Source organism: Oryctolagus cuniculus, chromosome 11, assembly GCF_051225735.1.
Source record: "Oryctolagus cuniculus isolate XC-2025 breed Fujian yellow rabbit chromosome 11, ASM5122573v1, whole genome shotgun sequence".
NCBI lineage: Eukaryota > Metazoa > Chordata > Mammalia > Lagomorpha > Leporidae > Oryctolagus > Oryctolagus cuniculus.
The window spans coordinates 58776068-58844988 of record NC_142877.1 but is presented as its reverse complement, the minus strand read 5'-3'; the positions used below and the strand labels follow the sequence as shown (position 1 = coordinate 58844988).

Below are 68921 nucleotides of genomic sequence, written 5' to 3'. Positions count from 1 at the left end.
AATTTTGAAAACCTATAAAAGGAAAACCTCCAGTGCTAAATACCCAACATCATCACTTGTTAAGTTCTGCATTTCAATCGCTTCTCAGTCTTTTGGCTAAGATAACTGCTCTTATCAGTTTACTGTAAGTCCTACCTCCCACAAACACTAAAATATGACTCAGTAGCCTTCCTCATAACTTCATCAGGATCATCTTTCCTCTGCTCCAACGTGCTCCTTACTGAGAACTTCCCAGAAGGGCCTTCAACAGTCATATTTCTAAGAGCACTCTATTTGTGATTTGTAGGTATTCACTAAGATCATAGAAGTTTTTTCCATAACTCTCCTCTGAGCCCTCACCAGCCCCACCTTTTTTTTTTAATTTTTTAAAAATTTATTTGACAGGTAGAGTTATAGCCAGTGAGAGAGAGAGACAGAGAAAAAGGTCTTCCTTCCATTGGTTCACTCCTCAAATGGCCACTATGGACGGTGCTGCGCTGATCCGAAGCCAAGAGCCAGATGCTTCTTCCTGGTCTCCCATGTGGGTGCAGGGCCCAAGGACTTGGGCCATCCTCCACTGCCTTCCCGGGCCACAGCAGAGAGCCGGTCTGGAAGAGGAGCAGCCGGGACTAGAACCCAGCGCCCACATGGGATGCCAGTGCCGCAGGTGGAGGATTAATCAAGTGAGCCATGGCACTGGCCCCCAGCCTCACCTTTAATATCCATATTTTGACCAACAATCCCTTGAAGGCATTCTAGGCTTTTCTTAGCATGTGCCTCAAAACTCTTCCAGCTTTACTCTCCCCCACTTCTAGACACCTCCACATCTTGAGGTGTTTGTTCTACACTATTCCACTTCATGTTACCAAAGCCTATGTCTTCTGGTGCTGCCATGACAAAATACCACAGGCCAAGAGACAAACAATGAACATTTCCTTTCTCACACTTATGGAGGCTGGAAGCACAAGAGTAAGGTGCTAGTAGAGTTGATTTGTTTGTCCATAACATGCAGGAATGTGAGACCTGTGAACAGAAATAATTCTACTCCTTCCTAATTTACATGCTTTTTTATTTTCTTTTTCCTGCCTAACTGCTCAGGCTAGAATTTTTAGTATACAATTTCAAAAAGCTGCAGTGAAGGCAGGCATCCTTATTGTGCTCCTGACTTAAGGGTAAAGGTTTTGAGTATGATGCTAGGATTTTAAATATAGGCCCTTTACCATGATGAGGAAGTTTCAGAAACTATTCCTAAGTTTCATGAGTGTTTCTATCACTAAAGAACATCTGTGGAGGCTGGAGCTGTGGCGTAGTGGTAAAGCAGCTGCCTGCAGTGCCGGCATCCCATATGAGCACTAGTTTGAGTCCTGGCTGCTCCTCTTCCAATCCAGCTCTCTGCTATGGTCTGGGAAAGCACTAGAAAATGGCCCATGTCCTTGGATCCCTGCACCCACGTGGGAGACCTGGAAGAAGCTCCTATCTCCTGGCTTCAGATAGCACAGCTCTGGCCATTGTGGCCAACTAGAGAGTGAACTAGAGGATGGAAGACCTTTCTCTGCCTCTCCATCTTCTTCTCTCTCTGTGTAACTCTGACATTCAAGTAAATAAATATTTTTTTTAGAAAAAGGAAGCTGAATTTTAAAAAAAGGAACATTTGTGATTTTTTGTTGACAGGCAGAGTGGACAGTGAGAGAGAGACAGAGAGAAAGATCTTCCTTTACCGTTGGTTCACCCTCCAATGGCTGCTGTGGCTGGCGCACCGCGCCGATCTGAAACCAGGACCAGGTGCTTCTCCTGGTCTCCCATGCGGGTGCAGGGCCCAAGCACTTGGGCCATCCTCCACTGCACTCGCGGGCCACAGCAGAGAGCTGGCCTGGAAGAGGGGCAACCGGGACAGGATCCGGCGCCCCAACTGGGACTAGAACCCGGGGTGCCAGCGCCGCAGGCGGAGGATTAGCCTATTGAGCCCATTTGTGATTTTTTAAATTCTTTTTTTTTCCCACAGATTTATTTACCTATTTGAAAGGCAGAGTGACAAAGAGACAGAGAGAAAGATCTTCCATCCACTGGTTTACTCCTCAAATGACTACAATAGCTGAATCTGGGCCAGACTGAAGCAAGAGCCAGGAGCTCCTTCCAGGTCTCCCACAAGGGTGGCAGGGACCAAGCACTTGAATTATCTTCCACTTCCTTCCAAAAGGCAGCAGCAGGGAACTGGATCACAGCAGCTGGGACTTGAACAGGTACTCATACTAGATGCTGGCATCCCAGGCACAGCCAGAAGCTTAACCTGCTGTGCGACAATGCCAGCCCCTGGTGTTAGTTCTTACAATTCTTATTTAAATGCATGGTAGCTTTCTGGTTCTGGACTTTTTGGGGAAGGGGGAGGTTTTTGGTTAGTTATTCAATCTTTTTATGTTACAAATCTCTTCAGACTTTATATTTCTTTTTTAAAGATTGTTTTTATTTTTTTTTTTCTCTGAGAGGAAGGGAGGGAGGGAGGCAGGTGTGTGTCGGGGAGAGGGAGAAAGAGACAGAATCAGTCTTCCATCTGCTGGTTCACTCCCCAAATGGCAGCAACAGCCAGGGCTGAGCCAAGCCATAATCAGGAGCCTGAACTCCATCTGGGTCTCCCATGTGAAAGCTGTCTGCTGCTGCTTTTCCAGCGCATTAGCCGGGAGCTGGATCAGAAGAAAAGCAGCTGGGACATGGAACCGACACTCATACGGGATGTCCATGTTGCAAGTGGCAGCTTAACCCACTGCACCACAACACAGGCCCCTTTATTTCTTCTTGAGTTATTTTGGTAATCCCTGTGTTCTTAGAATTTGTCCACTTCATTAGATTATCTAGTTTGTTGATATGCAGTTGTTCATAGTATCGCCTAGGGTTGGTAGTAATGTCTCCATTTTTATTTATTTTATTCATATTTATTTGGAAGGCAGAATGAAAGAGAGAGAGAGAGAGAGAGATGTTCCATCTTCTGGTTCACTTTTTTTTTTTAAGATTTATTTATTTTTATTTGAAAGTCAGAGTTACACAGAGAGGAGAGGCAGAGAGAGAGAGAGGTCTTCCATCTGATGGTTCACTCCATAATTGGCTGCAATGACCAGAGCTGCACCCATCCGAAGCCAGGAGCCAGGAGCTTCTTCCGGGTCTCCCACATGGGTGCAGGGGCCCAAGGACTTGGGCCATCTTCCACTGCTTTCCCAGGCCAGAGCAGAGAGCTGGATCGGAAGAGGAGCAGCCAGGTCTCAAACCGGCGCCCATATGGGATGCCAGCACGTCAGGCCAGGGTGTTAACCTACTCCACCACAGCACTGGCCCTGGTTCACTTTCCAAATCCCCAAATGCCTGCAACAGGCTTGGAAAGTCTGAAGCCAGAAGCCAGAGAGAAGCTACAGACTAAATAAAGGTATGAAAAGAATAAAAAAAAAAAAAAAGACATTCAGAATACAAAGGAACGATACCATTGGATCAGCAAAATCCAGAATGCAGGAAGATCTGTAGGACAAAAATACAGTTTATTCAATAGATAAATTGAAAGAGAAACAAAAACCTAGATGGTTAATGGATGATTGTTTCCTGTAGACATCCACAGGCTAGGCAATGCCCGAGTCACTACAGGGTCGGCCACTAGGAGTTAGAAATGTTGTCACTGTGAAAAAGCATGTGAAGGGGCTGGCACTGTGGCATAGTGGGTTAACCCACCACCTGTAGTGCTGGCATCCTATATGGGTGCCGGTTTGAGTCTCGGCTGCTCCACTTCCAATCCAGCTCCCTGCTAATGCGCCTGGGAAAGCAAGAGAAGATGGCCCAAGTGCTTGGGCCCCTGCACCCACGTGGGAGACCTGGAAGAAGCTTCTGGCTCCTGGCTTTGGCTTGGCTCAACCCTGGTTATTGCAGTCATTTGGGGAGTGAACCAGTGGATGGAAGATCTCTTTTTCCTCTGTCTCTGCCTCTCTGTAACTCTGCTTTTCAAATAAATAAATATTTTTTTAAAAAGCATGTGAAATTCCTTTTGAAAAAAATCCTTTGAAAAACAAGAAGGCAATTTATATGTGCTTAAAATATATCTTAAAACATACGTAAGAAACTGCCTCTAGAAAGTGGAACTGAATGTGAGATATCATTGTATATCCTTTTCACTGAAAAAATTTTATCTGAGAAGCACAGAGAAAGAGCATCATCTACTGGTTCGCATCCCAAATGCCTGCAATGATTGGGGTTGGGTGGAGCTGCAGTTGGGAACCAAGAACTCAACCCTGGTCTTGTGTTTGGGTTGCAGGGACTCAGCTACTTGAGCCACCACCCACTGCTGCCTCCCAAGATCTGCATTAGCAGGAAGCTAGAATCAGGAGCCAGAGCCTGGAATGGAACTCAGGCTCCCCAGCATAGGACATGGCTGTCATAACCAGTGTCTTGTGTGCTAAGTCAAATACCCGCTCTGTTCATGTTTTCTTGTTGGTGACCAAAAATCATATAATTGGAAAAGAAAAGAGAAAGAGAAGAATGGAGGAAGCAAAGTCTTTAGACCAGTTGTGTTTCTCTAACTTCTGTAAAGCAGGCCTAGTTCTAAATTCTGGTCAACTCCCTTCCATGGAACAACACTTCAGGTCTTTGAAAATGCCTTTCTTTTCCCCCTTAGTTTTCTTTTCTCTAGCTAAATGTCTCCAGGGTACTTGGTTTGAATTTTGACTCTGTTTCTGATCTAGCTGCCTATTAACTTGCAACCTGGGAGGCAGCAGATCATAGCCCCTGCCACCCACGTGGGAGACCTGGATGTAGCTCCTGGCTCCTGTCTTCAGCATGGCCTGGTCTTGGCTGTTGTGGGCATTTGGGAAGTGAGCCAGCAGATGGAAGATCTCTATCTGCCTCTGTCATTCTGTCTTTTCCTTCCTTTCAAATTAACCATTTTTTAAAAAATATATAAAGTATTGGGGCCAGCGCTGTGGGCCAGGAGGTTAATTGTCCCCCTATGGCGCAGTCATCCCATATGGGCACCAGTTCTAGTCCTGGCTGCTCTGCTTCTGATCCAGCTCTCTGCTGTGGCCTGGGAAAGCAGTAGAAGATGGCCCAAGTGCTTGGGCCCCTGCGTCCACGTCAGAGCCCCAGAAGAAACTCCTGGCTCCTGGCTTCGGATTGGCTCAGCTCCAGCCATTGTGGCCATTTGGTGAATGAACCAGCAGATGGAAGACCTCTCTCTCTGTCTCTCCCTCTGTTTGTAACTCTACCTCTCAAATAAATATTTAAATAAATATATAAATAATAAAGTATATAATATTAGCATAATGTATAAATAAAATATAAATATATATAAAGTATTTGTATATTTTTATTATTATTATTTTTATTTTTTGACAGGCAGAGTGAACAATGAGAGAGAGAGACAGAGAAAGGTCTTCCTTTGCCGTTGGTTCACCCTCCAATGGCTGCTGCGGCTGGCGCGCTGCGGCTGGCACACTGCGCTGATCCGATGGCAGGAGCCAGGTACTTCTCCCATGGGGTGCAGGGCCCAAGTACTTGGGCCATCCTCCACTGCACTCCCTGGCCACAGCAGAGAGCTGGCCTGGAAGAGGGGCAACCGGGACAGAATCTGACACCCCAACCGGGACTAGAACCCCGTGTGCCGGTGCCGCAAAGTGGAGGATTAGCCTAGTGAGCCACGGCACTGGCCCTATATAAAGTATTTCTACATTGTTGGTTCATTCTACTCCATGTTACTTCATAGAGCGCACTGTGGACTTTTTTTCCACAGCTGTAATTAACCCTGTCTGTTACCATCCATCAGTTGTGAGCCAGGGTCCTGGATGAATGACCTTGCTAATTTTATCCGGGCTTTTTAAGATTTATTTATTTCTTGGGGGCCGGCACTGTGGCATAGCAGATAAAACCCCAGCCTGCAGTGTCAGCATCCCATATGGGTACCGGTTTGAGTCCTGGCTGCTCCACTTCTGATCTGGCTCTCTACTATGGCCCAGGAAAGCAGAAGATGGACCTAGTCCTTGGGCCCCAGCACCCATGTGGGAGACCCGGAGGAAGCTCCTGGCTCCTTGCTTTGGATGGGTGCAGCTCCGGCCATTGTGGCCATCTGGGGAGTCAACCAGTGGATGGAAGATCTCTCTTTCTGCCTTCCCTCTCTGTGTAACTCTTTAAAATAAATAAGTTAATTAAAAAAAGATTTATTTATTTGAAAGGTACAGTGATAGAGGGAAAGGCAAAGAGAGAAAGAGATCTTCCACTGACTTACTTCCCAAATGGCCACAACGGCTGGGGTTGGGCTTGGCTGAACCCGGGGACCTGGAGCTCCATCCTGGTCTCCACTTAGCTGGCAGAGGCCCAAGCACTTGGACTATCAACTGCCGCCTTCACAGGTGCATTAGTGGGGAGCTGGATCTGACTTAGAGCAGCCAGAACTGGAAAAGGCAACCCGTGGCTATGAGATGCCAGCACCTCAAGAGTTAGCTTAACCCACTGCACCACAATGCCAGCCTGTATTATCTGTTTAGATTCTGTTATATTTTGGGCCATGATCTTGCCTTTTGGATTCTCACTGTGTCTTGTCTGTGCAACTTATCTGAAAATCAAATTGCTATGATTCAATGTTTTATTCATCATGTACACACAAATGCTGGGTTATTTCCATGGATTCTAATTCCCTATCTTCCGTGTTTCCTCCCATCATCTGTTCTGTATCCCGCAGCTTTTGATATTTTTCAAAAAAAACCAGAAATCTCATCTGCTTTTTCCCTGACTTGAAAAAAAAATCTGTAAATGGATTTCCCATACCCTCGGGACAGGGGCAAATTCCTTAACTGAGGCTTCCACTGACCTGGCCCACGCCCTGAGGCTTTGCCCCTTAGCACTTCTCTGTCCCACTTTTTGTACCTGTCACAGGTGGCCTCTTTTCTCTCAGCCTCCAAGCATGTGCTTTTTCTAGAACATCTTCCCTTCAGCAAACATCAGCCCCACTGTACCACTGTACACCATTCCCGAGCTCCCATGGCACGTTCAGTCTAGGGAGAAGCAGGTTATAGCCAAGTGCATACATCTCTACAATGTCGAAAAAGAATGAATCCAAGCAGGACTCAGTTATTAAAAAAAAGAAAGAAAGAAGAAACAGCTCTGTGCAGAGACTGTGTGGTGGGGGTGGGAGGCAGGAGGATGGCCTGGGGATAGCCTCATCAGGACAATTCTCAAACCTCCACTGAAACAAAACCAAAATCAAAGCTTAGCAACTAGATGGGAAAATCAGAAAGTCAGAACGCTGATAACAAAACTATGTGATCAGATAGCTCTACACAGTAGGGATGAAGGACCAAAACCCACAAGACCTGCTGGTCGGGCACATCTTTGCAGGAGACCTCAGATGAAGCAAAGCTGAGGGTGGGGGTGCGGGGCGGGGGTGGCTCAGAGAAACCAGAGAGCTGGAGAAGCTCCAAATTGCCTGTACCTGTTTGCTGGACAGCCCGAGGGCCCCGCCAAATAGGAGCAGGAGCAGGAGCAGGAGCAGGAGCAGGAGCAGGAGCAGGAGCAGGAGCAGGAGCAGGAGCAGGAGCAGGGGAGCAGGGAGAGGTTCTGCCCGCTCTGTTATAGCAAGGGCTAGCCCACAGCAGTGAGGTCTTAAGAGGTTGGACCAAGGGTGACACTGTGGCACAGCAGGCTAAGCCACTTGCCAAACAGGGGCATCCCACATCCAAATGCTGTTCGAGTCCTGGCTGCTTTGCTGGAGACAACAAAGCCGGCTGGAGAAATACCAATATAAGGGCTGAGAGTGAACATTGTTATTTTAGTTACTTATGGAATTGAAACTAAATGAAAGTTATAAGAGAGCATGTAGTATACAGTGGCCACTTAATCTCACAATGCAGACATTATAACTGTAAGAAACAGGAACAGATGGGTGGGTATTTGGTGTAGTGGTTAAAATACCACTTGGTAAGCCTACATCCAGAGGCAGAGTTAGACAATGAGAGAGAGGCAGAGAGAAAGGTCTTCCTTTGCCATTGGTTCACCTCCCAAATGGCTGCTAAGGCCGGCGTGCTGCGCCGATCCGAAGCCAGGAGCCAGGTGCTTCCTCTTGGTCTCCCATGGGGTGCAGGGCCCAAGCACTTGGGCCATCCTCCACTGCCTTCCCGGGCCACAGCAGAGAGATGGACTAGAAGAGGAGCAACCGGGACAGAATCCAGCACCCCAACCGGGACTAGAACCCAGGGTGCCAGCGCCGCAGGCAGAGGATTAGCCAAGTGAGCAGCTGCACTGGCCGCCTACATCCCATGTTAGAATGTCTGGGTTTGAGTCCCTGCTCTGCTGCCAATTCCAGCTTCCTACTGAAGTACACTCTGGGAGGCAGGAGGTGATGGTTCAGGTACTGAGGTCCCTGCCACTCATATGAGAGAGTTGGACTGAGTTTCAGACTCCTGGCTTTGGTCTGGCCTGGTCCTGCCTATTGTGGGCATTTGAGAGTGAACCAGGAGATGTGACATCTCTATCTTGCTGTCTTTCTGCCTTTCATATAAATGGGTAAATTTTAGAGCAACCAGGGGTGGACAGTGTGGCGCAGTGTGTTAAGTTGCCGCTTGGGACTCCTTCATCCCAAACCAGAGCGCCTGGTTTGAGTCCCAGTTACTCTGTGCTTCCAATACAATACAGTTTCATGCTGATGAACCCGGGAGGCAGTGAATGACGGCCCAAGTGCTTGGGTTCCTGGCACCCATGTGGGAGTCACAGAGGGTGTTCCTGATTTCTGGCTTCAGCCTGGCCCAGTCCTGGCTGTTGGCAGACATTTGGGGAGTGAACCAGTGAGTGGGAGATGTTTGTCCTAAGAAAATGAAAATAATAAATAGTGATTTTCTTACCTATTTACTGACTTTCACTTTATTTGAATAGGAGAGAAAGAGAGAAAGAGAGAGAGGGAGAGAGGGAGGGGGAGAGAGAGGGGGAGGGGAAGGGAGAGAGGGAGAAAGAGGGGGAGAGGGAGGGGGGAGGAGGAAAGAGAGAGACGAAGCCAAGAGCCCAGAATTCAATCTGGGTCTCCCGTGTCGGTGGTAGGGACTTGAGCCACCATCTGCTGCCTCTACCGGTGCACATTAGCACAAAGCTGGATCAAAAGGAGAGCCAGGACTTGCATCCAGTATTCCAATATGGGATGTGGGTGTCCTGAGCAGGGTCTGTGTATTTATTTATTTAGATTTGTTTATTTGAAAGGCATAGTGACAAGAGAGGGAGAGAGAATCTTCCATCCACTGGTTCACTCCCAAAATGGCCACAACAACCAGGGATGGGATAAGCTAAAGCCAGGAGCCAAGAACTCCACCCAGGTCTCCCATGTGGGATGCAAGGAACCAACTACTTGGGCCATCATCCACAGCATTCCTAGCTGCGTGAGCAGGAAGCTGGATTGGAAGTAAAGCAGGCAGGACTGGAACCGGCTCTCCGATACAGGATATGGGCATCACAAGCAGTGGCTTAGCTCACTGAGCCATGATACTGGCTCCAAGTTTTAATGAGAATGTATCCAATATTCCCATGTTAAGTATAATATTTAACTATAGTTTTGGGGGAGAAAAAAAAGTTCCTGGAGCTGGTGTTGTGGTGTAGAAGGCTAAGCCTCTGCCTGCAGTGCAGGTATCCCATGTGGGCGCCAGTTCGAGTCCTGGCTGTTCCATTGCCAATCCAGATCTCTGCTAATGTGCCTGGGAGGGCTGCAGAAGATGGCCCAAGTACTTGGACCCCTGTACTCATGTGGGAGACCTGAAGGAAGCTCCTGGCTTCAGCCTTTCTTTAACTCTCTCAAACAAATAAATTAAAATCTTTTAAGAGATTATTTATATTTGAAAGGCAGTGATACAGGAGAGAGAGAGCGATCATCCTTCCTGGTTCACTCTCCAAGATGGCCACAACAGCAAGGGATGGGCCGATCCAAAGCCAGGAGCCAGGAGCCTCCTCTGGGTTTCCCACGTGGGTGCAGGGGCCCAAGCACTTGGACCATCCTCCACTGCTCTCCCAGGACAGGACACAGCAGAGAGCTGGATAGGAAGAGGAGCAGCTGGGACATATGGCATGCCAGTGCAGCAGGCAGAGGCCCAGCCTGTCACAGCACCAGCCCCTCAAATATAAATAATCTTAAAAAAAAAAAAAATTCTCTACTTTTTTTTTTTTTTTGAGAAACAGAGGGACAGAGTTCCTGAACCCTCTGAGGTTCCTTTTTTTGGACAGGCAGAGTGGACAGTGAGAGACAGACAGAAAGGTCTTCCTTTGCCGTTGGTTCACCCTCCAATGGCTGCCGTACCGCGCTGATCCTAAGGCAGGAGCCAGGTACTTATCCTGGTCTCCCATGCGGGTGCAGGGCCCAAGCACTTGGGCCATCCTCCACTGCACTCTTGGGCCACAGCAGAGAGCTGGCCTGGAAGAGGGGCAACCGGGACAGAATCAGGCGCCCTGACTGGGACTAGAACCTGGTGTGCCGGCGCCGCAGGCGGAGAATTAGCCCAGTGAGCCGCGGTGGCGGCCCCCTCTACTTTTAATTACTGAAAATCATTTTTAAAATTTATTATAAGTAACAAACTTTATCAAAAGCCTTTTTCTGTATCTCTTTAGGAAATCCTCTTGTCTTGCTGAGCCTAGTGATGTGGCAAATTAGATTTCCTGTTATTGAATCATTCTTGCATTTCGGAGGTAAAGCCTACTTTACAATGATTTGCTTTAAAATAATAGCTTCATTCAGCTTATTATTATTTTTTAATTTGAAAGGCAGAGAGAATAGAGAGAGGAAGTCTACTCCCCAAATGCCTGCAGGATGTGTGTATGTTGGGAGGCTCCCAGCCTGGGAGTCAGCCACCCCAGACAGGTCTCCCATATGGAAGACAGGAATCCAACTCCTGGGGCCATCACCTGCTGCGTCCAGGATGTTCACCAGCAGGAAGCAGGAGTGAGGAGTGGAGCTGAGTCAAACCCAAGTACTCTGATAGGGGATATGAGCATTTTAACCAATATCTGAACCACCAGCCTAAACACAGCCCCCGTAACTCACACACAATAGATTGCAAATGTTCTATCTGGTAAACTTTGGCATGTTTGTGAAATCACCGTCACAATCAAGACTAAGAACATATGTGTGTGACCCCCAAAGTCTCCTTGTGGGCTGCTTTCGGGGTGCCTGCTCTCTTGGAAGATCCTGGTGGTATGGAAGTATGGGGCTGATGGTGCTGCCTCAGTACTGCCAGCTGCTCTCTCCTGGAGCACACCTGATTAAATCTTTCTCATCCTTTTAGTGTCAGCAGAGAGATTACCCCAGAAGCCCTGTGTGTCACTCTCTAACCATGAGTGGATGCCCCTGCCTTGCTGTTTCATTGCACCTGGTTTAGTATTGGTCTTTTATGGTTACCAGTGTCTTAGTTGTCTCTCTTTCAAGACAGACTGTAATCTCCTTGAGGGCAGAAACTATGTTTGTTTAGCACTACATCCTCAGAACCTCAAACACAGTAAATGTTTTGGAAAAACCTGGTGTAAAGGCAGAGTGGGCATTTGACACAGCAGTTAAGATACCACTTGGAGCCAGCGCCACGGCTCACTAGGCTAATCCCCTGCCTAGCGGTGCTGGCACACCGGGTTCTAGTCCCGGTCGGGGCGCCGGATTCTGTCCCGGTTGCCCCTCTTCCAGGCCAGCTCTCTGCTGTGGCCTGGGAGTGCAGTGGAGAATGGCCCAAGTGCTTGGGCCCTGCACCCCATGGGAGACCAGGAAAAGCACCTGGCTCCTGCCTTTGGATCAGTGTGGTGCGCCAGCCACAGCGGCCATTGGAGAGTGAACCAATGGCAAAGGAAGACCTTTCTCTCTGTCTCTCTCACTGTCCACTCTGCCTGTATATATATATAAAAAAATACCACTTGGGACACCCACATTCTATATTGGAGTTCTACTCTGTTTGCAATCCAGCATCCTTCTAACATGTACCCTGAGAGGCAGCAGGTGATGGCTCAAGCACTTGGGTCCCTGACACCCACGTGGGAGACCTGGATGGAGGTCAGGATCCTGGCTTCCACTTGGTTCAGCCATGGCTGCTGCAGACACTTAAACCAGCATACAGAATCTCTCTCTTTGCCTGTCTGTATCTCGTTTCTCTCAATGCCTTTCAAATAAATAAAAATAAAATGAACATACAATTTTTAAAAAGGCCATGAGGGGCCAGCACTGTGGCTCAGCAGGTTGAAGCCCTGGCCTGCAGTGCTGGCATCCCATATGGGTGCCAGTTCTAGTCCTGGCTTCTCCACTTCCTATCCAGCTCTCTGCTATGGCCTGGGAAAGCAGCAGCAGAGAGCTGCACCCGCATGGGAGACTGGGAGGGGGCTCTTGGCTCCTGACTTTGGATCAGCTCAGCTCTGGCCATTGAGGTCACTTGGGAAGTGAACCAGCAGATGGAAGATTCCTCTCTGTAACTGTTTTTCAAATAAATAAAATAAATCTTAAAAAAAAAAAAAGACCATGAGACTGAAGAAAGCAGCAGATAGATCCAAGATCATATACAGTGTACTTTATAAGGAAATCTAAAGAGAAGCATGGTCTTGGAGAGCGGCAAAAAAAAGTAGAGCCCCTTACCAGGAGGCACGAGAGAAAAAAAGGTTTTACAGGAAAAAGATGCCTGTGGCTAACCAAGTACACTTCAGCTTTATCAAAAAATATTAGCGTTCCAGGGACTGGCATCACGGCACAGTGGGCTAGGTTGTCTCTTGCAATGCTGACATCCCATATTGTAGTAGTGGCTCAAGTCCTGGCTACTCTGCTCTTGATTCAGCTTTCTAAAAAGGTCTCAATAAATAGACTTCTATGGGTATAATGTGTCCCTCAGAGTTCATGTGTTGAAAACCCAATTCCTGATGTTCCCTGGGAGGCACCTCCACCAGGGTGCCTGACTCCAGCTTCCTGACACACACCCAGGGAGGAGGCAGTGGTGTCTCAGGGAGCGGGCTCCCTGCCACCCACATGGGAGACCTGGACTGAGTTCTTGCTCCTTCCTCCCCACTGCAGCCTGATCTAGGTTTAGCCTAGCTGTGACCACTGTGGGCATTTGGAGAGTAAACTACCAGAAGGGAGTGCCCTCTCTCTCTCTGCCTCTCAAAGAAAAAATATTTAAAAGCAAAGATAGTTTTATTTTTTATTGGGAACCAAATAAATTTGCAAATCAAGAACACAAGTTCAGATAAAGCGATACGGTCTTGTGCTACGGTAAGATAAGCCTGTATTTTTCTAACAAGGACAAGTGGGTCTGTGTGACTTAGCATTCTTTGGGGGTGATGAGCAGGACTGAGGCCAGTCTGGTCATAAATTTTCTGAGTCCACTGGAATGTCCCAGTCAAGAGGTGAATTTGTTACTCTGGTATTCTTCAAACCTTGCAAGCTCTTATTAGATTCTGGAAAATTGTTCCTTCTCGCAGGTTCAGTTGCTGGCATGAGATTTGTGTGGCAATTTACCTGATTATAAAATCTCTAAGGCTCAGAGAAGGATTTTTGCTCTTTTTTGTCATCTTGAATTTTATTTTCTGAAAGGTTGGAAAGATTCAATATTGTCCAAATGTCAAAGTCTCTCCAAATCAATCTATAAATTCAGTGCAGCCCCATTAAGAACCCCAGAATCTCTTATCAGGAAGTAACAGATAAGCAAAGTTGGTAGCTTACCTTCATTGCCTTTAAGACTTACTATAGGGGCCGGTGCTGTGGTGCAGCGGGTTAAAGCCCTGGCCTGAAACATTGGCATCCTATATGGCCGCCGGGCTAGTGCCGGCTGCTCCTCTACCAATCCAGCTCTCTGCTATGGCCTGGGATAGCAATGGAAGATGGTCCAACTCCTTGGGTCCCTGTACCCGCGTGAGAGACCCGAAGAAGCTCCTCACTTCAGATTGGCACAACTCTGGCCATTGCAGCCATCTGGGGAGTGAATCAGCAGATGGAAGACCTTTCTCTCTGCCTCCACCTTTCTCTGTAACTCTTTCAAATAAATAAATCTTAAAGACTTACTATAAAGCTATAGTAATCAAGATAATTTATTATTGGCAGAGAGAAACAAACAGGTCAAAGAAACAAAAGAGAGAGTCCCACAAGTACATTGTCAATTGTTTATATATCTGATCAACTTTTAAAGAGATTTATTTGCTTATTTGAAAGGCAGAGTTACTGGGGGTTAGAGGGGGGAGCTTCCATCTGCTGGTTCACAAATGGCCACAATGGTCAGGGCTGGGCCAGGCTGAAGCCAGGAACCTGGAACTTCATCAGGATCTCCCTCATGGGTGACAGAGGCCCAAGGACTTCTGCCATCTGCTGCTCTCCCAGGTGCATTAGCAGGGAGCTGGATTGAAGTGGAGCAGCTGGGACTTGAACATCTGCCCATATAGGATGCCAGCATTGCAAGCAGAGGCTTAGCCTATTGCACCACAATGCTGGCCTCAATAAACTTTTTTTTTTTTTTTTTGACAGGCAGAGTGGACAGTGAGAGAGAGAGACAGAGAGAAAGGTCTTCCTTTGCCGTTGGTTCTCCCTCCAATGGCCGCCGCGGTAGGCGCGCTGAGGCTGGCGCACCGCGCTGATCCGAAGGCAGGAGCCAGGTGCTTATCTTGGTCTCCCATGGGGTGCAGGACCCAAGCACTTGGGCCATCCTCCACTGCACTCCCAGGCCATAGCAGAGAGCTGGCCTGGAAGAGGGGCAACCGGGACAGAATCCGGCGCCCCGACCGGGACTAGAACCCGGTGTGCCGGCACTGCAAGGCGGAGGATTAGCCTATTGAGCCGTGGCGTCGGCCTAATAAACTATTATTATTATTATTTTTAAACAGGCAGAGTGGACAGTGAGAGAGACAGAGAGAAAGGTCTTCCTTTGCCGTTGGTTCACCCTCCAATGGCTGCCGCGGCCGGTGCGCTGCGGCTGGCACACCGCGCTGATCCGAAGGCAGGAGCCAGGCGCTTCTCCAGGTCTCCCATGGGGTGCAGGGCCCAAGTACTTGGGCCATCCTCCACTGCACTCCCAGGCCACAGCAGAGAGCTGGCCTGGAAGAGGGGCAACCGGGACAGAATCCGGCGCCTCGACCGGGACTAGAACCCGGTGTGCCGGCACTGCAAGGCGGAGGATTAGCCTATTGAGCCGTGGCACCGACCCCTCAATAAACTTTTAAAGACATTTTTAAAATAAGATTTATTTATTCGTAAGTCAGAATTAGAGAGACAGACCGAGAGACAGATCTTCCATCTGCTGGTTTGCTCCCCAAATGACCACAATGGCTGGGGCTGGGCCACACTGAAACCAGGAACCATCTCTCACAGGTTGCAGGGGCCCAAGTACTTGGGCCATCTTCTTTCCCAGCCCCATTTTCAGAGAGCTAGATTTGAAGTGAAGCAGCCAGGACTTGAATCGGCACCATACAGGATGCTGGTGTTGCTGGTATTGCAGGTGGTGGTTTTACCTGCTGTGCCACAACACTGGCCCCAATCACAAATGTGCAAAGGCAGTTCAATAGAGAACAGATAGTATTTCAACTGTTGGAACAGTTGGATGCCCACATGTAAAAAACAAAATTCGCTAACAAAAGTCTACCAAAAAAAAAAAAAAATCTGCCAAAAACAGATTTTTAACTTAATCTCATACCATGTTAAAAAAAATTAGTTAAAGTGTATCTGGCATCTAAATGTAAAATCCAAAACTTTTCTAGAGGAAAAAACCTGATCCTGAGTCAGGAGAATATCATAGATTCAATACCAAAAGCATGATCCACAGGGAAAATTATTTTTAATAAATTAAATTTCAACAAAATTAATAACTTTAAAAAATATTTATTTGAAAGGCAAAGTTAGAGAGAGAGGGAGAGAGGGAGAGAGGGTGATCTTCCATCTGCTGGTTCACTCCCTAAATGGCTTCAACAGCCAGGGCTGGGCCAGAACAAAGCCAGGAGCCAGGAGCTTCTTCTGGGTCTCCTACATGGGTGCAGGGGCCCAACCACTTGGGCTACCTGGCAGTGCTTTCCCAGGCCACAGCAGGGAGCTGGATTGGAAGTTGGGCAGCCGGAACAAAAAAACGAAACCCATACGGGATGCTGGCACTGCAGGTGGAGGCTTTACCTGCTACGCCACAGTGCCAGCCCCATAGCTTCTGCTTTCAAGATACTATTAGGGGCCAGTGTTTTTGTGTAATGGGTTAGACCATTGCCAGCAGCACTGGCATCCCATACAGGCACAAGTTCAAGTCCCAGCTGTTCTACTTCAGATCCAGCTCCCTGCTAATGCACCCGTCTGGTAAAAAAGCAGAAGACGGCCCAGGTCCAAGTCCTTGGGTCCCTGCACCTATGTGGGAGACTCAGAGGAAGCTCCTGGCTTCAGATGGACCCCGCTCTAGACGTTGCAGCCATCTGGGGAGTGAACCAGTGGATGGAAGATCTGTCTCTTATCTGTCTCTAACGCTGAAATATTAAAAAAAAAAAAAAATGTGAAGTTACAGAAGTTTACAGAGGTTAAGTAACTTGCCCCAAAGATGCAAGGCAGGATTCAAACTCACCAACGTCAGAATCTGCAATCCTAACTGCTGCATTGTTCTGCCCCTGCGGTCATACCCCGGTACTGACAGTGGTGAGCCAAGCATCCAGCCGCTGACTCATCTCTAACTGTAGTCTGAGAATTCCAACTTCTGCCCAGAGTCCCTGGGTCTGGGCAGGCTCCATGCTGGGGAGATGTGTCCTCAGAACTTCTCTGCAGGCTGGTGGGATGGGAGACTCTACCTTTCTTCATCTTCTGGTGGCCCCACTGCCGCAGCAATGCTGCTCTTTCTTACTTGTGATCTCTCCCAGCTAACTCTGGTTTTGTAAATGATGAGTGCAACTCTGACAAGAGAGCAGAAAGGTCAGGAAATAGGGCCCCAGGACCTGCAGGGTCACTGCACACTTGGCTTGTGAGGTGTGATGCCTGCCAGGACTCCTTGCACCAGCCCTTATCCTGGTTCATGTACAGTGCCACAAGAAGCCCAGGACCCCAGGTTACCTCTCGCTGGCCTTTCTGATCCCATTTTGAATTCTTCCCCATTTATTTAATTTTTATTATTTATTTTTAAAGATTTATTTTATTTGAAAGTCAGAGAACGGCCGGCGCCGCGGCTCAATAGGCTAATCCTCTGCCTAGCAGCGCCGGCACATGGGGTTCTAGTCCCGGTTTCCCCTCTTCCAGGCCAGCTCTCTGCTATGGCCAGGGAGTGCAGTGGAGGATGGCCGAAGCACTTGGGCCCTGCACCTGCATGGGAGACCAGGAGAAGCACATGGCTCCTGCCATCGGATCAGCGCAGTGCACCGGCCGCAGCGCATCGGCCGCGGCGGCCATTGGAGGGTGAACCAACGGCAAAGGAAGACTTTTCTGTCTCCCTCACTGTCCACTCTGCCTGTAAATAAATAAATAAATAAATAAATAAATAAATAAAGTCAGAGTTACACAGAGAGAGGAGAGGCAGAGAGAGATGTGGACGTCCCAAGTAGCAACTTAACTGCTGTGTGAAATGCCCTCCCCTTTCCACCTTTTCAACTGCAAACATCTCATTCTTTGACCTCCCTTTCTCTTAGATCTATTCATTTATATTTCAAAGGCAGAAGGACAGAAAAAGAGCAAGAGAGGAATATCTTCCACCTGCTGGTTCACACCCCAAATGGCCTTCCCAGCTGGTCAGGTTGAACCCATCTCACATATGGGTGGTGGGGCTCAAGCACTTGGCTCATCATCTGCTGCCTTCCCAGGAACAGTAGGAGTGCTGGATTGGAAGCAGAGTAGCCAGGACTCACACCAGCACTGATATGGGATGCTGGAGTTGAAAGCGGTGGCTTAATCCAACGTACTACAGTGCTGTTCCCCATATTTCTGACTTCTAACCTGAAGTAGTGCTGGGGTATCAGACCACATTCCATAGCCCACTCACTTTTGCACTCTCCCAGATGCCTATTGTATTCATTCTCGTCTCTCCTCAAGCCTTCAACTTCCTAGATCCCCATTCTCAGCTGATGACCGTGTGTCCTACTTCCCTGTGGAATAGCAACCAACCTAGCAAGCTGCCTTTGGACAACACATTCCATCTTCCTTCCTGTTAGTGTAAACCGTCCCCTCCTATCCACAGCCACTCACTCCATTTATGCTTTAGATTCTCTCCCTTCTTGACTATTCAAGGATGTGGCTCTATCTCCTACATCATCTACTTTTTAAAGATTTTATTTGAAAGGCAGAGCTACAAAGATAGAGGGGGAAAAAAGACCTCGTCCATCCACTGGTTCACTCCCCAAATGGCTGCAATGGCCAGGTCAAAGCCAGGAGACCAGAGCTCCAGCCAGGTCTCCCAGAGGGATGGCAGGGACCCAAGCACTTGGGCCATATTCTACTGCTTCCACAGGCACATTAGCCGGGATTAGAATAGGTGCCTGTACAAAATGCATCATAGGCAGCAGCTTAACCCACTGTACCACACCACCAGCTCCTCCCCTGCTGCCATCTTCGGTATTTCTTTTTATAAAATCCCTCCTCTTCCTCCACCACTACCCTATGTCCCGCCTTCCTTTTTCAGCAAAACTTGAAAAAGACATCCCCTATGTCCTCTCCACCCAACCTTTCTTACAGTGAGTATCCTATTTGATAATATATGCTAGAGACAAGCCATCTTATCCTCTTTTGAGTCTGCTGATCGTTTCTTTGCTATTACTCCACTGAAACTTTTCACCAACATAATCAATGACTATGTTGCTAAAGCAGACTAATTTCTCAATCTTGTTCAACGACAGTTGACTTCATTCACTCCTCTTTGCAACGTTTTCTTCATTTGACTTCTGGAATACTCACAGTATACTAGTTTTCCTCCCACATCGTAGGCCTTTTCTTCTCAACCACCTTTGCTAATTCTTCCTAAATCCCTAATCACTAAACCTTGAAGTTTGCAGGACTCTGTTAGGCCTTTTCTTGTTCCTCCTTCCTTAGATCTATACACTCCCTTCCCAGGTGATCTTGTGTCCTGGATTAAAAACTAGAGTGCTGGCCTGTGCAGCAGGTTAAGCTGCTGCCTGCATCCCACACGACCTCTGGCTCCTGTCTCAGCTGCTGCACTTAAGGGTCCAGCTCTCTGATGCTTCTGTGAAGTGGTGAAAAGATGGCCCTGCCACCCATGTGGGAGATCCGAATGGAGTGCCCAGCGCCTGGCTTCCACCTGGCCCAGTTCCATGTATTGCAGCCATTTGGGGAATGAACAAGGGGATGGGAGATCCCTCCAATTCTGCCTTTCAAATAAATCCTTGGCAGCAGGTTTTTGGCATAGCAGCTTTGACACTACTTTGGATGTGTGCGTCCCTTTATCGCAAGTGCCTGGGCTCTGCTTCTGGTTCCAGCTTCTTGCTAAGGAGCATCCTAGAAAGCAGCTGATAGACAATGGCCAAAGTAGTTGAATTCCTACTACCCGCACAGAAGTTTCTGGCTTCAGCATAGCCCAGTCTTAGTTATTGCAGGCATTTGGGGGGAATGAGCTAGCAGAGGGGAGCTGTTTCTCTGCCCTTAAAATCAAAAATTTCAAATCCCAAGTTTTTTATTGTGTTTATCTCCGCTTGGGTGTAAAAAGTGAAGGGACCCACAAGTGCACTCTCAATGTGGAGAAATGCTCATGAACATGGACTTCAGGATAGTGGCCACCACTTGTGTAGAGTGATGCAACCAGAGGAGGATTCACAGGCATGTTCAATTCTCTCTTCTAAGCTGGGATGCATAACCATTTGTTGCCATGTTTTGGTATCTCATTATACATTTTTAAAAAATATTTGAGGCCGGCGCCGCGGCTCACTAGGCTAATCCTCCGCCTGCAGCACTGGCACACCGGGTTCTAGTCCCAGTTGCCGTTCTTCCAGGCCAGCTCTCTGCTGTGGCACGGGAGTGCAGTGCAGGATGGCCCAAGTGTTTGGGCCCTGCACCCCAAAGGAGACCAGAAGCACCTGGCTCCTGATCAGCACGATGCACCGGCCGCATGGCCACTGGAGGGTGAACCAACGGCAAAAGGAAGACCTTTCTGTCCACTCTGCCTGTCAAAAAAAGTCAAGTTACAGAGGACAGACAGAGGCAGAGAGAAACCTTCCATCCTCTGGTTTACTCCCCAGCTGGCTGCCAACAGCCAGGGCTGGGTCTTCCATGTGGGTGCAGGGGCCCAAGGACTTGGGTCATCTTCAGCTGCTTCCCCAGGTACATTAGCAGGGAGCTAAATAGAAGTGGAACAACTGGAACTTGAATCGGTGCCCATATAGGATGCCAGCACCGCAGATGGTGCCACAGCACCAGCCCCAGTAGTGTTGTTTAGGAGGCTGGCACTGTGGTGTAGCAGGTAAAGCCTCCGACTGCAGTTCTAACATGCAATATGGGCACCGTTCCCAGCTGTTTCACTTCCAATCCAGCTCTCTGCTAATGTGCCTGGGGAAGCAGTCAAAGATGGCCCAAGTTCTTGGGCCCCTGCATCCACATGGGAGACCCAGAGGAAAATCCAGAATCCTGGCTTGGGATCGGCCCAGCTCCAGCTGCAGCCATTACAGTCATTTGGGGAATGAACCAGTGGACGGAAGACCTCTTAACTCTGCCTTCCAAAAAAAAAAAAAAAGCTTGAATGTATTTGTGCAGGAAAGTCACGTTTGACTTTTAGGTTGTAGGTTGCTTGGGGGAAACTGAGTGGTTTACACTGTATTTGGTTTCACAGCTTTTCAATTATGTACCTTTTGTATTATATCTACTTGAGAGAGGGGCACAGCATTTCCTCATACTTTCCACTTACCCTTTTAAGTTCGGTAATTCAAATTTATTTATTGGGGTTGGCAGTGTAGCACAGTGGGTTAAGCTACTGCCTGCTGCCAACATCCCATGTTCCAGTTCCATACCCAGCTGCTCCACTCCCAATCCAGCTCCCGAGTACACCTGGGAAAGCAGGGAAGATGGCCTAAGTGCTTGGGCCCCTGCACCCACATGGGAGACCTGGGCAGTATTTGAAGTTCCTGCCTTCAGCCAGAACCAGAAGATGGATGTCTCTGTCCCTCCCTGTCATATTCTGCCTTTCAAATATTTGAAAGGTACTGTGACATACAGAGGGTGAGGGATCAATTTTCCATCCACTGGTTCACTCCCCAAATGGCTCCAACAATGGGGCTAGCCAGGGACTAGGAACTTGACCTAGGTCTCCCATGTTGGCTGCAGTGGCCCAAGCATTTGGGCCACCTTCTGTTGCTTTCCCAGGAGCATCAGCAGAGCAGCTGGGACTCAAACCAGCACTGATATGGGATGGCAGTATCAAGAGCAGTGCCTTAACCCAGTATGCCAACACTGGCCCCTGGCCTTGTCCTTCAGTCACCCTTTCTTCTAGTCAGTTCTTTTGGCTTCTCTTCTCCCTTGAGCTTGAACTCCACCCACACTCAACCAAAACTGAAAAAGCACTGCTTTCAAGGTTTTATGTTCCCAAACTAGAATATACCAACCATGCATATTATTTCTTCTTGCAGTACAATTCCTTGGTACCTCCCAAAATATGGTCTACTACACTACTAAAATGCAGATTTGGGGGATTTTTGGCCTAGTGGTTAAGCTGCAAGTCAGGATGCCTGGATTCCCTGTCCAAGATAGAATTTCCAGAAGGCAGCAGGGGACAGCCCAAGTGGTTGAGTCTCCATGTGGGACCAACTGGGCTGAATCTGAGCTCCTGGCTTCAGCCGCGTCCAGCCAGCAGTTACAGGCCTTTAGGGAGTATAACAACAGATGAGGAGCAAAATTCCAAAGAAATTCAAGATTTCACCTAGAGGTCACAGACTCAACCACAAGTGCCAGTTAAAGTTCCAGCTCCCTGCAAATGCACCTGGGAAAGCAGTAAAAGATGGCCCAACTCCTTGGGCCTCTGCACCCACATGGGAGATCCACAGTTCCTGGCTTCTGGCTTAATTCTGGCCTCAGCTGCAGCCATTTGGGGAGTGAACCAGTGGATGGAAGCTTTCTCTCCCCTTTTCTCTGCATCTCAAATCTTTAGAAAAAAGCTACCCTTCACACCACTAAAGTGGAAATTCCTTGAGATCAGGTCTTGTTTTGATCACTTAATGTGCTCTGTACTTAAATCTGCCATGAAACACATACAGTGACTGTCAAACAGAAAACTGGAGAGGCTAGGTAACTTCCCCACTCAGAGGTAGAACTTACAAAGAGTCAGTCCTCTTAGGCTCTTAACCAGTTGGCTTTACATAGTGGGGTGCTTGCACTCAAAAAACTGCTCATTTCACAGGCAAAATTTACTGAATCAATAAATCTAGATTCTAACCCAGTTCTACTTGCAGCAACAAACCTTATTAACTTAATTCATGTAAAGCAGGTAAGCCTGCGTACTCAAGCTACTTAAATAAGCTAAATGTGTGTATTACAGCCAGTGACTACCTTCATCATTCACGCTGCCATGGAGAAGTAGAGGCTACACCAGAAACTGGGTCAAGGGCTACAGGGCCCGGAAGTACCCACTTGACCTGAATCAGCTTCATAAACTGAGAAGACACCGCAGTTAAAGGCCAAGACAGCAATCAACTACTACCCCTAAAGTCTATTTTAAAAATGGAGGTTGATGGGTCAGCGCCATGGCTCACGTGGTTAATCCACCACCTGCAGTGCCGGCATCCCACATGGGCACCAGGTTCTAGTCCTGGTTGCTCCTCTTCCAGTCCAGCTCTCTGCTGTAGCCCGGGAAGGCAGTGGAGGATGGCCCAGTTGCTTGGGTCCCTGCACCCGCATAGAAGACCAGGAAGAAGAACCTGGCTCCTGATCGGCATAGTTCCGGCCATAGCGGCCATTGGGGGGGGGAGGCGGGCACAGAAGGAAGACCTGTATCTCTAAAACACACACACACACACACCCCACGGTGGGTGGGTGGGGCTGGATGGGGCCGGCCAAGTCCCTGCTGCTCCACTTCTGATCCAACCCTTTCCTACAGCTTGGGAAAGCAGAAGATGGCCCAATTTCTTGGGCCCCCACACCCACATGGGAGACCCAGAGGAAGCTTCTGATTAGCACAGCTCCAGCCATTGCAGCCACCTGGGGAATGAACATCTTTTTCTGCCTCAAATGAGTAAATCTTGAATATTAAAAAAAAAAGGGGGGGGTCACATGGTTGAGTGTCATTTACTTGGGAGACCCAGACCTTGGCATTCCAGGTTCCACACTACTGCAATGAAAAGCCCTTTAACACTCAGAAATCACTGAGTTTGGTGATTGCCAAATAGTGAAACTTAAACCAATTGTTAGCAATGTTAGGTTGCGAAGTACTGATCTCTGGAGACCAAAATCTAACAGCATACTCTGCATTTAGAATGCAAATCGCTAAAATATGGCAGAGGGGAAGGACTACTAGGAGAGAGCTAGCAAGACCTACTATGAGAAAAGGGTAGGTTGAGCCTCTTAGCACTCCAAGAATCTTGGAGCAGTCACATACACCCACCCAGGGCCCTATGCATTTAACCAAGCAAGGGGCATTTGCATCACACCAGGCTTAACCTTCATCACTAATTTTCTTACATTTAGTAAGACACAGTCATTGCAATATAGAGGAAGTGTCACCAAACTATCTCATGTACCTTCCCAAAGTGTGTATCCAGTTTGCCTATATGGTCTTGACAAATTAAGGATTTGCCACAGCTAATTCTAGTACACCCATCAGTACTCACCCCAAGGTTGTCAGTTGTTTTTCCAGTACCAAGTTAGAGAGATTTCTAATAGGCCCCCACCGTACTTTAAAATGCTCAGCCTCTTCCCTGAAATATTTTGACTAGACACAAAGACTTTTTTCAATACAAGGTATGACCTCTGAACTACTGGCCTACGTATAACCACTCACCGTCCAGATGAAATAAGGTACACCCTTCTCCACACTTGGAACTTCTGAACAGACTGTGTAATAGCTTAAGGTATCTAAGCCATGTATTTCCTTTTTAAGGCCTCCTCCAGTCTAAGTCACTTTCCCATGAGTACCTCACCCAACATTTATCCTTGTTCTTAGTTTCCCTTTACCCAGTTTTAACTTCCTTTTAAAGCAGAACAACTTAGGCTTGCCAAGTTGAATTAACATTCAGAGGCCTAATACTCCCCACCCCCAACCCACACAGCTATGTCAAGGGGTGAAGAGGGGGCCAAGACAACGCACACAAAACTGAAGGTTTAACTTACATGGATCTGCTTTCTCTGCCACAGAAAGCCTATGGCACCACACCCCCACACACTTCAGTACTTGTCATGAAACACATACAACCCCCCTTCCCACCTTATCTGGCACAGATACGCAGTATACTACATAAACCATAGATTCCACTTTATTTTTCCAGAGGACAACTTTTCTTCAGCCCTTAAAGATTACACTCCTTACATGGGCTTTGGTGGAGGCCGTGGGGCAGCACCCTGAAACACAAAGGATTGAGAAGAGTAAATTAAAACCACTGATTCAAGGTCACCCTTTCAGCAAGAGAACTTGACCACTACTGTTCTCTCAACCTTGTGTGTCCAGGCTGTAAATGCTCAAAAAGCTAGCAGCTATGGAAGGAGACCACGTTTCACCTGAAAACACTCTGCTAGTTGCCAAGGCCTTAACCTGATATTCCCTGGGGACCTCGGTTTTTCCCTCCACCACCCCTCTGGATGCCACATCCCCCTTTTGATACTCACAGCAGGTCTAAATCGCGGAGGTGGCGTCCGGTCCTTGCGGGCTTCACGAGATCGATTTCTGACCACCTTGCTGTGAATGGCGCAACTCACACAATAATGCAGCTTCACATACAGCTTGGGAAGCACATAGGCTGAGGAACAGGAAAATCACACAGCAGTAGCCTCCTTCAGCATCAGGCACTTCTATGAGGCTTTCTCACCCCAAATCTAAGTGCTTAGCTGTGACTGTTAAGTCTCACAAACAAAAGAAATGCACCATGGGGCCGGCGCTGTGGCGCAAAGGGTTGACGCCCTGGCATGAAGGGCCAGCATCCCATATGGGCGCTGGTTCTAGTCCCAGCTGCTCCACTTCCGATCCAGCTCTCTGCTATGGTCTGGAGGAAGCTCCTGATCGGCGCAGCTCTGGCCGTTGCAGCCAACTGGGGAGTGAATCAGTGGATGGAAGACCTCTCTGTGTAAACTCTTACAAATTTTGAAGGTTTTCTGGAGACTTTCACTGCCAGTCCATTGTCTCAAGCGTATAAACCACTCTCATGATTTAGGCGCTTCTCCTTTTACCAAGTTTCTACTCTGCAAGTTCATTCTGGAATCTCTTCCCCCAACGAGTCAAACTGACTCGAGCCACCGCATAAAACTTACACTCTCCCAGTTACCTCCGCCTGAAGTGCCAAGTGAGACACCCTTGTCTTGCCGGCAACGATCTCACCCATTTTGTCCCGTTATCGTACGTAACACGGATATAGAGATGTAAGCCAAGCAATGAAGATACCACTTAATGCTACCTTTGAAGTGTGTCATTGATACATCCGCCCTAGCCAAAACCCAGGAACTAAAGCTGTCGGAGAAGCAGGTGTAGACACTAGAACCTCGCCTCTCTCGCCCCGGTGGCTCACTCACCATCGAAAACGCTCGCTTCGGATATGTCCCTGACGGCCGCGGCCTCCACTATGTTGCGGATTACGAACTTCTTAATGGCCTTGTCCTTGGGCACGCAGCGAGCGCAGTTAGTGCAGCGAATAGGCTGCACGTGGCCGCGGCCCTTTTTCGCACGGCCGTTGTTTCTTCTTTTCTTTGTCTACATCGGGCGAAACGTCCTGTCAGCAGAAGGCTCTACCTCCCGCAGCCTCAGCCCCCTTCCGCCACGCTCGGCCGCGGCGTCTCCGGCCAGGTGCCCCCAGCCCCCTCCTCCCTCCGCGCCAAGGCGTGGAACACACACGCACTCTGTCCGCTCTCCCGCCACAGTCGAGGCTCTCGAGTCCCCACAACCCCAAAATCGCCTCTTCTCACGCCTCCAGGGGAGCCCCCGCGCCGACCACGCGACGGAACTCACCATCTTGGAACCGAGGACCTGAAAGAGGATCCAGCCTCCGTCCGGGCCCTCTTATATAGCGCGAGATCCCTACGCTCGCACAGGAGGAAATATTACAAGACAGCCTTCAAGAACGGCAACCCACTTTACTCAAAATTTGCTTCTTATTCAGCGTTCCCATTGATATACATGGTGATAGCGCGTGCCTAGTATGTATTTAAGTGTGGAACAAATACTCTCGGGACTATTTAACCTGATGGCGGAAGAAGACTAGAGTTACAGGTCTCCCAACATGCACGGCGACACCCTAACCCGGATGTAATTCTCGGCGGGATAATTTCCGGTTCACGCGGCACCAAACGCGGAAGTGTCCCCGGGCTAGGCCACAAGAAGCCTTGCCTTTTCGAGGCCAAAATGAGTAAGTTGCATGCTGGGAATTGTAGTACGAAGCGAAAAAGCCCCTGGCCCAAGTCCTCAGCCCGACAGCGGCGGTTCGCCACCGGGGGACGCCCTGAGCTCAATTTGACCGCACTGTCACTAGGTGTAGGATTGCGAAGTGAAAGACCTGGGAGGAAACGGGTTAGTATGAATCAGACTCCACAAAGACGAGACGAATGCACTGGTCTTGGGCTATTGCTCCTTCTTATGCCTGAATAATCATGTTAGTACAGTTACAGGCATTGGTAACTGCTTTTATAAATACTCGCTTAAACCTCAACAAAGCGGCTAAGGTCACACAGACTAATAAGAGTTGTTCTGATTCAATTCTGTTGTGCTCTCTGTCATCTAACAAATCGTTGGAGGTGTAGCTTGGACCGGCAACTTAAAAGTTTTTGACCCAGACCCATAGTCGAAATGCATCTTACAACAGAACCCAGTGTACACTTAAAATCACATATACGCATAGAAAACTGAAACACAACCTTCATGAAACAACTTATCCTTACAACATAAGATGCAATGTTCTGTTCTCTTTTATTTTTTATTTTAAAAAGATTTACTTATTTATTTGAAAATCAGTGATAGAGAGGTCTTCCGTCCACTGGTTCACTCCCCAAAAGCCTGCAACAGCCAGGGCTGGGCAAGGCGGAAGCCAGGAGCCAAGAACGCCCTCTGGATCTCCTGTAAGGGTGGTAGGGACCCAAGTACTTGAGCCATCATCTGCTGCTTCCCAGGGTGTGCATTTGCTGGATCCAACGTGGATGTGTTCAAAGAAACCGCTCAAACAGAAGAGCCAAAATGCAAACAAGAAAAGCATTTTACTGTGCCATTGTGCCTCTCCAAATACCAGGCAGTTCCTTAGACAAAGGCATAATCGGATTTATTCCTCTGAAGGGGAAAATATCCTCTCTTTGCTTATTACTCTTCTTCCATTTCTTCTATAAATTTGCCTGCAATGCTGATGCATTTTCCTGGCTTGGAGGACCACTAAAGAAGTTTGACTTGAGCAAAGTCCAGAGCGAGTGAACCTTCCTAAAAGCTTCTGTTAACCTGGAACTTTTGAAAGGGATGAGTGGTGAAGATGACCTTTTATGGCATGTAATAGAAAAATGTCAATTTGAAGTTGAAAGACTTGGGTTTCACTATTGCTCTTTATAATGCAAGACAACCTATCTAAATCTGTTTCTTCATATGTACTATGAAGCTGATGAGCCTGCCCAGCTTCATTCACAGATCCTTTGCACATTGAGAAAGGTAAAGTATGTGAAAATACACTCCAAATTATATCGTGCTTTGCTTCAAGGATTGAGGAGCCCAAGCTTTATTGTAACTGGAGTCTGTCTTGGCTAAGGGAAGGAGGACATTTTACCACTGAAGACTCCAACCAGAAAGTCAAACCTATGTTTTTGAGGCACATTTATAATGGAAAATTGTATTAATTTCAGATGATAGTCTGAATTGCTATTCCTCATAGATCTAACTTCTCAGTTTCTATTAACTATTCTCTCAGGTTTGAAGATGGAAAATCTACAAATCATAGAAATAAGAGGGCCGGCACCGCGGCTCACTAGGCTAATCCTCCGCCTTGCGGCGCCGGCACACCGGGTTCTAGTCCCAGTTTGGGCACCAGATTCTGTCCCGGTTGCCCCTCTTCCAGGCCAGCTCTCTGCTGTGGCCCAAGAGTACAGTGGAGGATGGCCCAGTGCTTGGGCCCTGCACCCCATGGGAGACCAGGAGAAGCACCTGGCTCCTGCCATTGGATCAGCGCAGTGCGCCGGCCGTGGCAGCCATTAGAGGGTGAACCAATGGCAAAAGGAAGACCTTTCTCTCTGTCTCTCTCTCTCACTGTCCACTCTGCCTGTCAAAAAAAAAAAAAAAATCACAAACAACATTTTTGCAATTAAGATTGTGTACGAGGTCAACACTGTGGCATAACGGGTAAAGCTGCTGCTTGTGACAATGACAGTGTCCCATGTGGTTGTTCCACTTCCCATCCAGCTCCCTGCTGGTGGCCTGAGAAAAGCAGCAATTGTTTGGACCACTGCCACCCATATGGGAGACCCAGAAGTAGCTCCTGGCTGCTGGCTTCAGCCTGGCCCAGTACTGGTTGTTGTAGCCATCTGGGGAGTGAACCAGCAGATGGAAGATGGATCTCTCTCTGTCTCCCTTTCTTATCCCCTCTCTGTGTAACTCTGACTTTCAAATAAAAATAAATAAATCTTGGGGCTGGCTCTGTGGTTTAGCAGGTAAAGCTGCTGCCTATGGTGCCTGTATCCCCATGAGTGCTGGTTGGAGTCCTGGTTGGCTGCTCCATCTCTGATCCAGTTCCCTGCTAGTGCACCTGGGAAAGCAGTGGAAGATCACCCAAGTACTTGGGCCCCTGCACCCACTTGGGAGACCTGGATGAAGCCTAGTCTAGCCCTGGTTGTTGCTGCCATTTAGGGAGTGAACCAGCAGATAGAAGATCTCTTTCTCTCTGTGACTCTGCTTTTTGTTTTTGTTTCTTTGTTTGTTTGTTTTGTTTTTATTTGACAGATAGAGTTAGACAGTGAAAGAGACAGACAGAGAGAAAGGTCTTCCCTCCGTTGGTTCAACCCCCAAATGGCCGCCACGGCCAGAGCTACGCGGATCCAAAGCCCGGAGCCAGGTGCTTCCTCCTGGTCTCCCATGTGGGTGCAGGGGCCCAAGCACTTGGGCCATCCTCCACTGCCTTCCTGGGCCACAGAAGAGAGCTGGACAACCGGGATTAGAACCCGGCGGCCATATGGGATGCAGGCCAAGTAAGGATTAACCAAGTGAGTGTTGGCCCCGTGACACTGCCTTTTGAATAAATAAGATAAATCTTAAAGGGGCCGGCTCCGTGACACAGTAGGTTAACCCTCCGCCTGCGGCGCCAGCATCCCATATGGCGCGCCAGTTCTAGTCTTGGCTGCTCCACTTCTGATCCAGCTCTCTGCTATGGCCTGGGAAAGCAGTAGAAGATGGCCCAAGTCCTTGGGCCCCTGCATCCACGTGGAAGACCCGGAAGAAGCTCCTGGTTTCTGGCTTCAGATCCGCGCAGCTCCGACCTTTGCGGCCATCAGGAGAGTGAACCAACGGAAGGAAAACTTTCTCTCTGTCTCTCCCTCTCACTGTCTGTAATTCTACCTCACAGATAAATAAATAAAAATCTTAAAAAAAATAGCTTCAGGAAAAGGCCAAAATGTAAAAAAAAAATCTTAAAAAGATTGTGTGCTATATAATTAGATCTGGGATTTAATGCTCATGTTCCAAGTTAGTTGACCTTTGAGAAATCACTTATCTTCGTTGAACCTTACTTTCCTTATCTGTGAAATGAGGAAACAGCAATAATCCTCAGATTGTAGTTAACATTAAATGGTTTATGCAGAACATGTTTTGCATAGTGCCTGATACAAAATCAATATTGCTGCAAAACATGCATATATGTTTCAGTGGGTTTGAAATTTAATTAAATGTCACAAAGACAGAAAGAGGAAGTTAAGATGTTGTCTGTGCACATATCTCTTTAAAATGTGATATGGTGTTTCCAAGATCCTTTGAGGGAGTACATGAGATCAAAACTTCCTAATAGCTTTATGGTATTTGCCTTTTTCTCTCATTCTCTTGAGTGTACAATGAAGTTTTCCGGAGACTCCCTAACGTGATGACATCACTCAGATGGCTAATTGAAAGTTTGCTTAGTCTTCCAAAAGTTTTCAGCTCTCATTTCTCAAATGATAAATACTGATCAATATAATCCTCATAAGTAAGTTCTTTGAGAGCTTAAGTAATTGTTAAAACTACAAAGGGATACATAGACATAGGGCAAATGTTTGAAAACTGTTGGTGTGTGAGGTGCACTATCTCTGTAGTTTGTGCTGTTGTTCACTTTTCTTTTCTTTTTCTTTTTTTTTTTTTTAAGATTTGTTTATTTGAAAGAGTTACACAGAGAGAAGGAGAGGCAGAGAGAGAGAGAGAGTGAGGTCTTCGTCCACTGGTTCACTCCCCAATTGGCCGCAACGGCCGGAGCTATGCTGATCTGAAGCCAGGAGCCAGGAGCTTCCTCCGGGTCTCCCACGTGGGTACAGGGGCCCAAGGACTTGGGCCATCTACCATTTCTTTCTCAGGTCTTAGCAGAGAGCTGGATCGAAAGAGGAGCAGCTGGGTCTTGAACTGGCGCCCATATAGTATGCCGGCACTACAGGCCAGGGTGTTAACCTGCTGTGCCACATGCTGACCCCCAGTATATAATTTTTTTTTTGAATTGCTGCTTGTTACTGGTTTTTACTTGTATTACATTATGGTCAGATAATATGGTTTAAATGATGTTGACTTTTTTTTTTTAAAGATTTATTTGTTTATTGAAAGTCAGAGTTACACAGAGAGAAGGAGAGGCAGAGAGAGAGAGAAAGGTCTTCCATCTGCTGGTTCACTCCCTGACTGGCCACAACAGCCAGAGCTGCATCGATCTGAAGCCAGAAGCCAGGAGCTTCCGGGTCTTCCCACACGGGTGCAGAGGCCCAAGGACTTGGGCCATCTTCTACTACTGCTTTCCCAATCCATAGCAGAGAGCTGGATGAGAAGTGAAGCAGCTGGGACTCAAACGCCCATATGGGATGCCAGCACTGCAGGCGGCAGCTTTACCCACTACACCACAGCGCTGGCCCCGATGTTGACTTTTTAGAGGTCAATTTTGTGACTATTTCTACTTATACTTGAAAAGAATGTATATTTTCTCATTATTGAGGGCAATTTCTCTGTAAATAAATATGCTTTCCTGTTAAAAAAAATTACATAAATCTATATTAAAAAAATCAGTGCAGTACCTAATCTAGGTACCCGCTGATATGGGATGCAGGTGGTTCAAGCTTAACCAACTGCACCACAATGCCCATCACTTTTATAAACTTTTTTTTGACACTTAGTTGGATAAACAAGTTAATTTTAAATTTAGTCAACATACACAATTGACCTAAAAACTTCACAAGAAGAATACATTTTAAAGCCAACTGGAAGGCCATCTCTATAAAAGTGATCTTCCTGAGGCTGTTGTGGCATAGCAGGTAAAGCTGCTGCCTGTGATGTGAGTATCCCACATGGGTGCAGGTTGAAGTCCTGACTGCTCCACTTCCAATCCAGCTCCCTGCTAATGTGCCTGGGAAGGCAGCAGAAGATGGCCCAAGTATTTGGGTCCCTGGCGCTCATGTAGGGGACCAGGATGGGGGTCCTGGCTCCTGGCTTCAGCTTGGCCCAGCCCAGTCACTGAGGCCATCTGGGGAATGAACCAGCTGATGGAAGATCTCTCTGTCCTCCTCCCTGTAACCCTGCTTTCCAAATAATATAAATAATTTTTTTAAATAAAGTGATTTTCCCAGGAAAGGCCAACAACCAGTTGTAACCTAACCAAACACCATCTTAACTGGGCAGAGGCCCGATAGGCTGGGGCTGTGTGCTCCTCCCTCAAAGCAAGTTTACATTAAGGGTTATAAACTCCACAAGGAAGAAAGAAGGTCCACATTGTTTCCTCTTGGTGCAGGAGAAGAAACCTAGTTTTGAGACCACTCACAACACAATGAAAAGCTGCACTAAGTAGCTCAGAATATTAGTAACAGATGATGCTGGTGTAAATAACTTATATTTTATTATAGAGCTCTTAGAAATAAAATTCCCCCAGCTAGTGTTTGGATTATTAGTTAGTAGGTTAGTTAACATGGTAAAGTGAGGGCTTATGCAAAGTATAATACACAAAGCAATTCACTACTATGAAAACAAGTTCAGTTGATGTAGGAGAAAACCAACTGGACTCCAGATTACACACACTTTAATCACAAGACTCCCCACCACTCCTAGTGTAAAACAATTTAAAAATGTTGACACTACTATACACAAAATAGCTATTGTAAATGCACATAGTATACTCTATGGCTGCCAGGTTTACTATTGTTTTCTTTAAGGAAACTAAGTTACACTGTGGGCTGAGACTTGTATCTTTTTGTTTTGTTTTAAAGATTTATTTATTTATTTGAAAGGCAGAGTTACAGAGAGAGAGAGAGAGAGAGAGAGAGAGAGAGAGAGAGGTCTTCCATCCGCTGGTTCACTCCCTAGTTGGCTGCACATCCAGAGCTGGGCCAATCCAGGAGGCAGGAGCTTCTTCCTGGTCTCACATGCAGTGCAGGGGCCCAAACACTTGGGCCATCTTCTACTGCTTTCCCAGGCCATAGCAGAGAGCTGGATCTGAAGTGGGACAGCCAGGACTTGAACTAGTGCCCATATGATGCCAGCACTGCAAGCAGCAGCTTTACTTACTATGCTACACCGCTGGCCCCATAAATAAATTTTTTAAAGAAATATTTATTGGACAGAAAGACATAGAGCTCCATTTGCTGGTTCACTCCTCAAATGCCTCCAGTGGCACCCAGGAGCCAGAGTCAGGAACTGGAAACTCAATTCAGAGTCCCCAAATAGGTGGCAGGAACCCAACCACTCGAGCCAGCACCTGGAGCCTCCTAGCTGTGCGGAGGCAGGAAGCTGGGATTGGAAGATGGAGCTGGGACTTGAACCTAGGTACTCCAATATGGGATGCAGATGCCCCAACCAGGATCCTGACTGCCAGACCAGCCCCCACCCCTGCAGGGACTTTTTGAAGTACCCTTGTGTTAGCTCCACTCTAAAGAGCCATCAGAAAGCCTTGAGGAGGAGGGGCTATCCACGGGCAGCCAACCACCCTGCTGTCTCCAAAGTTGAAGACACTCTCCAAAGTTGAAGACACTCTGATGGCAAGGGGGCCTCCCAGCATTCAGACTCAAGATGGTACAGATGGGGAACCAACTGCTCACGCATGAGTCATCTCAGTGTCTGAACACACAGATCTACCTTCCCTCCAAAAACCCAGCACATTTCTCTTAATCCTTAACCCATTTTATAGAGCTAAAATCTATCTGGTAACTTTCGTTTTGAAGCCAAAACGAGTATATTCAATGTCTCTCTTAACTTTGAGTGTGTTAATTTCAACGGGGCAGGAAAAATAATTAACTGTAGATGGGAGTGTCTCCAGTTTTCCCTTCGTTGTAGTCTCAAGGAAAACAGCAAGCAGACATACTGTATAGAATAGTAATGACGGGGCCGGCGCCACAGCTCACTTGGCTAATCCTCCGCCTGTGGCGTCGGTACCCTGGGTACTAGTCCCGGTCGGGTGCCAGATTCTGTCCTGGTTGCTCCTCTTCCAGTCCAGCTCTCTGCTGTGGCCCAGGAAGGCAGTGGAGGATGGCCCAAGTGCTTGGGCCCTGCACCCACACCCGCATGGGAGACCAGGAGCAAGCACCTGGCTCCCGGCTTCTGATCAGTGCACCGCGCCGGTCGTAGCAGCCATTTCGGGGGTGAACCAACGAAAAGAAGACCTTTCTCTCTGTCTCTCTTACTGTCTAACTCTGCCTGTCAGAAAAGAAAGAAAGAAAGAAAGAGAGAGAGAAAGAGAGAAAGAGAGAGAGAGAGAGAGAAAGGAAGGAAGGAAGGAAGAAAGAAAGAAAGAAAGAAAGAGGGAGGAAAGAATAGTAATGACAGGGGCAGCAAGAACAAAAAGTTCAAAGTGGAGGTGGGTATTGTGGCATAACCAGTTAGGCTGCCATGTGGGACACTTACATTCCATCCTGGAGTGCCAGTCTGAGTCTCAGCCACTCCATACTTCTAACGCAGGCAGTGGACCATGGCCCTGGTGCTGGGTTCCTGCCACCCAGTTGGGAGTTCTGGATGAAGTTCCTGGCTCCGGGCTTCAGCCTGGCCTAAACTGGCTGTAGTGGGCATTTGGGTAGTGAACTAGTGGATGGAATAGCTCTTTAGCTCTTTGTCTCTTTCTCTTTCCCCCTGCCCCCACCCCTGCCCGTCACTCTGCCTTTCAAATAAAATCTTTTTAAAAAGATTTATTGGGGGCTGGTGTGGCGTATCGGGTAAAGCTGCCGCCTGCAGTGCCGGCATCACATATGGGCGCCAGTTCTAGTCCTGGCTGCTCCACTTCCAATTCAGCTCTTTGCTATGGCCTGGGAAAGCAGTGGAAGATGGCCCAAGTGCTTAGGCCCCTGCCCCCACATGGGAAGACCCAGAGGAAACTCCTAGCTCCTGATCGGCACAGCTCTGGCCATTGCAACCAGACTGAGTTCTGTTCTGGCTTTGCCATGCCCAGCCCTACCTGTTGTAGGCATTTGGGGAGTGAACCAGTGGATGAGAGCTGTCTGTCTCTGTCTCTCCACCTTTTAAATAAATAAAAAGTAAATAACATATATTAAAAAAAAGAAGTGGTAGACCCTAACATTATCATCACTATTGTGTTATTGTAACCCATCTCCCTGGTCATAATGATGTGTTTTGCACATAGTAGGTGCTCAGCAGGTGCTTGCTGAATCTCTGTGGTGGCTAGACAGGTCTTTTTCTCCTGTCCCAAAGTCACCCATGGCAAGAAAATCTCTTACTTCCTATTCTAGGCTGCAAATTGTTCTGTTCTTTTGCAACAACTTGCATGCTTTTGTCTGATTTCCTCTCAGTCATAGACTTGCTCATCTGCTAAACTATTTAGAATTTATTACAACATGTGGCAAGGAGCCTGCCCGCACCCCCCCCCCCCAGCCCAACAGAAAGGCAAAGGAAGTCTGCAAAAACAAGCAGGGGTGTTAAATTACTCATGTTTATTTATAACAGACCTTCAGCCAGTACAGTACAAAACTTACAGTAGTATATCTCCGTTACACAAATATTTACTTACAATATATTACATATACAAAACGCTTTGCAGTAAGTCTCAAAAGCTAGTTTAACTCCTCTTGAGAGAGGAGGAAAACCCTTTAAAAAAAGGGTAGGGGAGGGACTCAGAAAGAAAGGAGGAGGTGAAGGGGTTAGGGTCAAGGGAGACACCAAACATAGGCTATGTAGGAAACCCTGGGAGAGAGGAGAGGTGGTATTGCACTTGCTTCTGTGTTTTATTTTTTTCTCTTTTTGTTCTTCATAACTTCTGATTAAAAATATATATATATTATGTACATAAGGAAAGAAGCTGCCAGAAGTATTACAAAATCCCATCTGCAGCTTTGACACCGACACACACACACACACACACAAAGGTCTGGAAAAGTGTCTATTTAGAAACAGTTTCTGTGGTGTTGACTTTGAACAGCAATATAAAAGGAAACACCTCTTTTCTCCATGTGGGTTTCAGTGTGTGTGTGGGTTTTTTTTTCTTAAATTTTTTAATATATATTTTTTTAATGCAAAAGGAGCTGGGAGAGAGCATGAGGATGTTTGAGGTTCCAGAGCTGGAAGGCTCTGAAGAGTAGGATTTTGTACCTAAGACCCTGGTTAAAGTGCAGTGATGGTCTGGAGAGAGACAGGAGGCCCCTCTCTCCCCTCCTTAGCACCTGGTCTTGCCCTTCCAGCCTCTGCTCTCATGGGCACAGAGAATAGCCTCAGAGCATAGTCCTTCATGTCCCGGGAGGTTGCAGGTGCCAGAGCTGACTATGGGAGGGGATGGGGCACCCTAAGGCCCTGGTACCCCCGAAGAGGTTAGTCCTTATGAGGTGTCACCAGATCCACGGCAGACACAGAAGAGGTGGGGGGCAGGTCTAACAGGAAGGGGCTCAGTAACCAGAAGAGTTCAGAAGAAGCCCAGATGCTAAGCTCAGCTCTGCTGCTGTCCTGAAACAAGGAGCCAGCACTCGGGGCACCGCGGAGAGGACTCTGCCCTCCTCTGGGGACTGCTCTCCTCCCAGCTGAGCCCCCAGCCTCTGCCCTCGGCAGCATCTATTTATTGCTACATTGGCAAGGGGGAACGATCACCCCACGGTGCCTCTCCCTGCCAATCTGGTTCTCTTGGGAAACCACGGAATGGGGGACAAAAACGAAGGAGACGAGAAACTTGTTTCCCTTCTCATAAAAGAGTAAGGTAGGCTCTTCTCCGAGCCCTTAAGAGCCCCAATTCCAGGGTCTGTTCCTTAGCCCACCCTTTACCATCTCCCACAAATATCCCTGATAGGGAGTGAGAAAAGCTGGAGGCAAAAGAGCCAATAAGGATAGGAGGCGTGGAAAGAAAGAGTGAGGGAAAGGAAGGGAAGAAGAGAAAGACCAGGAGTTACAACTTGTGAGGTGTTGTGTTTGGTTTTTACTTTCTTTTTTTTTTTTCTTTAAACATAGAAAAACAGCCTTTGGTTTTAATCTCAAGGAAGCAGAGAATGGGACGGCTGTGGCCTTGGGCAGGGGGCTCTTGTAGAAAAAGGCCTCCATCTGCAGTGGAGTTGTATCTCCTCCTGCCCCTTTTCACCAGTCCACGGTTTCCCAAATAACCTGGGGTCTCTGCAGTAGCCCGGAGGAGAGTGCACCTCCCGCAAGTCTGAGAACTGCGTGTAGAAGCGGCAGCAAAGGATGACCCCGGGTTCAGCTGTGCGCATCCCATTCTTGCTGGAACAAGGGTGGGACGGGGGAGGGATATATGCCCTTGCTCATCCTGGGATAATTTTTGGTTATACTGAAAATCAGAGGAGAGAAGAGAGACACCCCCTTTTCCCTGCCTATGGTGATAAGAACAGGACCCAGGAACCTGGGGATGCGAGGGTGAATCCTGCTAGGAGGGAAAGGAAGAAGGCAGTGTGACCTGAGGGGTCGAGACACCCCCTTGTCAGCAGGCAGCAATCCACTAGTTTCTCATAGAATGGGGACTGAAGGAGTCCCTGAGAGCCTAGGACAGTCACAAGACTGAAGAAGTTTGAGAGGTGCAGGAGAAAGAGAATTTTGGCCCACCCCCTTCCCATGCCCTGGTTCCCAATTAGGCACCTGTGGCTCCCGTGTGTCAGAGACAGAGGGTTGCAAACCTAACCTTGGCCCCTGAGGGTATAAGTTTGGGGCACTCCAAGGAGAGAAAAGCCACCACTGAGTAGACTGGCAGGTTGAAGAGAAAAGAGCAGTACTGAGGGTTTGTCTGAGGTAAGGGGAGGGGGTCTGTCACATCCTGGAGGGAGATCTGAGTGCAGGCTCTACAGAGGAACAGTGAGAGGACCCGCGGTCCGACAGTGTCTGGGGAGAAGTTCTTCAGCCTCTCCTACTTCCAAATGAGGGAATTCTTCATTCATTCAAGGATAGTGCAAGCTGCCTACAGTGAGAGGGCACGAGAGGTATGGAGTACCAGGCTGAAGGGTCCCAGAGAGGAGATATAATGCCACAGAGCTAAGGGAAGAATCCGGTAACGCAGGGAGGGAGGGCTGACGGCAAGAAGCTCGTCTCAGTGCTAAGAGGAGCTTCCTACCGGTGGTGCTGCTGGAGAAGGCTGGATCAAAGAGGAGGAAAATAGGCCTGAAGCGGAAGGGAGCGGTGGGCAGGAGGGTGCGTGGTAAGGGACTGACGTAAGTGCAAAAATAAAAAGGCAAAAGAGCAATCGACTAAGCGAGAAATAACTCAGTGCTCCTGCTGGGATGAGAGGAGGGAGAAAGTGGAGACAAGCAGAAGACCCGTGTCGTCACAATGCTTACACGGGTCAGAGTCCAGGGGGAGGTGCGTGAGGTGAACAGGGGTCAGGGTCAGGTGTGAAGTCAGGTAGCCAGTGCTGGGGGCTACAAAGCAAAACTCCTTGGGATGTGGTGGGGACAGGGCTAGACACCAGTAAGTGGGGCAGTGGTGTTGTGGTGGGCTGCGGGGAGGGGGAGAGGTCACTAGCCCACCTTGTGCTCCCCCCGGACAATGTGGGAAGAGAACTCGTACCGGTCCTGGCTGTGGTAGCCACAGATGTTGCACTCGAAGGGGTCTCGGAAGCCGTGGCAGCCCATGTGGATGGTGAACATCACGTGGTCCAGGAAGAGGATGCGGCAGTGCTCACACTTGAAGGCCTTCACGGGCTCACCGCTCTCGCCCACCACCCGAAGCACTTCCTTGGAGGGGCCTGGGGTGCCCCGCAGTAACCCCTCCTGCGGCTTGGGGTCCTCTTTGGCGTAGGCAGGACTGTGCCGGCCCACCACGATGGTGGGAGGTGGCTGGGGTGGGGGACCCTGAGGAAGGGATACCACCCCCCCTACCCGATCTTCATGGTTGCTCTCTGTGTCTGTGGAGTCCTGGCAGCCATTGCTGGGGGAGGCGCCAGGGTCAGTCAGGGGGCCCCGGGCCCGGTAGAGGAGGGGACCTCCATCAGCCAGGTCCTCGGGTCCCTCACCTGCTTCTCGGGACCCTGGGAGCTCCAGTCGACCGGGAAGGGGCTGCATCTGGGTGTAGACGGAGCTGATGACTGGTGTGAGTTCTGAGATGCAGTTGGTGGGTGGGAGGCGGAGGGGACGCAGATGCTCTGCACCCACGAAGGCCAGAGAACCCCCAAAGCCAGGCTCCAGGCCGTGGTGCGCCACCAACTCCACATCCTTCTCATAGCCGCCCGAGTTCACATCATAGGGGAGGTCCGAGAGGCTGAAGCGCATCTGCTTTTCACCTGGGGAAAAGGAGGTCTCAGCACAGCCGGGGAGAATTCCGGAGCTCCCCCCAGGACTGCGTCTTTGTTCTCTCCCCCAGGGGCTGACACAGTGTTGGTCAACACTCCTCGCTTCCTTCCCCTGACAGCAGGGCCTCCGTGGGATGTGATCTCAGAGAAGGACTCAGCCCCCACCCAGTTAGCGTTAATATTTCCTTCCCTCTCCATAAAATGCAGGTCCTTGGGGGCCAAGGCCCAGTGTCAGGTGGGGAACCACATCACACCCCCTTCTCTCTCACTCTGAGGCCCACAGAGACTGAGATCCTTGTTACTCTCAAAAACTGTGAGAAGAAGGGGGAGGGGAGGGTTGGCACCGTGCTGCAGTGGGTTAAGCTGCCGTAAGCAACACCAGCATCCCACACGAGCACCTTTCTGAGTCCCTGCTACTCCATTGCCAATCCAGCTCCCTGCTAATGTGACTGCGAAAGCTGTGGAAGATGGCCGCAGTGCCAGATGTGACCTGGATGAAGCTCCTGGCTGCTGGCTTTGTCCTGGCCCAGCCCCAGACGTTGCGGCTATTTGGGAGGTGAACCAGCAGATGTGGTGTCTGTCTCTCTAGCTCTGTAACTCAGCCCTTCAAATAAATAAAAAAAAAATTTTTTTTGACAGGCAGAGTGGACAGTGAGAGAGAGAGACAGAGAGAAAGGTCTTCCTTTGCCATTGGTTCACCCTCCAATGGCCGCCACGGCTGGCGCGCTGGGGCCAGCGCACCGCGCTGATCCAAAGGCAGGAGCCAGGTGCTTCTCCTGGTCTCCCATGGGGTGCAGGGCCCAAGCACTTGGGCCATCTTCCACTGCACTCCCGGGCCACAGCAGAGAGCTGTCCTGGAAGGGGGGCAACCGGGACAGAATCCGGAGCCCCGACCAGGACTAGAACCCGGGGTGCCGGCGCTGCTAGGTGGAGGATTAGCCTAGTGAGCCGCGGTGCCGGCCACAAATAAATAAATATTTAAAACAAAACTGGGAGAGCCTGAGTGCCCTACCAGCTCCCCTTGCAACCATCATGACAGACCTCCGCACCAACCCCTCTCCACTCTCGAGGGACATCCTCCTCTCCTGCGCTAGGGATAGACTCGCAGAGCACCAGACTGCTTTCTTTCCCCAAGTCGAATCTCTAGACCGAAAGCTGTGGTCTAGTGGCAACCAGGGCTCGGACTGATTGGAGCTGTGGCTTGATGTGGCCGATGTCTCCTTTCCAACTGCACTCTTACCTACAAACTTCTGGGGGGTGGAACGCTTGCGTTTGGTGAGGCTGTTGGCCAGACGGTCGATGAACGTTGGCCGCTCAGATGATGCGTGCAGCATGGAGTCTGGCACCATTTCCAGATCACGGATCTCGTCACCTAGTGGGGGGAGGTGGGGACAGATAGCAGCTGCTAAGCAAGTGTAGCACTGGCTCAGCAGCCTTGGCCTGGAGAAAACCAACACGTCAGTACCCAAGATGGGCAGACCTAATGCCTGGGAAACTGGGCTCTGTCCACCACCCTGACATGCGTCCCAGTCAACATTTCAAAGCATTTGGAACAGCCGGTGCCATGGCTCACTAGGCTAATCCTCCGCCTTGCGGCGCCGGCACACCAGGTTCTAGTCCCGGTTGGGGCGCCGGATCCTGTCCCGGTTGCCCCTCTTCCAGGCCAGCTCTCTGCTGTGGCCAGGGAGTGCAGTGGAGGATGGCCCAAGTCCTTGGGCCCTGCACCCCATGGGAGACCAGGATAAGTACCTGGCTCCTGCCATCGGATCAGCGCGGTGCGCTGGCCGCGGCCATTGGAGGGTGAACCAATGGCAAAAGGAAGACCTTTCTCTCTCTCTCTCTCTCTCACTGTTCACTCTGCCCGTCAAAAAAAAAAAAAAAAAAAAAAAAAAAAAAGCATTTGGAACAGTTACATACATCTGACTCCTGATTTTATACTCCCTGTGTTCTCTCTCCCGTTAGTCTGAGGTCATAGACCCAAAGTGTCCCTATAGGACCCATGCCACAAGGTTCTTCTCGGCACCAACTGGGCTCTGCGGGATAGAGCGCTTAGCAGACTGAATGGAGTAATCGTTACTGTTCCACAAAGCTCGTTGTTTCTGCATGGGACGTGGTGCTGGGCTCACCCTTGCCCTGCACTCTCTCTGGCCTTGGCCTCCCGCCCCCGCGGTGCAGCCAGCAGCCCCACCTGGTTGGCCAGCCAAGGCCTGGGCTTCAGTGCTGAGACTCTGCAGGTAGTTGTGGCAGCGCTCCTTGTGCTCCTCCAGGGTGCTCTGCTGTTTGTAGCTCCGGCCACAGTAGTTACACTTGTAAGGTTTGCCCACCGTGGGAGAGGAGACTGTGGAGGAGAAGGGACAGACGGCGTCAGTTACTTCTCCCTGTGTCCTGACTCTGAGAATCATCCAGGAGCAGATGTGCACTGGCAAGGGCAAGAAAGTATCTGGCTCACTTGAATTCTTCCCCGGGTCCAGCTGAAAACACGGACGTAGGAAGAGCGCTAATGTGCAGCTATGGGATGAGAGGATCCCGGGGCTCCCGGCTCCAGATGGGCGGTGGGCTTCAAGATGGCCAATCTGCAGCTCAAAGGAAGCGAGGGCCCAGGGACCTCGCAGAGCAGGCAGGCCCCACCCCAGGATCTCAGAGTCTGGGGCCCACACTGTGGTTTAACCTTTCTAGGCAGCAGGCGGGTACTCATGCTGTTTATCAGACAAGGGGGTTTTTTGCTTACGAACCATCTGCTTTGTTTCGGGGGAAATTAGTGGGTTGGAGTGACAGAAATGAGTGCCCTTAGGTCTGCCAATGTGGGGAGGGGGCAATGCTCATTGACCTTTGACTGGTATGTTTGTATCCATCCCAAGTGGGGTTTGCCTGATTCTTTTCTCTCTCTCCACACTGAGATCCCAAGGGAGCCCCAGAAAGATCACTGCTGATAGAGAAATGCTGAGAAGAGGAGAGAAGAGAAAAAACGAAGAGGAAAAGAAAGAGAACACCAAGTTTGGATTTTTTTTTAAAGGACCAGGTTTACAAAGATTTTGTTTTTACTGAAGAAAAACTATTGGGAAAACTGAGGTTCCTACTTTGTTTAAAGATAATTCTTGAGAGGTCTTATTTGAGAAAGGAGAGAGAAAAGCGAGGAGAAAGAAGGTAAAGTATAATTTACATTGCTTGCTTTTGTTGAGCAGGGAGCCGAGAGGCTGTCTTTAGAAGACTGGTAATGACTGTCCCCGGCCCCGCCGCCTGGCCTGACCTCAGCTTTGACCGCATCAGTCAGCTTCCAGCTTGCTCTTGCTCTGGAAAGCCCTGGATTTTAGGGGTGAGAAGAACACTCAGGTTCTTATCCACTCAAGACCCCTTGGGGAAATGGTTTAACATCTGGGAGAGGAGTGATTTTCTGATCTCTTTTTTCTCATAGAGTAGGTTGTAAGAGAAAGAATCTCATAGAGATGGGACTCAGTGGTATGTGAGGGGACTTCCGAAAGCTTGTGGGAAAATGGAGTTTAAAAAATAAGCTTATTTTGGTACAATTTTTGAAAAATCCATGTATTTTTTTTTATCCTAATGCCCGTTCTCTATGGACGTTTTGGAAGATCTCTCACACCTGTCTGTGTCTGTCATTAACAATCTCCTACAGGACAACATCTGAACTCCACCCAGCTGAGCTAGTCGTTAGGAACTCGAGGGACCCAGGCCAGTGTTGGGGCGCAGCAGATTAAGCCATCGTTTGCCATGCCAGCATCCTACATCAGAGTGCCAGTTCGGGTCCTGGCAGCTCCACTTCTCATCCAGCTCCCTTCTAATGTGCTTGGGAAGGCAGCTGAAGATGACCTAAGTGCTTGGATCCCTGCTATCCACATGGGAGACCCCAGTGGAATTTCTAGCTCCTGGCTTTGGCATGACCCAGCCTCAGCTGTTGCAGGCATTTGGGAGTGAACCAGTGGTCTCTCTCCCTGTCACTCTGCCTTTCAAATAAGTAAAATAAAAATAAAAAACCTGAAGGAAAGAATTCTAGGGACCAAACCATCCTTGTTCCAAACCAGCAGGGGGAGCCACCCCTTTTCTGAGAAAAAGGAGCCTATACTCTGGACCTTGGTGGGGGTCCCAGCCTGCCTGCAGCAGAGCTGGGTGACCCGGAACTCATTCCTCCGCTCGCCCCTCCCCCAGCTCGCTTTCTTGTCAGCACCATGGGGATAATCACATCTGCCTTGGGACTGTGATGAGAGTCATACGAAGAGACATGGTTACCAAGCTCTGCAGATTCTAAAGCCTGAATCAACGATGCTCCTTCTGCCTGTTTCTCCACAAACACAAAGGGGTCCCACTGACAAGGTGGGAGAACCTGGAACGAGGTAGGTGACCTGAGACAGGAAGGAGTGTAGCGGGCGGTGCAGCGATTGCACTGTTCTTTTGAAGTCTGGCACAGGAGGGTTTGAGAGAAAGGAGCCAGGAAAGTGTCCAAGGACAGACCCTTCTTTTCTTTCCCCTCTTCCCTTCCTTCCTGTCTCTTCCCAATCTTGAGCTCTCTCCTTCCTGCCAGCTCAGCTCCTGGCCTCTTCCCAAGGCCAAGCCAAAAGTCTCAAACTTGGTAAATGCCTGAGAAGTGTGTTATCTGTCCAGCTGATTCAAGGAGAGATTGATTCAAACAGTCTCAGCCGGGCTTGAAAACCTTGCCAATCCAGTTCCCCCACACGCTCTACACACTGGCGCCCTCTGGAACAGGGAACAGAAATGGGATACTCGTCCTATTTGGAGGTCCTGGGCTCCTGTTTGTCCAGTTTGGGAGGTCTCTGGATGTCCACAGGAGCCAGGAGGAAGTTAAGGAGAGGACAGACAGTGGCCGATCAGGACCCCTGCTGCTGCAGGGGAGGTGAAGATGGTAACCCATGGCGCGAGTGGCGTGATGGGGCACAGGTGGCTCTGGCGGCATAGCAATCTTTAAAAAGCAAGTCGAGGAAGGTGACTGGTAAGAGCTAAGAACACGGCCTGTGCTCCTTTTGCTGGATGACACACAGTGTGGCGGATGTGACATACCCCACCACGGAGTCCCCTAAGTTCCCCATGGGGCTCTGCTATCCAGAGCAGGGATTGGAGGGGCAGGGCCTGTTTACGTTCTGTGCCCTCCTGAGATCTAGGAGAAGTGGCTCAGCGCTGTTGGCTGGGTGTGCTGGGACCCACCCCTTCCTGTCCTGCTGGACCGTCACTGACCCGAGTGTGTGCGGAGGTGGCCAGTGAGTGCGTCACGCCGACGGCAGGCGTAGTTGCAGAAGGGGCACTTGAAGGGCTTCTCCCCAGAGTGCAGCTTGATGTGGCGCAGCAGGTTGCCCTTCTGCGTGAAGGAGGCCCCACACTGGTTGCAGTGGAAGGGCCTTTCTCCTGCAGGTGGAAGCACAGATCCCAGAGGGCGGCGCATGAGCAACGTTGAAGCTTGAACCTGGCCACCTACCCTGCCCGAAGGCAGGGATGCGCCCCCTCCTTCGCACAAAGTCTGCCTGACAGATGTCCCTAGGGGACAGGCTTCCCCGGGGAAGGCGCGGGTTACAGGTGCATGGCAGGGAGAGGGGAGGAGAGGTTAGCACCATAACCAGCCCCCGCAGGGTCCACTCTGCCTCCGAAGCCCGAGGAGGCGGAGAAGGGAAGGCTTTTGTTTTCCTTTCTTCAAAAAAAAATTATGGGATGGGAGGCCCCAAAGGCTACCCAGGAGTCCTACCAGGGTTGGACCACAGGATCCTCCTTGAGGATACAGCACTTTCCCCGCTTCACATCCTGAGAAAGGTATCAGGTGTTCTGTGTAGCGGCAGGGAGGAGGTGCCAGGGGAGCACAGGTGTTGAGGGGAGTCTCTATCAGCCAGATAGTGTGCTGTGGCCAGCCCTCCCCTCCCCCACCCCCAGCCATCACCACCGTGCCCCTGGAGCCCTCCCGGAGCCTCTCTGGCTCACTCACCAGTGTGGCTGCGCTTGTGCACCATGAGCACGTTGGGTCCAATACAGACCATGCCGCAGACATCACACTTGAGCTTGCCGTTGGGCAGCCGGATGCCTCCAGGGGAGTGGGGCTCGGGCCCACTCCCATCACAGTAGCCCAGGGGCTCCGACAACGAGTCTTCCACAATCACGCTGTCATCCTTGTCCAGGAGCCGCTCATCGGGCCCCAGCAGTCTGCTCGACTCCTCATCGCTGTACATCTCCACCTTGATGGAGTTGGCTGCAGGGTAGGGTGGCATTGAGAACAGAGACAGGACAGGCCAGAACAGGACTGCTAAAGGCCCTGGGACATTCAAGCCCTACACAGGGCCAATATGATCCCGATTGTGACATCAGAGTCCTGCTGGAAGCCGAACCGCCTTCTCCTTCTCTCCCACGCACTGGGCAAATGGGCCTTAAGAGAAAAACGATGGAGTACATGGGATGGCTCCCGTCCCTGGGGAGAGGAGGTGGCTGAGAGGAGCCTTTTGCTCCACTCCCTTGTCGTAAAGAAAGATGTCTGGCTGGGCCGCAGGAAGCCAGTGGGTAACAGTGGCGGGAAAACAGTTCGAGGAAGACTGAAAGGGACCACGAGCTAGAGAGAGAGCAAAACTAAAAGACAGATACGGCTCACGTTATTCCCCCACCCCGTAAGGCTGACCCCTTTGTCCCCTCGGTAAAACTCTGAGGCAGAGGAGGGGATGAAGGAGGGAGGAGCCATGGAGAAGGCTTTGGCTCTGGCTCTGACCTACATTCCTGGCTATTTGAACCATTTAGAGAATGTCACCTCCAGGGCCAGCTGGGGAGGGGCGGTCATGGGGACCCCGTCTAGACGGGAGAATGGGGTCTGTTTGCAATCTGCCTACATTTCATGGCCGTTTCCATCGACCTCCTCCAACTGCGGCGTTGCTCGTTGGAGCCTTCACCTTAATCCTGCCCAGGCCTCTTTTAATTCTAGCCTCGTCTGGCAGTGACTATTCGCTGTCTTTCCAGAAGCCAGAAAAACCCTAGGCACTGGGCTCCCTCGAGCTTTTAGGCTCTGAGCAGGAAATCGGAGGGAGGCAACCATGGGGAAATGGTTACCAGTGGAAGGTGAATCGAGGGCCAAGGGCAGATGCAGGTGCCGAGTGCAGGAAGGGGCAGGCAGGCAGTGCACTTACCACTGAGTGAGCGGCTGGGAGAAGAGTGCTGGCTGTTGGGGGTGCTCACCGAGGGCCCCACCGGGGCCCCGAGGAACTCCTTCTCCAGAGATGAGTCCCCGCTACCTTGGAGGAGAGAACAAGAGGGCAACGAGTTGGAGCCATCTACTGTCCATTGCCTGTTTTTTTTTTTTTTTTTAAGAATTCAGTTAAATTTCACAAACATCTATTCCATAGCCAAGGCGGTATTGTATGCCAGGCACCCTACCTTGCACCCCCACCTGCCGGGGTGCCCGGCGCTCACTTCCGTGAACTCAGGGACTAGGCTGTGCCTCCTCTACCTTTATCTAGGCCGGAGGGGAAGCGCTGCAAGCATCACAGCTTGCCGCCCACAGGAAGCTGGGCTGGGCTGGGCGGGCCGAAGCCCAGAGCAGAATGGGGGCCCATGGAGGGCGGCAGTTCGGGACAGACTTTTTTTCCTATCCTTGCTCTCCGGAGCCCCCAGTAGTAGGTTGGGGGTCTGCAGGAGGGCGAGCTAGTAATTATGATAGCAGCTAATATTAACTGAGTGCTTACTACGTGCCAGGTGTTGGTCTAGGCACTTAAAATGGATTCTATCCTTTAACCATCACGAACCACCCTACAAAGCAGATGCTACAGTATCTTAATTTTTCAAGGGAAGAACCTTGGCACAAAAGAGGCTATGCTGCTTGTCTAAGGTCACATAACAGGAGGTGGTAGAAGTGGGATCAGATCACAGACAGTAAGGGCCTGTGTCCTTAACTACAATCCAAACAGCCCACGGGGAGTCACTGTTTCAGTAAGGGACACTTGGGTCCACTTGATTTTCTAAATCCAGCGAAAACTGGACCTCTCTAGAAAGCCTCCTGCCTGGTCAGATTCCAGTCACATTCACTACTTGATATTCTCTTGACATTTAAAATACGTTTATCCTCAATATATTCATTTTAATGTATTCACAAATTGCTTTGTAAAAATACTGTTGAGAGCTTCATAATGTTTTTAAAAATCAAATTACATACCTGAAGTTATGAATGTCTGTTTTTAAAAAAATCCCTTCTCCCCATAATCTTCTGTACAAATACATAGGTAAAATAAAAACACATGTAGATAAACACACAGAGAGACACATATCACATATGTACATACACATACAGAGAGCATACCTACTGGGATAAACATACCCATAACTTCCTACATTATCTGCTAACATGAACATGCATGGATGTGTGCACACAGGCCTGAACATGGGTGAGAGAGAGAGTGAATGAAACGGAGGGGAAGGGAAAGGGAGAGGGAAAAAACCCTAAAATTTATTCCTGAAGTCCACCTATTAGTACTTTACCCAATTGCCCAGCTATGCACATACTTACTTTCACAAAATAAAGATTCCATTATAAAATGGTTGGAGTCCTGGGCCTGAGGCAAGAAATCCGGAACACACCCTCCTGAGGGATCCCTCTCCAGCTTTGGTCAGTGGGAAGAAAACAACCACTCAGGACTTTGGGACCATTTCCCATTCATATCCTCATCTAAAAGCCCCATCTCCCCCATTCTAGCCCATCAAAGCCTAAGGGAGTTTGCTCACTATCTCCAGAAAGAGCCGTGTGAACCCGATTTTCCCACGGGTTCTTCAGGTGGGGCATGGTTATCTAAAAACATCACCTGAAACCAGAACCACACATATGTCAAGAAGTGAGCGTCCCAGGGTTGAGGGTGAAGACCGCGAGACCCAGACTCAGTGTAAAGTATGTCCTTTCAGCTAAGCAGGTGCTTTGCCGAGTCCTAAGGTTAAAAGGGCTGCAAATGGCACTTTCTTATTCCTTCTTGAATGTTAGTTCTCACTTGCCCTAAATTACTTCATGTTAACAATGGCCGGGGCCGGGGGGGGGGGGGGGGGGATTTGGGCTCTGGGCCCTGGTGCTGAGGCCTTGACCCTAAAAGGATGAGTGAACTTGCATCACTAGTCCCAGCTTACTGGGAGGCTGTGGCTGCCTCCTGGAGCCAGGGGCTTGCTATATGGGGGAAAATATCCTTAAAGGGATACTTAGGGACATTAAAGGGAAAGCATCCTTTGTGGCTCTCCCAGTCACGGCTGTAATTCGAGAGGCTCTTTGATGCTCTGACCCTCCCCAGGATAAAGCCAAGAGGGAAACCCAGGCTCAAGGCTATTTTCATGGGGCTACTACTATATAAAAATGAGCCTGGTTCCGGAGATCAGAAAGTCTTTCTGGGGCCCCAGGAATGTAGACTCCTAGTCAGAGGGTAACGGGGCCTGGAGTCAGATTTAGGAAGTTCAGCGGTTCCTCTCTTAGCCCCAGAAACCCTAGTGAGGGAATTTCAAACGCCCGGGATGCCCAAGAAATCCCGGACTGTCAAAGATAAGAATGAGGGCTGCTCTCAGGTCTCGGTCCAAGTCATCATAGGCTGGTGGACCCCCGACCCACAGAGGGCAAAGCCGAATCATGAGGTTCACGTGAGAGGAACTGTGAGGTGGGCAAAGGGCAGAAGGCAGGAGGCCACCAGCTCAGTGTTCCCCATGCAGGAGGAGGCCTGCCCTTGGCTCCTGCTGCCCCTTCTTGGCCCCTGCCAGGAGCAGCTACCTCGAGGGACTGGCCATGAGCTGGGAGAAGCTCCACACTCCTCTGCAAGGGACTTCACCGTCATCGCTTTCCCTCTCGGGACCATGGGCTCCAGGGCGGCAGGACGCTAGCCTGCTGGCAGGGAGCAGAGAGACGCCCATGCCCAGCTCCATTGTGGGCAGGAGGCCGAGGCCCCTCAGAGCTCTGTTCCAGGCTGAGGCTTCTTCCTTACCTCGATTCTCTTTACCACCCATTCCCACCCAGGCCTGTCTCGGCATTTCACCCCGGGCAGCTCTACCTCTGTCCCCAAGGCCTAATCAAGATGTCACCACAAGCTCCCACTGTCCAAGCCGCCGTCTTTGCTTAGCAACACCAAACACCCTCTCCCATCCTCCGCGAGTGTAAGGAGGAACGCCCCCCTCCCCCGCCATACACACAGCCCCCATCCTCTCCCTCTCCTCCGGGTTGGGAGTTGTTACTGAATTGGCTCCCTAGCCCCAGCACCCCCCTTCCCCCCTCCGCTGGCCGCCTTCTGCCTGAACTTACATTATCCTTCCCTTGCCGGTGAGACCCTGGGGTGCGAGCGCGGCCGCCGCCTTGGAAACGGCGAGGGAGTGCGGGTGGTGTGTGCATGCCTGCGTCTCGGTGGCAGGCAGGGGTGAGCCCAGCCACTCACCTTCCAGGAAGCGTGGATTCCTGGAAGTGAGGGGAACCGCCGTCATTTCGCAGGCAGCGGCAGCGGCACGGTGAGCAGGGGCCCACGGCTGCAGCCAGCGAGAACCGCTCAGCCCAGGGTGGATGTGTGTGGAGAGTGAGTGTGTGTGTGTGTGAGAGAGAGAGAGGGAGAGAGAGCGGGAGAGAAGGCTCGGATGTGCTTGGGGAGGGGGCTGAAGAGAACGTGTCTGTGTGTGGTGTGTACGGTGGGGGACGCCGGGCTACAGCATCCCTTTTCCACGACAGTGAAGGGGCGGGAGGGTGGGGGTGTGCACAGGGAGGGGGAGACAGATGCCGCCGCCCGCTGTTGCCCTCCTGCCCAGCAGACAAAGAGGAACTGCACAACAAATGCCTGAGAGAGGCAAGTGTGTGTGTGTGTGTGTGTGTGTGTGAGAGAGAGAGAGAGAGAGAGAGAGGGAGAGAGAGAGAGAGAAAGAGAGGGAGAGAGAGAGATGGATGAGCCAGAGGTGGGAGGGAAAACGGGAGGGGCCCCCAGGGAAGGCCCAATCCTCTGCCAGCTGGGGAAGCCAAGGCCCCAGAGGTCATGGGGCCCAGGACACGGGGCAGCTTCAAGGCTCTCGGCAGAGGGCCCCTCCCCCACCAGACTCTTCCCCTGCTCCAGCAGGGAGGTCGCTCTCCTGAGCTGGGGACCGACAGCCTCCCCCGCCTTCCCGGCAGCAAGAAGGCCCAGCACAGTCTGGTCTCAGGCTGGTGCTGCGCTGTGGTCCTGAGTCCCTCCAGATCCCAGGCAGAGAGGCTGGTACAGTCTCCTCGCTCCGTTCTCTCCTGGGTCCCTGGGGGCCCGGCCGCGGCAGCCCTGCAGGAATCCGCCCTCTTTCAGGACAAGGCCTCTGCTCCCTTCCCTGCTAGGACGAGCTGACCTACTTTGGAAGACTGCGTTTTTCTGTTTCCAAGAATTTGGGGGTGGGAGGGGCCGTGAAACTTCGGGCTGCCTACTCTGGATCCCTTTCCATTGAGGTTCCCTTAAACATTTCACAGCCCCAGAAAACGGGACAGGTACTGCTCAGCCAGTTAACCGCATGAGGCAAGCGCGGGCGACTCAGTTTCCCTTGAAAGGGGAATATGGGATGCGCAGGGCAGTCTGGGTGGCAAATGAATGAGCTGCTGCTTATTTTTGCCCCTCTCCCCTGTTCCAGAGAGAATGACCTGCAGGACGGGCTTTGTGCATGAGGTGCTGTGAGGTGTTAACATCTCTTTGAAGAACAGGAGGGCTGTCCCTTTCACCCAGTGGCCAGGGGACAGAAGGCCACCTGGCATGAAGGCAGAAGAGCTGAGACTGCCTGTGGAGGGGCCGTGGTGTGCTTCAGGAGGGTTCCACACTGCGACCTCCTCCTCTGCTCCTGTCAGCCCAGGAGAGATGGGCCAGTGATGGGCCCTCAGACGCCCTCAAGGGGGCTGTCTCACATATGCCCAGGCCCACGGGGGGGGGGGGGGGTTACTCTGCAGAGCTAATGTTGGCCCTTCCATGACTTTCCCTGTCCCTCTCTAGAATCCTCCAAGCACAGGTGAAGGGCTCCTGGCCTCCACTTTCATTCAAACACCGTTATGTGCAGAGGCCGCTTCTTTTCTAGGAAATGCCAACCTGCTGGAAGCAAGGAAGGCTTGGTTCAGGGCACAGTGAAGCAAACAGCTTCACGAGTCTGCCACTGGTACCCAGCAGTCTCCAGAGACAGCACCGAAAGAACCCCAAGGGATCTTTCCCCAGCCCCCTTCATAGCGTCTCATTTGCCTAGCTCAGGGCAGGGACTGAGCGACCCCCAGCTCTGAAGCAGGGTCCTGAGTGTACCTGTTGCTCGATAGTGAGCAGGAGGTAGGCAGATCGGCTGATTCCCCGGAAGGACCACGACTTAGTTCCAGTAAAGTCTCTTTCAGTCAGTCCACCTGCTCCCTGTTATTCTGTCCCACATGTATCAGGGACCAAATGCCTTCACTTACTTTCACGCCTCCCCTCCGTAAACGAGAAACAGGTCATGGCCAACATCCAGCTGTGCATTCCCCAGGTGTTGCCAATGCCTCTCATACATGTGTCTGACCTTGCTGTCTCCCTTAGTCCAGGCCGATGATTCCTTCATCGGTCTTACTTCAGAGTTAAACAATAAGCTACTGGTCATTTCCACAACGGTGCCTGGATTTCTGGTGGGGACACTCCCACCATCGTGGCTCAGTTCAGGGTTCCTTTACCTCCAATGAGCATTTCTTACCCTGGCATTCTAATGATCCAAGACATGATTCCTTCTCTCCTAGAGACAAGCTGCCACAGACTCTTCTCTACATTTTCGGGGGGGGGGGAGGGAGAGAGAGAGAGAGAGAGAGCGCTAAAGTCCCTAATTTCTTTTCATCTTGTTAAACCTGATTACTTTCATGTCTCTAAAACGCCACTCATGGGGCCGGCATTGTGGCATGGCAGATAAAGCTGCTGTCTGCAATGTGGGCATCCCTGGTGGGTGCCAGTTCATGTCCCAGCTGCTCCACTTCAGATCCAGCTCCCTGCTCATGGCCTGGGAAAAGCAACAGAAGACAGCCCTCCATGTGGGAGACCCAGAAGAAGCTCCTGGCTTCAGCCTGGCCCAGTCTTGGATGCTGCAGCCATCTGGGGAGTGAACCAGTAGATATGGAAGATCTCTCTCTCTCTGTAACTCTCTCAAATAAATAAATAAATCTTTACAAACAAATAAATAAAATGCCACTCATACTATAAGCAATGACCTCTTCTGCCCCAGTGAGAATATCTGCCTGGTGTGAAAAACTATCATGTGTTAAGACTGTGGAAAAAGATGGAGGTGAATGAAAATTGGGCTCTTGATCTCTGCCTTCAAAGGCTGTAAACTGACAGCTCACTGGCTGAATTTAGGGCAGAGATAAATTTGCCTTGTCCCAAGAAGTATTTTTAAAAATATTGAGTCATTATTTTTAAATGGAGATACTTCATATAAAATTTGGACGTTTAGAAAAAGATTTATTTATTTCAAAGTCAGAGTTACAGAGAGAGAGATCTTGCACTCATTGGTTCACTCCCTGGATAGCCATAATGGCCAAGGCTGGGCCAGGCCAAAGCCGGGAGCCAGGAGCCAGGAGCCAGAAGCCAGGAGCCAGGAGCTTCTTCTGGGTCTCCCACATGGGTGGCAGTGCTCAAACACTTGGGCCATCTTCTGCTACTTTTTCCAGGCCATTAGCAGGGAGTTGGATCAGAAGTGGAGCAGGCAGGACACAAACCGGTGCCCACATGGGATGCTGGCACTGCATGGGATACCACCCACTATACCACAATGCCAGCCCTGAAAATTTGGATTTCTTTTTATTTCTGAGTTCTCTTGAAAGGTTGAGAAGTTTGGGCCATGCCAGGTCCACGTTCCTACCTGGCAGTGCTTGGTGGACACTGAAGGCTGCTGGAGGCGGGACATGTGTTCTCCAGTTCGGGACAGTACCCATGGTCTCTTCTGCTCTTATCCTAAGCTACTTCCCTCATCCACACACCCACCTGGGCCCTGAAGGCCATGGAGGTTTGGAACTCTGCTCTTGCCTCTACTGGGGTGGCATGGAATTTCATGTTTGGCCAGTAACATCAGAGCAGCAGGAACAACATCTTCCTTCCATCTGTGTATGCTTCAGATTGCTCCTCCAATAGGCCCACTTGTTTTCCCATCCCATGTCCTTATCCCCCAGGAAGCCTGGGGTGAGCGAAGTACTACTTAGGAAACGTAAATCACCAAAATAATTGCGCATTACGAAGTACTACCAAGCCCATAATCGGCTCTGGGACGCCGGCATCTGGAGGCTGCGTGCCTGGGTTGAAGGCGCTCGGCCCTGCTCCACAGGAGGATGCCTGCTCCCAGCCCCTACACGCGGGACACACAAGGAGGCGTACCAGACATATAGGAGCGGCCATTGCAGTCTTCTATGTCCATCTTAAAGAGTCTGTGGAGAGAGAAGACAGCTGCCGTTAGAGCCACATCCAGGAAGGTAGGTTCTTCTTTAACATTCTGGAGTTAGTAAGAAACCTAAAGCATCGCTTTAGTGTGGTCCAATACTATCCTAAAGAAGGAAAACCTCACGCTTTGTCCTGGTGAGAGAGACGACGTGCAAGGTTTCCGCCCACCCACCACCTCTGCAGGCTTCCCCAGCTCCAGGCTGGAAATGCTCTCGGAACTCAGAGCACTCCGGATTTCCAGCACACACAGGCCCTGCCCCTGGAGATGCAGCGGATGCTGCCAGAGACAGGCGCAGCAGCCCCCACTGAGGCTCCAGGCCTCACTTAAGGATGGGGTAGCAATGACAGGAAGAAGCTGGATTCAGTCATTTCAAGGGGTTGGCCCTGGCGGGTCTCAGGAAAGCAGGAGACAGAAGAGAGTGGCCCACCACAGCACGTAGTGGTAAACCCCTTACAGAAGGTGTGATAAACAGATTAAACCTTCCAGTGGCTTTCCCGACCCTCCTAGCAGTTACTAGCTATGCTTAGTAGTAGTATTGTTTTTTTTTTTTTTTTAAAGGGAGCACTCTGAATTTAAAATGCAGGTTAGCCTATTTGAGGGAAGGCAAGGAGTAATTGGAAGTCGAGTATTAAACAATCAGGAACTGAGAACAATTAAAAGTGATAATTGTTGCGATGAATTATCTGACTGTGAATTGTTGCAATGAATTATCTGCCTGTGGGAGAAGGGGAAGAAAAAAAAAAGTCTATGTGGTGGAAATTTACATATATCCAAGATTGCTTGTTCCACTCATCTAAGGAAAAGTAAACGCCCCACAGGCAAGAGTGAGGCCAGGAGGGCCTGAGCCATCTCTCAGAAGGATCTCACGGCACAGACGGGCGGAGACTGGATTTGCCCGCACTACCATGTGGAGTAGGGGTGGGGGGTGCAGGAGGGCAGACAGAGGGAGAGTGTCTGTTTCTCTGCCCCTTCATTCTTCTGGAGCTGGGGCTCCAGCCTGAAACCCGGGCCTCCTTGCACTTCGCAATCAAGTCTCCCTTACATTTCATCAGAGTCTACTCTCCAGCCTGGTTCCCTAGGAAGCCTGGGTGTGGGAAACACTGCTCTCCATTTATTTTCCACTCCTCTTCTCTTGACATCCTCCCTGGATGCACGGAGCTTTGGGACCAGACCGCTAGAACAAGCCACAGTAATAAGTGCTTCCTTGAACGTTCCCTTAGGGGCAGTGATTAAAAGAGCCCAAGTCCACAGTGGTTACAGAGCTCAAACCCTCTGGAACGAGCTACAGAAATGGAGGTGGTCAGAGATCCAAAGATGAGGGGGCAGTCTGGCACTCAGGGGCGCCTTTCATGTCCAAACCATCAACCCCACAGGTGCCCTCTGGGATTCTGCAAAACTACTGCAAGGCTCAAAGTGCCTGGTGTGACTTCCCTCACCTGTTCTCCATGCAGGAGAGGCAAGGGTGAGCAGTGGAGAAACTGAGGCTCAGGGCAGTTAAGCTGCTTGTCTGAGGGCACCTGGAAGGCTGGAACAAGAACAAGAACACAGGTCTCCTGCCTCCCTGAGCATACGCTCTCATGAAAGCACGCTGCTTCCTTTCAAAGCTGGGTTACTGGAGGCCTGCATGGACCTCCTGGCTTTTTTTCTGGTTCTAACATCAATTAAGGCATCTTTTCCTTTGGTGTGATTCCTGTGGGAGTGGGGTCTGTTACTTAAAAAGGAAGAACAAGTTGAGCTGGCTCCACAGGGAGAGAGAAGCTAATGCAAGCGTTTCTCTCTCTGTATGCGTGTGAGTGAGAGAGAGAGAGAGAGAGAGGGAACCAGGGCCTAGACCAGCACTAGGTGGGCAGAACAGCTGAAGCACAGCATTCAGCTAGCACTGCCTCAGGAGGTGCACATCATTCTCGGACTCCTGCCCAAGTAGCCCCAAAATAACTTCCAGAGGGGTCTGAAGGAGTTGTTTTCGGTGTCGGGCTGTCTTCCTAACAAGAAACTGAAATCTCCTCCATCTTAATTGCTCTTAACAGGTGCTCCGTAGGCCGGCACCGCGGCTCACTAGGCTAATCCTCCACCTGTGGCGCCAGCACACCGGGTTCTAGTCCCGGTCAGGGCGCCGGATTCTGTCCCAGTTGCCCCTCTTCCAGTCCAGCTCTCTGCTGTGGCCCAAGAGTGCAGTGGAGGATGGCCCAAGTGCTTGGGCCCTGCACCCCAAGGGAGACCAGGAGAAGCACCTGGCTCCTGCCTTCGGATCAGTGCAGTGCGCCGGCCGCGGCGGCCATTGGAGGGTGAACCAACGGCAAAGGAAGACCTTTCTCTCTGTCTCTCTCTCTCACTGTCCACTCTGCCTGTCAAAAAAACAAAAACAAAAACAGGTGCTCTGTGACATATCTCAGGCAAAATTGGTATTTAGCTGCCTCCACCTGGTCTAAATGCCAAGTTGGTAACCCTGGGAGTAAGAGGGCTGAGACTCCGCCGTTCCCAGGGCTGGCTGAGAGCCAGATGCAAACTCCTGGATGTGCTCTACTCTGCTCAGATCTCCTGGCACCAGGTCCTCCCAACCTTTCCCCTCCTACCCCTTTGAGTAATCCCTGCCTGACTGGGCAGCCAGAACTAAGAAGAACTGGGTCAAGTTAGGCAGTGGCAACTGGGGACTTATCGCAGCAGGAGGAAGTTAGTTACACAAGCTAGGCTTGGCTCAAAGATCTTGGGAGGAAAGTGGCTTTACAGCGGCATAAACGTCACGCAGGGAGGTAGGCGCGGACGTAGTGTAAACTCAGCACCGTGAGCCAAATACGCAGCAGCTAGAAACAATCTCCCCATTCAGAAGAGGAGCCTTGGTGAGGAAGGGGGAACGGCAGGTCATGTTGTAACCTCTGGAGACACAGATTCTCTCCCCGTTCCCTTTTTTTTTTTTTTTTTTTTTTACCGCGGCTGGTGCGCTGTGGCTGGCACACCACGCCAATCCGAAGGCAGGAGCCAGGTGCTTCTCCTGGTCTCCCATGGGGTACAGGGCCCAAGGACCTGGGCCATCCTCCACTGCACTCCCTGGCCACAGCAGAGGGCTGGACTGGAAGAGGGGCAACTGGGACAGAATCCGGCGCCCCAACCGGGACTAGAACCCGGTGTGCCGGCGCTGCAAGGTGGAGGATTAGCCTGTTGAGCCGCGGCGCCGGCTTTTTTTTTTTTTTTTAATAATTATTTGACAGGTAGAATTATAGACAGTGAGAGAGAGAGACAGAGAGAAAGGTCTTCTTTCCATTGGTTCACCCCTCAAATGGCTGCTGTGGCCGGCGCGCTACGCCGATCCGAAGCCAGGAGCCAGGTGCTTCCTCCTGGTCTCCCATGTGGGTGCAGAGCCCAAGCACTTGGGCCATCCTCCACTGCCTTCCTGGCCACAGCAGAGAGCTGGACTGGAAGAGGAGCAACTGGCGCCACAGGTGGAGGATTAACCAAGTGAGCCATGGTGCCAGCCCCTCCCCTGTTCTTTTGAGTCCACTTGGCATCCTGAGTGTTCCACAGCCCTGGAACATGTTATCACATATGAACAGGCATGGTGTTCTTTCTAGACACAGGTTTCCTGTCAGACTCCCTGACAAGCAATGGTGAGGATCAATCAGGGTCTCGCTTGCAGAGGCAGGTAAGACATCAGCTGCCCCACTCTTCTCCCCTAAGACTTTCCTAGAGCTCTAAATATTGGTAACAAAAATGTGAGGAAGTCAAGTTTTCTCTGGGTAGTGGCTCTGAATGCCTGAAATAGGATAGACATCCCAAGAAATTAAAACTCTTAAAATCTTCCACAGAAGTTAATCAGATCCAGTGCTGGGTATTGTGGTACAGGGGGTTAAGCCACCATCTGCAATGCCAGCATCCCAGATCAGAGTGCTAGTTCAGGTCCTAGCTACTGCACTTTCGATACAACTTCCTGGTGCACCTGGGAAGGCAGTGGAGGATGGTCCAGGTACTTAGATCCCTGGTACCTATGTGGGAGACCCAGATGAAGCTCCTGGCTCCTGACTTTGGCCTGATCCTGTTCTGGCTGTTGTGGTTATTTGGGGAGTGAACCAGTGGATGGAGGATCTCTCTCTCTCTCTCTTTCTCTCTCTCTCTCTCTGCTTTTCTCTGTCACTTTGCCTTTAAAACAGTTTTTTCACTTTTTTTTTTTTTTTTTTTTTTTGTTTTTTTTGGACAGGCAGAGTGGATAGTGAGAGAGAGAGACAGAGAGAAAGGTCTTCCTTTGCCGTTAGTTCACCCTCCAATGGCCGGCGCGCTGCGGCCTGTGCACTGCACTGATCCAAAGGCAGGAGCCAGGTACTTATCCTGGTCTCCCATGGGGTGCAGAGCCCAAGTATTTGGGTCATCCTCCACTGCACTCCCGGGCCACAGCAGAGAGCTGGCCTGGAAGAGGGGCAACTGGGACAGAATCCAGCGCCCCGACCAGGACTAGAACCCAGTGTGCCGGCGCCGCAAGGCGGAGGATTAGCCTAGTGAGCTGCGGCGCCGGCCAAAACAAAGTTTTTTTAAAAAAAGAACTTTGTTCTATCCATTGATACCCCAAAGTTGGAATTTTAAACATATGCATAGCAGCTTAGTAGGTAGAAAGGTAGTGAGGAGGGTGTTGTTGGAGTGAGGTGTGGTGATGAAAGTGGTAAAGATCCAGGCCATCTTTTTGGTTATTAGTCTCAAACTGCAACAGACAGAAGTGGAAAAAACAATTTCTACAGTTTCCCACAGGAGCTGGGTTCTGGGTGATCATGAAGACACCTTCCACAGGCCTTGGGCATGAGCAGTTCAAGTACTTTAAGTAGATCAAACCCACAGCTTCACCCTCTCTTCTCTGTGCTCTCCTGAATGAATAAAATCTGAGCAAAACCAGGTTGGACTCACATAGCTGGCCCTGCGTAATTGGGGAAAGGACAAGGGGCAAAGGTGAGGAGAGAATGCAGAACCAGACACTGCACATCGCATTCCAGGAAGCAGACCTAGGCACTCAGCCATCTGCAGCACTGCAACCATCTTCAGGGTCAGCCTAGAGCCCTCTGAAGGGAGCCCACCAACAGGTGCTCAGCCCATGTGTCTGTCTTTACAGCGGAAAAGTCTGCCTCGTTTTTCACCAGGCTGTAGACACTGACCTTCTGTCTGTGGGAAATACAGATGAAGACGGCTCAGCTTCATTATCCAAGTGCCTGGCGAGCAGGGAAGAGGGGATGAATCCCCAGGTCGCCCTAGAAGTGGCCAGTCTCTAACATAAGAGGGACGAGCTGGAAACACAACACCTGGGCAGCGGGAAGCTATTGCCTCATTGTCTCCTTTCAGGTCTCACATGCATCTTTTCTTTTGTGCTTTGTGCTTCCCTGTCCTCACCAGGTGGACTGTGGAAGAGTGAGAAGGCTGAGGTTTGTGGGTGGGAGGAGAAACAATTCCATCCTTCCCTTGTCTCACTTCAGAACTTAAGAAACTAAGGAGAAGGGCCAAGCTGAACACTTTACATCACCAGATGTGGTACACAAGGGATGATACTTTCTGTATTTTTTGGGTATACCCCTGAGTATACAAGCTCTGTGTTTATGGAAAGGCCCCTCAAGGCGCCCGGAAGTTGAACTGCTGTTCAGTTCTGTTAGCACAGCAGTGCAGAAAGCAGAGCAAGGGAGTTCGATTTGCTTCAGTTTTGAAGCTGAAGATAACAGGGTTAGCTCTCTCAAGTGTTTTAAATGGCATGCGAGTCTCAGTTGACTACTCTTATTAGGGTACAGTGGCAAAAACATGGGCAAAAGCCGGCGCCGTGGCTCAATAGGCTAATCCTCCACCTTGCGGCGCCGGCACACCGGGTTCTAGTCCCGGTTGGGGCGCCGGATTCTGTCCCGGTTGCCCCTCTTCCAGGCCAGCTCTCTGCTATGGCCAGGGAGTGCAGTGGAGGATGGCCCAGGTGCTTGGGCCCTGCACCCCATGGGAGACCAGGAAAAGCACCTGGCTCCTGGCTCCTGCCAGGATCAGCGCGGTGCGCCGGCTGCAGCGGCGGCCATTGGAGGGTGAACCAACGGCAAAAGGAAGACCTTTCTCTCTCTGTCTCTCTCTCTCTCACTGTCCACTCTGCCTGTCAAAAAAAAAAAAAAAAAAAAAAAAACAAAAAAAACATGGGCAAGACAGGAACATGCGTAACACTAGCCAGGAGTCCCTAACACATGCTGATCACAAGAACTCACTGTTGGGGGGCAGTTAAGATGCCTCTTGGGGCACCCCATCCCTTTCTGCAGCGCCTGGTTAGGAGTCCTGACTCTGTTTCTGACTCGTGTCGTTAATGTGCAGCCCAGGAGGCAGCAGGTGGTGGCTCCAGAACTTTGGTCCTCGCCCCAGGTGCAAGGCCCAGACTGAGGTGCAGACTTTGTCTTAGCCCAGCTCAGACCTGGCTAGTGCAGGCATCTGGGGAGTGAACCACCAAATGGAAGATCTCTCTCTCTCTCCATCTGTCTCTCTCTGCCTTTCAAACTAAGATCTCACTGTTGTTTGGACCAGAAAGATGATAGCTTTGGGCTTGTCTGCTAAGGATCTTGCTCTAAGCTAATCTGGTAAGCTTCTCTTCTGCAGGGTTTGGAAATGATGCCCCAGGGACCTGGGGAATCCTGGAGCTGAGATGGAGTTGAGAAATGGTCTCCAATCTCGATTCATTTTTTTTAAAAAAAGATTTATTTTATTTATATGAAAGGCAAAGTTACAGAGAGAGAGGGTGAGAAACAGAGAGAAACAGAGATCAAGAGAGAGATTGATCTTCCATTTACTGGTTCACTCCCCAAAAGGCCGCGACAGCCAGGGCTGGGCCAGACCAAAGCCAGGAGCCTCTCCCATGTGGGTACTGGGGCCCAAGCACTTGGACTATCTTCTGCTACTTTCTCAGGTGCATTAGTCGATAGCTGAATCAGAAGTGGAGCAGCCTGGACTTGTACCAGTGACCACAAGCAGCAGCTTTACCTGCTACACCAGAACATCTTAATTTGTAGCAGGAGAAACTAAGCCCAGAATCACCTATCCAGTTAGCAACACAAGCAGGAGAACTAGAACCTAGGTTACCAGTAGAGGGTTCTCCACTGAAACACAAAGTTTAATTCTGACCCAGCTGGAAGGTTTGGGCCACCTGCTTGCCTTCTTTCTTGGGTTAATTAGATGAAGTTTTGGGCTCTGCATCTTGGTGACTTAAATCACTGGACTGTAGACACAGGCTTATCAACGGGAGAAGAAATAATCCTCTCTCCCCACATTTCTTTTCCAAAATTTTGGAATGGGGCCGGAGTGGGGCTGGAGTTGTGGGTAAAGCCACTGCCTGCGATGCTGGCATCCCATACAGGTGCCAGTTCAAGACCTGGCTGCTCTGCTTCTGATCCAGCTCCCTGCTAATGTGTTTGGGAAAGCAATGGAAGATGGCCCAAGTGCTTGGGTCCCTGCACCCACATGGGAGACCTGGAAGAAGCTCCTGACTTCCTAGCTTTTGGCTTAGCCCAGCCCCAGCCATTGTGGGACACTTGGGGAATGAACCAGTGGATGGAAAATCTCTCTGTCTCTTCTTCTCTCTGTATAACTCTTTCAAATAAATAAATAAATCTTAAAAAAGAAAGAAGGAAGGAAAGAAGGAAGGAAGGAAGGAAGGAAGGAAGGAAGGAAGGAAGGAAAGAAAGAAAGAAAGAAAGAAAGAAAGAAAGAAAGAGGGGAAGAGGAGGCCAACGTTGTGGTATAGCTGGTTAAATCACTGCCTGCAGTGCCAGCATCCCATATGGGCACCTTTTTGAGAGCTGGCTGCTCCATTTCCAATCTAGCTCCCTGTTAATGCACCTTGGAAAGCAGCAAAGGATGGCCCAAGTACTTGGGATGCTGCACCCACACGGGAGACCAGAAGAAGCTCCTGGCTCCTGGCTTTGGCCTGGCACAGCTCTGGTCGATGAGACCATTTGGGGAGTGAAATAGCACATGGAAGATTCTCTTTCTTTCTGTGACTTTGCCTTTCAAATAAATAAATCTATCTATATCTGTCTATCTAAATAAAGAAATTATGGGCCTGAGGGAAATACCAAACTAAATGTTCTTTAAGGTAGGGTGTCCCTTAGATGGAGGACTACCCCCCCAGCACATGTGCAGCATCAGAGGCTTAAAGTAGATCCTACCCCAGGAGACCAGGTCATTAATATCAGCACGGCCCTTACTTAGATGTTTTCCTCTGATAAACCTTGACCCTGGCTCTCTGTTTCCAGAACAGAGCCCATAACTCTTCTAAGAAGAGAAGAAAAATCAAACAGCCTGAAATTCAAAGCCTTCTCCAGCAGAGTCAAGAAACCAATAAAGAAAGGGAGTTCCTCTGCCCGTGTCAGTGTCTACACCCACAGGATCCCATATTCTTATGTTTTCCTACACAATAAAAGGAGGCTAGAAATACCTGCCCAACAGTCACTTTTCTTTTTTCTCTGTGTGTGTGTGTGAATGGAGAGAGAGCGAGCGAGCGAGAGCGAGAGCCAGTGTATACCGGGGGAAGGTGGGCAGGGTGAAAAGTGGGATAAGTTTCTCCCATGCTGGGAAGTACAAGCTGTAGTTTTCAAACTAAGAGGAAATAAAGAAACTTTCAGCTGCGTTTTCACTGGAGAAAGGTCAGGCCTTATTTCTGAGCCAAGTCCTGAAATCTGACTTTCCCTCAACCTGCTGAGAGCTAGTGAACTACCCGGCAGCTGCCACTGAACTGACTGCAGGCGGCGGGCAGCAAAGACTTTAATGCCGTGTGGAGACAGCAGCAGCTCCCGACGAGGATGAGCTACAGGTGTGAGGCTGCCAGAACGAGGGCAGCGCCCACCACGAGGCCCACCCAGAACAGGCCAGCGAAATCTCTCCTGCAGCCTATTTTTACCTCAGGAGTCCCTCTGACTGTTCTCATGACCCAGGGGACTCTCTGGTTCCCTGGTTCGGGGCTGTTGGGAAGGCTACCTACCCCACGAGGCGAGATTTACTGACCTGCTGGCAGGCTCATGGAGAGATGGCGGATCATCAGTTAAATACGTTATCCATTCCTGCCAGACACGACACTGTGCTAAGGCCGATTTGTTCTTCGTTCTCAGAATCTGAGTTGCCGTTAGTGGAAATAGTCTAGGTAGTCAGACACCTGTTTTTCTCACTTCCTAAGGATGTGGGTGTTTACCTTCACCCAGGCCAAGTAAGCAAGCAGCAGTAAGGGGAGATGGCCATGCCTCAATGGTCATCTGGTGGCCATCATGATGGAAGGTCAACTGCAAGTCTTAGGGCTGAAATGTGAGCCTGCCAGGAATAAAATCAAGCCCACCACTGATCCTCTGAGGCCTCAGGCTGGGGGAATAAAAAGATGGACATAGCAGGAGGTACCACACATAGGAGAGCTGATAGAACAGCAGACAGTTCTGCTTCTGAGGGAGTGGGAAAGAGAAGGTATGCAAAACTCTACACAAACTGGGGTTGGTAGGTTGGTATTACATCAAATCTTCCTGGAAACAGAGTACATTCTTGACCTCGGAGGGGAGATGGATATCTATTACTAACCATCGCATCATCTAAAGGACCACATTCCATTAAACACTGCAAGGTCGCCAATCGGTCCTAGAACATTTAAAAAGTGAGAATCTACAACTCCTAGCAGAGCAGGAGTAAGAAAATAACTGGGGAATGGGTCTGCGTGAGGGGGTACACGGAGGGCTGAGTATTCTGGAAGCTGGCAGCCTGCTCCCCAAGTCTATAGTTCCCATCCCGATCCGGATGTCTGCCCCGGGGGCTTCCTCGGTCCCATTCCTTTCTTAGGGCTCTTTTGCCCTAAACCTCTCTCCTCCCCAATTCCCTACACTTCTCAGCCCTGACAGCGCCGCTCATTCCACCCCAAGTTTTTTCTCTCCTGCTCATTGCCTCCAGACAGTCCCACCTCGGCCTACGTCTTCCTCTCCAGCCTTCTGACCAAACCCCGGGGTCCCTCGTTTCGTTTTGTCCTGCTTTTTCCTCCTCTGCCCTGTCCCTCGGTTCTCCCCCAGTCGTCCCCCACAGAGGAGCCCCCGCGCACACCACTTCCTACCTCTTCTCTGCCCACTGCCTTGACCCACCTCTCGAATTTTCAAGACCCCCCCAGGCCCCTGCTACCTCCTTTCAATACGGGGGCCCTCGGGTCAACTCCCTTAGGCCAGCTTGCGCCTCTCCAGCCCTAACCTACCCGGCGTCCACGTCTCCCCTCTCTTCAAACCCTAGCCCCATCAGGCCCCGCCCCTACCCCGAGGCCCCTCCCCTGCCTCGCCTAAGCCCCGCCCCTCACTCACCTGAGGCGTCTCCGCGCGCGCGCAGGCTGTTGGGGGTGGGGGAGAGGGGACGGTGTTTGGGAAGAGGGGGGCGGGGCGGCTGGGGTCCCCCACTCTGGCCCGGGTGGCCCAGCGCGGGGGTAGCAGGGTCACTGAGGCGGCGGCAGCCGGGCCGGCGCCGGGACCCGGTCGCTCAGCGGCGGCGGCGGCTCCATCTTCATCAGCGGCTTCACCTGAGGAGGGACTGACCCCCCCCAGACGCCCCCCCCATTCCTGCCTTCCCCCCCCTCCCCAGAGCAACTTCCGGTCCCACTACCAAGCGACAGGCGGCGTGGCCGAACACCGAGCGCCCCCGAGCCGGGGAGACTGCTGGAGAAAAAAGGGAGAGGAGCTAGGGGAGAGTAGCCGAGCGTCGAACGACTCCAGTCCGAGAAAAAGCTGTCGCGCGCGCAGAGGGTGACTCAACCGCTACCACTTCGTCTGCATCTAATTTGGAAACTAGGCGCGTATTGGGCGCACCCCGTGCCCTGGAACGGCTGCCCCTAGTGTCAAGTTTTGTCCGTGTCCCTAAGACAGTATTGATTTGAACTTAGCGTTCTGTGCTAAGTGTGCGGGAATCCGGGTTGGAAGGCGCCCAGTTTTTCATGTCTTCTCTCTCCCTGGCTATCCTGAGGTCAGTTACCCGGACATCGGACATCGGAGAAGCCAGCCCCGCTCCCGGCCTCCCCGGCGCCAGCTCCCTTTCTCTCCTCTGCTGACCTTTGGCGGCTGGCTCGGGGCTAGACTCGTTACTCCAGAACATCTCAGGATCGGGGGCCCCAGACTCACAATCTTAAACAGATACCACTTTATTGATGAGTTTAGAAAAGTAGAATTAAAAAGGGAGAGAACCATGCGCCTGGCTCTTCTCAGAAGCCTCGTATCCCAGAGAGGTAGTAGAGACAGCACAAAACCTTTTCTTAGGCGTCTTACCCGTTCCCTGAAGAGTCCAGGAGAAATGGGGATCAGAAGTAGGGGTGGGGTAGGAAGGGAAAATAGAAAGTTGCTCATCTCCAGAATTACTTTCACACATTGGCCCCTTGCACCAACAGCTCTGACCTCCTAGCAGGGGGTCGAGCCAGGAGTGTGTAACACAATGTTGGGGGGGTGCCTGGGCCGAAATGTGCAGTGTATGTGCCTGTACCTGGAGAAGGCGTAGGAAGGCACAGTACAGGGCTATGGTCCAAGAAGTGGAAGGTGAGGGAAAGGTTTTCCTGTGGTAGCGAGGCCAAAGGATGGATGGGGAAAGGGTTTTGGTGATTCTGTGACGTCATGGGGCGACTCGGACGTGGACACGGTGCCAGGCGTTGCTGAGCACACCGCGGAGGTTCCAGATTGGGGCCACAGTGTCCGGCTGCACGTTGTAGCTCTCATCCACAGCCTTACAGACAATGTGCAGTTCTTTCTGCCCAGCTGGCACAGGTGCTTGCAGCTGCCACAGACGCCAGGCCCAAGCCTTCCTGGGGCACTGTTCCTCTCCATACAGCTCAGCGGCCTGCCAGGTCAGGCCCCCATCCAGCGACACGTCCACTCGGATCACAGCCCTGCCACCGCCACTCCACGCATAGCCCTTGACGGTCACTTCTCCCGACTCCACAGTCTCCCCGTCCCGCGGCTCCGTGATGGCCGACTGCACGGGAAGTTCCTGAATAGACGGAGCTGAGTCAAAATCCACAGTGTCCCAGTCCACAGACGGAGAGAAGCCTTTGTAATCCCGCCGCTGCCAATGGCTGCCACTCTCCTCTGGCTGCACGCTCACTCTGCCCAGCCACTTGACGTGGCGGGCGCCCACCACACCGGGAACCACCACTCGCACGGGGAAGCCGTGGTCACGAGGCAGGGGCTCTCCATTCATCTCATATGCCAACAGGACATCAGCTGCAGGGTCCAAGGCCCGAGCCAGAGGGATGGATGCTCCGTAGGCGGTCCCAGTGGGGTCTGAGTCCAGGCCTTCAAAGCAGACGTGGGCCTCAGCTTCAGAGAGCTGGTGGCCGGCCTGGACCAGCACATCACAGAGGCGCGCCCCAGCCCAGCGTGCAGTGCTGATGGCCCCAGTATTCCACTCCAGACCTTTCACTTCCTTGACCTGAGACATCTCAGAGCGGCGGTTACCGGCACACTGCAGTGTGACTGTGACCTCGTGTTTGGGAAACTTGCGCAGGTCATCCAGGGACAGACACAGTGACTGACCCCCAGGGGCCCCGACAACGTGCAAGCGATAGGTGTCTGGGTCCAAGTTTGGAACAGGCAGATGGTTCCGGGTGAAGAAGAGAGGGTTGGGTGTGATATAGTTTTCTGTTAGCAGCTCAGGGGGTGGTTCTGCATTAAAGGGACGCTGGCTGTTTACCTTCAGAGCTGGGTGACGGACAGGATCGTCAGCATAAGGGTTCGAAGTCTCTAAGGTGGAGGGTGTGGTGTCTTCGGGGTGCAGCTCCCCAATCTTGTACTGAGCCAGTAACTCACGCACGTGGGGCTGGTTGTGAACAGCATAGAGGGCCCAGAAGGGCTCTAGGGGACCCCCGGCTGCTAGCATCAGCTTTGATGCCCCCCCCGGGTGGAGGTCCACAAATTCTGTGACGTCGAAGACCTCACTGCCAAGAGTTACCCAGATCCCAGTCTCAGGCCTGCTGTGGGAACGTACTTCTTCCTTAGAGTATATGTGTGGTGACTCCTGGGCAGCCTGCTGGCAGGAAAGGGGTGAAGCCAAAGGGAAGAAGGTATTACGAAGAAATCACTCTAGCTTACTCCAACCCAACCCACAGCCTTAGCCAAGGATCTGAGGGTGGCAGATACCATCTCTCTACCCTGGGCTGTGTGATAACAGCAAGGACACAGGTCACACGGGAGCTCACCCTGTTCCCCACTTACCCTACACCGATGGTGATGATAGGCCAACACCGCACCAAGGCCTAGAAGGGCCCCCGTGACTCTCCATCCCTTAGTGCTGGAATTCTCACTGGAAACGGTGAGGCTGGGACACTGGGGTTGAAAGGAATCATTTGTAGAGCAGGCCTGAGTGCAGAGCCTGGAGGGGGCTGACCTGAGTCTGGAAGAGAGAGAAATCTTAGTGGCACGTAAGGTCCCGTGGAAGTGCTGGTTTGGTCCAGGGGGCTACCTCTTCCTAGTTGACCAGTTGTCCCTTCCCTTGCAACTTAGTTTCTCCAGCAATGGGTGGGTGCAGGTGGGATCCAGCTTTCCCTTTCCACCCACTCCACCCTTTCAACTCTTATCTGGTAGATAAGACAGTTGTTATCTGGGAGGCAATCCTGGGAGGGCATGGCCTACCTGCAGGCCTGTCGGAGTCCTGGGACCATGGCTCTGTGCAGCAGTAGCATTGTGGCAGACCTGCAGGAGAATTCTGAGGTGAAAACAGGGAGCCCCCTGGGAGGGTATGTTAGGGAGATCTGAGGGAATGGGTGGGAGGAGGAAGACGATGAGGAAGGTCGGCCAGGAGCTCTCTGGGCACATGAGGAGTTCACATGGGCCCCCAGAGAAAACTTGGAGGACCTCACTAGGGGGAAGAATTCAGAGCTTCTAGAATCGCCCACCTCCTGTCTACCCAGTCTCTATATTACAGACAATGACTGAAGCTAGCAGCCCAAAGGGCAGGAGCTACATGCCAACTTATTACTTAAGTCAGCAAGAGGACAACTTAAAAAAGGACAAAAATGTGAAAAGGGTAGTGGTAACCTAATGAGGTGAGGGAACTCAGAGGCTGGAGGCCAACTGCACTGGGCTTGTGAAACCGAGTCCTGCACCCCGGGCAGGATTCCAAGCCTCTCGGAACCTGCCTTCAAATCTGAAATGAGATCTACCTAGCAGAGCTGAGATGAACAGCAAACAACACTGTCTCTGAAGGCCTCTCAGCACCCTCCTTCCCCGCCACCCCTCAAAACTGAACACAGCCAGAAACTGGGTCCCCAACCTGCGGTTTCACCCTCACCTTGTCCATGCAGGACTAGTGAGCTCAGCAAATTGAGGAGTCAATGGCCGGGGTGTCAGGGGATGGGTTGGAGAAGGAAGTTCATTTTTCTGCTCTCTGTCCTGCAGCAGTTTCCTGCTCATCCCACTGGGCAAAGTACTGACCCCAGAGGGCTGGGGTGGGGAGGAATGAGAAGTGTCCCCACTGCTGAGGAGATGCTGGGGACCCGCGGGAGGGGAGGCAGAGAAACTGCCAGTGCCATGGGAACAGGAAGGGCGCCTGCATTCCCCTACCGCCTACTCTCTATCCCAGAAGCCTGCTTGAACCAAGAGAGATGGACGCAGGGTTGTTGGCAGAACCCAGACTCCCAGGTTTGGGAGGGGCGGCCTTTTGCTGCAATACAGAAATGCCGCCCCGGTGCGGGTAGTGGGCTCTCATGCCCCCGGGGGAGCACTTTAGGTAGGTGGGTATGTCCCCTATCCGGGCACAAGTAGCAGGCCATATGCCCCTGCCTAGCTGTTGGCCCAAGAGGGTCTCGCAGCAATACCCCACGGTCCCAAGAGCTCCCGGGCAGTGAACGCAGAGGCGAATAGCGGCAGTCTGGTTATCCTTGAAGTGTGGAACGCCGCTGGCTGCCATGGCCCCCGCCTCCGCCCGCCCTCCCTTCCTCCCGCTGCCCGCGGCAGCCCCCTTACCCTGTCCGCCGTCCGCGCCGCGGCAGTTTTACCCGCCCGGCGCCCGCGAGCGCTCGAGGAGGGGCGGAGCCGGCGCCGTGACGTGTGGCCGGAGGAGAGGCTCGCTCACGCCCCTCCGCTGGCCCCCGGGCTATGGGCCCGCCGGGGGCCTCCCACCTGGGGGCGGCGGCGAAGGGTTCGGAGCCGAGCAGCTGAGTTTTTGTCTCCACTCGGCGCTTGACAGCCTTTGATTTGAGTCGACTGTGGCCTTGGTGGGCGAGGGAGTGGGCCCTGATGTCCAGAGCTGTTCAGAACCCGGCGGTCTTAGAAGGTCTGGCTGAGAGGTGGGAGAAGGGAGATGTCCCCGGGCCGCCCTACAACCCGGGGTGCGGAGCGGAGTTCACCCGAGGCCGGGGACCCAGCCGGGTACCTCCCGGCCGCGAGCTCCGCCCCGACCCTGTTTTTGACAAGTTTCTGGCCTGCAACTCCAACAGCCCTGTTTTTCTTCAAGGAAAGCAAGGTCCAGGAATGAGAGAAATGAAGCCTAAAATATAGTTCTCAGACTTCGAGATTTTCTGGATAGCTGAATTTCTCCCTAAATTATGGAACCAACACTGAAGAGCCGTCTTTTTAGTCAGTTCTTTAAAAAAAACGCCCTTTAAAAATATGCAGTTTATAACTTATCTCAAAGCAAATAACACTAATAGAATAAATTCGCCGTTACCCGCTTATCATTTGGCGCGAGACCAAAAATTTGCCAAACCTGATCCC

The 68921-nt window shown here is 50.8% G+C and overlaps 3 protein-coding genes across 8 annotated transcripts; all 3 read right to left on the bottom strand.

Moving 5' to 3' along the window:
* Positions 1–24302: 24302 nt before the first annotated feature.
* On the bottom strand, positions 24303–26030 carry RPS26 (ribosomal protein S26). The gene is made up of 4 exons (XM_051846357.3): positions 26004–26030; positions 25571–25748; positions 24674–24804; positions 24303–24409 (listed from the first exon to the last, which is right to left on the bottom strand). Exons 1-4 carry the CDS (start codon positions 26004–26006, stop codon positions 24374–24376), a joined length of 348 nt encoding a protein of 115 aa, XP_051702317.1. The 5' UTR covers positions 26007–26030; the 3' UTR covers positions 24303–24373.
* A 9049-nt stretch (positions 26031–35079) lies between these two features.
* Positions 35080–63939, bottom strand: IKZF4 (IKAROS family zinc finger 4). 5 transcript variants are annotated; one of them, XM_089308482.1, is made up of 10 exons: positions 63537–63608; positions 53175–53224; positions 49121–49270; positions 47366–47459; positions 45993–46097; positions 44813–45073; positions 44077–44244; positions 41063–41212; positions 40115–40246; positions 35080–38865 (listed from the first exon to the last, which is right to left on the bottom strand). In XM_089308482.1, the coding sequence occupies exons 3-10, from the start codon at positions 49205–49207 to the stop codon at positions 38105–38107; spliced, it is 1758 nt and encodes a 585-aa protein (XP_089164608.1). In that variant the 5' UTR covers positions 49208–49270; positions 53175–53224; positions 63537–63608; the 3' UTR covers positions 35080–38104. The 5 variants fall into 5 exon arrangements, with proteins under 5 accessions (XP_089164608.1, XP_089164610.1, XP_008254852.2 ...); XM_089308484.1 differs by lacking the exon at positions 49121–49270 and having other exon boundaries at positions 63537–63873; XM_008256630.5 differs by lacking the exons at positions 47366–47459; positions 49121–49270 and having other exon boundaries at positions 63537–63939.
* Positions 63940–64347: 408 nt separating this feature from the next.
* SUOX (sulfite oxidase) lies at positions 64348–68556 on the bottom strand. 2 transcript variants are annotated; one of them, XM_051832875.3, is made up of 4 exons: positions 68172–68556; positions 66840–66899; positions 66423–66600; positions 64348–66234 (listed from the first exon to the last, which is right to left on the bottom strand). In XM_051832875.3, the coding sequence occupies exons 2-4, from the start codon at positions 66887–66889 to the stop codon at positions 64825–64827; spliced, it is 1638 nt and encodes a 545-aa protein (XP_051688835.1). In that variant the 5' UTR covers positions 66890–66899; positions 68172–68556; the 3' UTR covers positions 64348–64824. The 2 variants fall into 2 exon arrangements, with proteins under 2 accessions (XP_051688835.1, XP_069908471.1); XM_070052370.2 differs by having other exon boundaries at positions 64348–66237; positions 68172–68552.
* Between the last annotated feature and the right edge of the window lie 365 nt (positions 68557–68921).

What these genes read in the sequence shown, in the direction of transcription:
- RPS26 (XM_051846357.3), bottom strand. An exon ending in CGAAGCGAGCGTTTTCGATG is followed by an intron (nt 24,805 to 25,570) that starts GTGAGTGAGCCA and finishes CCTGTTCCTCAG; the next exon opens with CCTATGTGCTTCCCAAGCTG. An exon ending in CTCCGCGATTTAGACCTGCT is followed by an intron (nt 24,410 to 24,673) that starts GTGAGTATCAAA and finishes TTTGTGTTTCAG; the next exon opens with GGTGCTGCCCCACGGCCTCC.
- IKZF4 (XM_089308482.1), bottom strand. Translation starts at nt 49,207, where the DNA reads ATGCACACACCACCCGCACTCCCTCGCCGTTTCCAAGGCGGCGGCCGC. An exon ending in GCACAAGCGCAGCCACACTG is followed by an intron (nt 44,245 to 44,812) that starts GTGAGTGAGCCA and finishes TTCCACCTGCAG; the next exon opens with GAGAAAGGCCCTTCCACTGC. An exon ending in CACCCCCCAGAAGTTTGTAG is followed by an intron (nt 38,866 to 40,114) that starts GTAAGAGTGCAG and finishes CCTTTTCCCCAG; the next exon opens with GTGAAAAGCAGATGCGCTTC.
- SUOX (XM_070052370.2), bottom strand. Translation starts at nt 66,889, where the DNA reads ATGCTACTGCTGCACAGAGCCATGGTCCCAGGACTCCGACAGGCCTGC. An exon ending in GGACTCCGACAGGCCTGCAG is followed by an intron (nt 66,601 to 66,839) that starts GTAGGCCATGCC and finishes TCTCTCTTCCAG; the next exon opens with ACTCAGGTCAGCCCCCTCCA. An exon ending in ATCATCACCATCGGTGTAGG is followed by an intron (nt 66,238 to 66,422) that starts GTAAGTGGGGAA and finishes CTTTCCTGCCAG; the next exon opens with CAGGCTGCCCAGGAGTCACC.